We start from the raw sequence: 72,089 nt of genomic DNA on the forward strand, positions 1-72,089 counted from the left end.
AGGTATGGATAGAGAGATGTGATTGGAGATTTATTGTACATAGAAAATTAAACATTATTTAGTGTTTACTTAGAATAAAAAGTGTTTGGATATAAGTATGAGAATTTTGAAAAGTTTTTTAAACAAGAAACTTAAAAAATTAAATTAAATAAATTTAAATATCAACATCATTTATCTAATATACTTGTCAAAATCCTTTGTATGGGTCATTAGCATATTTGACAATTCGTTTATCAAATATTAATGGTTGAGGTCATTAACTACGTGAAAATGTTAGTGGTTATCAAATATATTTGTCATTTATTTATCAAAAATATTAGTGGTTGAGGTCATTAACTACATAAAAATTTTCGACCATTGATGTGTATATGTTGCAATTTGTATGGTATGGCATGTATGAGGTCTTTAAGCACATAAATGTTGATATAGACACATATATATACTTTCACATATAATTCAAGTCTCAAAATATCAAGATCAATATTAGAATTTTATTTTTTTTAGTTTTTGAATCTCATGAAGGTTTAATATTTAAAATTATATTTATTAATTTTCAGATCTAACAAAATTTATTTTTTCTAAATAGAAAATTCAAATTGCTCAAAGGTTAAGGAGGGAGATAGGTGTTTAAAATTTGAAAAGTGCTTTGTTTATGGACAAATAAATAAATAAAGATAAAGTTATGTGATTGGAGATTCATTGTACATCTAAAATTAAATGTGATTTAGTTTTTGCTTAGAATTAAAACTGTTAAGATATAAGTATGGGAACTAGAAAAAGCTTTAAAAGAATAAATATACACCATAAAATTAAATAAATTCAAAGATCAAAATTTTTTTTAAAATATATTTGCCAAAATCTTTGTATGGGTGATTAATATATTTGACAAATGTATCAAATGTTAGTGGCTTAGGTTTTTAACTAAGTGAAATTGTCAGTGGTTGTTAAATATATTTGCCATTTATTATTATTATTATTTGCTAAAAATTACGGTCCAAACTCATTTTCTAATAACAACAAAGCGACAAAAAATGATATTTGTGGCCAAGAAAATGGCAATATATATTTTGAAACCGTACTCTACATGTTTTTGTCCTCTACTGAAAGTAATTGTGGCTGTGTATGGTTCAAGGGAAATGTTAGTTTTGTGGTTATTAACTACGTGAAAATATTCGACAATGAATGTGTATACGATGCAATTTGTATGTTGGCACATATATGAGATCTTCAAGGACATGAATGTTTAGAAACACACAAACACAAACACACACACACACACACATATATATATATATATATAACACAAACATAGACATATATATACATATATATATATACATATATATATATATATATCATGTTTTAATATCATGACCACCGGTTGGATTTTTCCTCTTCGCCTTTCAACGGTATAAATATTTAAGATTTATAATTATATTTATTAATCATTAAATCTCAACAAATTTTACTTTTTCTAAATAAGATTATTTTTCCTAAATAAGATTTCACTAAACACGTATTTAATCATTTTTCAAATTTGAAATTTTAACATTTTATATGAATTAAGACTAATAAAACGTATATGATGTTAAAACTACCAAATCATTTTGATATTGAAATTTAACTAATCAAATTGGGCAAATAGGTTCTTTTTAAAACCTTTTCAATTATTATACTTATATCCAAATACTATTTAATTTTAGAAAAAAAGAAAAGAAAAATAAATAGCTTCTATGTGCAATTTCTAGAAAGCATAAATGGCCTTGTATATATATATATATATATTCATTTGCTTGCAACATTTGAACCTTTATCACTTGATTTTAGAAAATTAAAATTGTACAAAAGTTAAGGTGAGAGAAAGGTGTTCAAAATTTAAAGATTCTTCTGTTTATGGAAAAATAAATAAATATGGATAGAGAGATGTGATTGGAGATTTATTGTATACAGAAAATTAAACATTATTTAGTTTTTACTTAGAATAAAGGGTGTTTGGATATAAACATGGCAATTTTGAAAAATTTTTAAAACAACAAATTTACAAAACTAAATTAAATAAATTGAAATGTCAACATCATTTATTTAAAATATTTGTCAAAATTCTTTGTATGGGTCATTAGCATATTTGACAATTTATTTACCGAATGTTAGTGGTTCAGGTCAATAACTACGTGAAAATGTTCGACCATTGATGTGTATATGTTGCAATTTGTATGGTGTCGCATGTATGAGGTCCTTAAGCACATGAACGTTTACATAGAACATATATACATACTTTCACATACAATTCAGGTCTCAAATATCAAGATCAATATTAGGATTTTATTTTTTTAGTTTTTAAATCCCATGAAGGTTTAATATTTAAAATTATATTTATTAATTTTCGGACCAAACAAAATTTATTTTTTCTAAATAGAAAATTCAAAGTGCTCAAAGATTAAGGAGCGAGATAGATGTTTAAACTTTGAAAAGTGTTTTGTTTATGGACAAATAAATAAACAAGATTAAAGTTATGTGACTGGAGATTTATTGCATATTAAAAATTAAATGTGATTTAGTTTTTGCTTAGAATTAACACTGTTTTGATATAAGAATGAGAGTTAGAAAATCCTTTAAAAGAATAAATTTACACCATAAAATTAAATAAATTTAAAAGATCAAAATCATTTGTCAAATATATTTGCCAAAATCTTTATATGGGTGATTAATATATTTGACAAATCATGTATCAAATGTTAGTGAGTTAGGTTTTTAACTTAGGGAAATTGTCATCGGTTGCCAAATATATTTGCCATTTATTATTACTACTATTATTTGCTAAAATTACAGCCCAAACTCATTTTCTTATGGCAACAATGAGACAAAAAATGAAATTTGCAGCAAGGAAGTTGGTAATATATATTTTGGAACCATACTCTGCATGTTTTGCCCTCTATCGAAAGTAATTGTGGCTGTGTGTGGTTCAAAAGAAAGGGAGTAAAAATGTTAGCGTTTGTGGTCGTTACCTATGTGAAAATATTCGACAATGAATATGTATACGATACAATTTGTATGATACCACATGTATGACGTCTTCAAGGACATGACTGTTTAGAAACACACACACACACACACACACATATATATAATGCAAACATATACATATATATGTATATCGGGTTTGAATATCATGACCACCGCTGCGATTTTACTTCTTCGCCGTTAAATTGTATAAATGTTTAAGATTTATAATTATATTTATTAATCATTAGATCTCAACAAATTTAGTTTTTCTCAATAAGAATACTTTTTCTAAATAAGATTATTTTTTCTAAATAAGATTTTAGTATATCACTAAATGCGTATTTAATCATTTTTCAAATTTGAAATTTAAACATTTTATATGAATTAAGACTAATATAGCAGATATGATGTTAAAACTATCGACTCATTTTAATATTGAAATTTAACTAATCAAATTATGCAAACAAGTTCTTTTTAAAACCTTTTCAATTATTATACTTATATCCAAATACTATTCAATTTTAGAAAAACAAAAAAGGAAAAATAAATGGCCTCTATGCGCAATGTCTAGAAAATTTAGAGGTCTTATATATATATGTATATATATATATATTCATGTGTTTGTAATATTTGAACACCTTATCCCATAATTTTAGAAAATTGAAATTGCTCAAAGGTTCAGGAGAGAGAAAGGTGTTCAAAATTTGAAAATCATTCTGATTATTGAAAAATAAATAAATAAGGATAGAAAGATGAGATTAGAGATTTATTGTAAACAGAAAATTAAACATCATTTAGTTTTTACCTAAAATAAGGGTGTTTGGATATAAGTATGAGAATTTTGAAAAGTTTTTGAAACAACAAATTTACAAAATTAAATTAAATAAATTTAAATGCCAACATCATTTATTTAATGTATTTGTCAAAATCCATAGTCTGGGCCATTAGCATATTTGACAATTTGTTTATTAAATGCTGGTAGTTGAAGTCATTAACTACGTGAAAATGTTAGCGGTTATCAAATTAATTTGTCATTTTTTTGAAAAAAATATTAGCGGGTGGTTGAGGTCATTAATTACATAAAAATATTAAACCATTGATCTGTATATATTGCAATTTGTATGGTGTCGCATGTTTGAGGTCTTTACAGATATAACTGTTTATATAGACACATATATATGTTCAAAAACAATTCATGCCTCAAAATATCACGATTAATATTAGGCTTTTATTTTTTTAGTCTTTAAATCTCATGAAGGTTTAATATTTAAAATTATATTTATTAATTTTCGGACCAAACAAAATTTATTTTTTCTAAATAGAAAATTCAAAGTCCTCAAAGGTTAAGGAGCGAGATAGATGTTCAAAATTTGAAAAGTGTTTTGTTTGTGGACAAATAAATAAACAAGCATAAAGTTATCTGATTGGAGATTTATTGTATATTAAAAATTAGATGTGATTTAGTTTTTACTTAGAATTAAAACTGTTTTGATATAAGTATGAGAGTTAGGAAATGCTCTAAAAGAATAAATTTACACCATAAAATTAAATAAATTTAAAGATCAAAATCATTTGTCAAATATATTCGCCAAATTCTTTATATGGGTGATTAATATGTTTGACAAATCATGTATCAAATGGTAGTGAGTTAGGTTTTTAACCTAGGGAAATTGTCATTGGTTGCCAAATATATGTGCCATTTATTATTATTATTATTATTTGCTAAGATTACAGCCCAAACTCATTTTCTTATAACAACAATGTGACAAAAATTGATATTTGCAGCAAGGAAGATGGTAATATAAATTTTGAAACCATACTCTGCATGTTTTGCCCTCTCCCGAAAGTAATTGTGGCTGTGTATGATTCAAAAGAAAGGGAGTAAAAATGTTAGTCTTTGTGGTCATTACCTATGTGAAAATATTCGACAATGAATATGTATACGATACAATTTGTATGATACCACATGTATGACGTCGTCAAGGACATGACTGTTTAGAAACACATGCACACACACACACACACACACACACACACATATATATATATAATGCAAACATATGCATATATATGTATATCGGGTTTGAATATCATGACCACCGTTGCGATTTTACTTCTTCGCCGTTAAATTGTATAAATGTTTAAGATTTATAATTATATTTATTAATCATTAGATCTCCACAAATTTAGTTTTTCTCAATAAGAATACTTTTTCTAAATAAGATTATTTTTTCTAAATAAGATTTTAGTATATCACTAAATGCGTATTTAATCATTTTTCAAATTTGAAATTTAAACATTTTATATGAATTAAGACTAATAAAGCAGATATGATGTTAAAACTATCGTGTCATTTTAATATTGAAATTTAACTAATCAAATTGTGCAAACAAGTTCTTTTTAAAACCTTTTCAATTATTATACTTATATCAAATACTATTCAATTTTAGAAAAACAATAAAGGAAAAATAAATGGCCTCTATGCGCAATTTCTAGAAAATATAGAGGCCTTATATATATATATATATATGTATATATGTATATTCATGTGTTTGTAATATTTGAACACTTTATCACATAATTTTAGAAAATTGAAATTGCTCAAAGGTTAAGGAGAGAGAAAGGTGGTCAAATTTTGAAAATCATTCTGATTATGGAAAAATAAATAAATAATGATAGAAAGATGAGATTAGAGATTTAATGTAAACAAAAAATTAAACATCATTTAGTTTTTACCTAAAATAAGGGTGTTTGGATATAAGTATGAGAATTTTGAAAAGTTTTTGAAACAACAAGTATACAAAATTAAATTTAATAAATTTAAATGTCAACATCATTTATTTAATATATTTGTTGAAATCCATAGTATGGGTCATTAGCATATTTGACAATTCGTTTATTAAATGCAGGTAGTTGAAGTCATTAACTACGTGAAAATGTTAGTGGTTATCAAATTAATTTGTCATTTTTTTGAAAAAAATATTAGTGGGTTGTTAAGGTCATTAATTACGTAAAAATGTTCAACCATTGATATGTAGATGTTGCAATTTGTATGGTGTCGCATGTTTGAGGTCTTTATACATAGAAATGTTTATATAGACACATATATCTTTTCAAAAACAATTCAGATCTCAAAATATCACGATTAATATTAGGATTTTATTTTTTTGGTTTTTAAATCTCATGAAGGTTTAATATTTAAAATTATATTTATTAATTTTCGGACCAAACAAAATTTATTTTTTCTAAATAGAAAATTCAAAGTGCTCAAAGGTTAAGGAGAGAGATAGATGTTTAAAATTTGAAAAGTGTTTTGTTTATGGACAAATAAATAAACAAGCATAAAGTTATGTGACATGAGATTTGTTGTATATTAAAAATTAAATCTGATTAAGTTTTTGCTTAGAATTAAAATTGTTTTGATATAAGTATGAGACTTTGAAAATGCTTCAAAAGAACAAATTTACACCATAAAATTAAATAAATTTAAAGATCAAAATCATTTGTCAAATATATTCGCCAAAATCTTTATATGGGTGATTAATATATTTGACAAATCATGTATCAAATGTTAGTGAGTTAGGTTTTTAACTTAGGGAAATTTTCATTGGTTGCCAAATATATTTGCCTATTATTATTATTTGCTAAAATTACAGCCCAAACTCATTTTCTTATAACAACGATGCGACAAAAAATGAAATTTGCAGCAAGGAAGTTGGTAATATATATTTTCAAACCATACTCTGCATGTTTTGCCCTCAATCGAAAGTAATTGTGGCTGTGTGTGGTTCAAAAGAAAGGGAGTAAAAATGTTAGCGTTTGTGGTCGTTACCTATGTGAAAATATTCGACAATGAATATGTATACGATACAATTTGTATGATACCACATGTATGACGTCTTCAAGGACATGACTGTTTAGAAACACACACACACACACACACACATATATATAATGCAAACATATACATATATATGTATATCGGGTTTGAATATCATGACCACCGCTGCGATTTTACTTCTTCGCCGTTAAATTGTATAAATGTTTAAGATTTATAATTATATTTATTAATCATTAGATCTCAACAAATTTAGTTTTTCTCAATAAGAATACTTTTTCTAAATAAGATTATTTTTTCTAAATAAGATTTTAGTATATCACTAAATGCGTATTTAATCATTTTTCAAATTTGAAATTTAAACATTTTATATGAATTAAGACTAATAAAGCAGATATGATGTTAAAACAATCGAGTCATTTTAATATTGAAATTGAACTAATCAAATTGTGCAAACAAGTTCTTTTTAAAACCTTTTCAATTATTATACTTATATCAAATACTATTCAATTTTAGAAAAACAATAAAGGAAAAATAAATGGCCTCTATGCGCAATTTCTAGAAAATATAGAGGCCTTATATATATATATGTATATATGTATATTCATGTGTTTGTAATATTTGAACACTTTATCACATAATTTTAGAAAATTGAAATTGCTCAAAGGTTAAGGAGAGAGAAAGGTGTTCAAAATTTGAAAATCATTCTGATTATGGAAAAAGAAATAAATAAGGATAGAAAGATGAGATTAGAGATTTACTGTAAACGGAAAATTAAACATCATTTAGTTTTTACCTAAAATAAGGGTGTTTGGATATAAGTATGAGAATTTTGAAAAGTTTTTGAAACAACAAATTTACAAAATTAAATAAATAAATTTAAATGTCAACATCATTTATTTAATATATTTGTCAAAATCCATAGAATAAATCTGATTTAGATTTTGCTTAGAATTAAAACTATTTTGATATAAGTATGAGACTTAGAAAATGCTTTAAAAGAATAAATTTACACCATAAAATAAAATAAATTTAAAGATCAAAATCATTTGTCAAATATTTTTGCCAAAATCTTTATATGGGTGATTAATATATTTGACAAATCATGTATCAAATGGTAGTGAGTTAGGTTTTTAACTTAGGGAAATTGTCATTGGTTGCCAAATATATTTGCCATTTACTATTATTATTATTATTTGCTAAAATTACAGTCCAAACTCATTTTCTTATAACAACAATGCGACAAAAAATGATATTTGCAGCAAGGAAGATGGTAATATATATTTTGAAACCATACTCTGCATGTTTTGCCCTCTACCGAAAGTAATTGTGGCTGTGTATGATTCAAAAGAAAGGGAGTAAAAATGTTAGTGTTTGTGGTCATTACCTATGTAAAAATATTCGACAATGAATATGTATACGATACAATTCGTATGATACCACATGTATGACGTCTTCAAGGACATGACTGTTTAGAAACACATACACACACACACACACACACACACATATATATATATATAATGCAAACATATACATATATATGTATATTGGGTTTGAATATCATGACCACCGTTGCGATTTTACTTCTGCGCCGTTAAATTGTATAAATGTTTAAGATTTATAATTATATTTATTAATCATTAGATCTCAACAAAATTTATTTTTTCTCAATAAGATTACTTTTTCTAAATAAGATTATTTTTCGTAAATAAGATTTTAATATATCACTAAATGCGTATTTAATCATTTTTCAAATTTGAAGTTTAAACATTTTATATGAATGAAGACTTATAAAGCAGATATGATGTTAAAACTATCGAGTCATTTTAATCTTGAAATTTAACTAATCAAATTGTGCAAACAAGTCCTTTTTAAAACATTTTCAATTATTATACTTATATCCAAATACTATTCAATTTTGGAAAAACAAAAAATGAAAAATAAATGGCCTCTATGCGCAATTTCTAGAAAATATAGGGGCCTTATATATATATATATATATGTACGGAAATGCTATGGTGAGGACGGTCTGCAGTATTAGTAACGGTTTTTTATAGTATTAACGGCGGTTTTTTAGAAAATCGAAACCAATACTATGAAAAACCTTCACCAATACTGTGGTTCGCATGAGTACCGTCCGTACCATAGATGGATTGTATACATGTATATATATATATTCATGTGTTTGTAATATTTGAACACTTTATCACATAATTTTAGAAAATTGAAATTGCTCAAAGGTTAAGGAGAGAGAAAGGTGTTCAAAATTTGAAAATCATTCTGATTATGGAAAAAGAAATAAATAAGGATAGAAAGATGAGATTAGAGATTTACTGTAAACGGAAAATTAAACATCATTTAGTTTTTACCTAAAATAAGGGTGTTTGGATATAAGTATGAGAATTTTGAAAAGTTTTTGAAACAACAAATTTACAAAATTAAATAAATAAATTTAAATGTCAACATCATTTATTTAATATATTTGTCAAAATCCATAGAATAAATCTGATTTAGTTTTTGCTTAGAATTAAAACTATTTTGATATAAGTATGAGACTTAGAAAATGCTTTAAAAGAATAAATTTACACCATAAAATAAAATAAATTTAAAGATCAAAATCATTTGTCAAATATTTTTGCCAAAATCTTTATATGGGTGATTAATATATTTGACAAATCATGTATCAAATGGTAGTGAGTTAGGTTTTTAACTTAGGGAAATTGTCATTGGTTGCCAAATATATTTGCCATTTACTATTATTATTATTATTTGCTAAAATTACAGTCCAAACTCATTTTCTTATAACAACAATGCGACAAAAAATGATATTTGCAGCAAGGAAGATGGTAATATATATTTTGAAACCATACTCTGCATGTTTTTCCCTCTACCGAAAGTAATTGTGGCTGTGTATGATTCAAAAGAAAGGGAGTAAAAATGTTAGTGTTTGTGGTCATTACCTATGTAAAAATATTCGACAATGAATATGTATACGATACAATTCGTATGATACCACATGTATGACGTCTTCAAGGACATGACTGTTTAGAAACACATACACACACACACACACACACACACATATATATATATATATAATGCAAACATATACATATATATGTATATTGGGTTTGAATATCATGACCACCGTTGCGATTTTACTTCTGCGCCGTTAAATTGTATAAATGTTTAAGATTTATAATTATATTTATTAATCATTAGATCTCAACAAAATTTATTTTTTCTCAATAAGATTACTTTTTCTAAATAAGATTATTTTTCGTAAATAAGATTTTAATATATCACTAAATGCGTATTTAATCATTTTTCAAATTTGAAGTTTAAACATTTTATATGAATGAAGACTTATAAAGCAGATATGATGTTAAAACTATCGAGTCATTTTAATCTTGAAATTTAACTAATCAAATTGTGCAAACAAGTCCTTTTTAAAACATTTTCAATTATTATACTTATATCCAAATACTATTCAATTTTGGAAAAACAAAAAATGAAAAATAAATGGCCTCTATGCGCAATTTCTAGAAAATATAGGGGCCTTATATATATATATATATATGTACGGAAATTCTATGGTGAGGACGGTCCGCAGTATTAGTAACGGTTTTTTATAGTATTAACGGCGGTTTTTTAGAAAATCGAAACCAATACTATGAAAAACCTTCACCAATACTGTGGTTCGCATGAGTACCGTCCGTACCATAGATGGACTGTATATATGTATATATATATATATTCATGTGTTTGTAATATTTGAACACTTTAACACATAATTTTAGAAAATTGAAATTGCTCAAAGGTTAAGGAGAGAGAAAGGTGTTCAAAATTTGAAAATCATTCTGATTATGGAAAAATAAATAAATAAGGATAGAAAGATGAGATGAGAGATTTATTGTACACAGAAAATTAAACATCATTTAGTTTTTACCTAAACTAAGGGTGTTTGGATATAAGTATGAGAATTTTGAAAAGTTTTTGAAACAACAAATTTACAAAATTAAATTAAATAAATTTAAATGTCAACATCATTTATTTAATATATTTGTCCAAATCCATAGTATGGGTCATTAGCATATTTGACAATTCGTTTATTAAATGCTGGTAGTTGAAGTCATTAACTACGTGAAATGTTAGTGGTTATCAAATTAATTTGTCATTTTTTTGAAAAAAATATTAGTGGGTGGTTGAGGTCATTAATTACGTAAAAATGTTCAACCATTGATCTGTATATGTTGCAATTTGTATGGTGTCGCATGTTTGAGGTCTTTACACTTAAATGTTTATATAGACACATATATCTTTTCAAAAACAATTCAGGTCTCAAAATATCATGATTAATATTAGGATTTTATTTTTTTTGTTTTTAAATCTCATGAAGGTTTAATATTTAAAATTATATTTATTAATTTTCGGACCAAACAAAATTTATTTTTTCTAAATCGAAAATTCCAAGTGGTCAAAGGTTAAGGAGCGAGATAGATGTTTAAAATTTGAAAAGTGTTTTGTTTATGGGCAAATAAATAAACAAAGATAAAGTTATGTGACTGGAGATTTATTGTATATTAAAAATTAAATGTGATTTAGTTTTTGCTTAGAATTAAAACTGTTTTGATATAAGTATGAGAATTAGAAAATGCTTTAAAAGAATAAATTTACACCATAAAATTAAATAAATTTAAAGATCAAAATCATTTGTCAAATATATTTGCCAAAATCTTTATATGGGTGACTAATATATTTAACAAATCATGTATCAAATGTTAGTGAGTTAGGTTTTTAACTTAAGGAAATTGTCATTGGTTGCCAAATATATTTGCCATTTATTATTATTATTATTATTTGCTAAAATTACAGCCCAAACTCATTTTCTTATACCAACAATGCGACAAAAAATGATATTTGCATCAAGGAAGATGGTAATATATATTTTGAAACCATACTCTCCATGTTTTGTCCTCTACCGAAAGTAACTGTGGCTGTGTATGATTCAAAAGAAAGGGAGTAAAAATGTTAGTGCTTGTGGTCATTACCTATGTGAAAATATTTGACAATGAATATGTATTCGATACAATTTGTATGATACCACATGTATGGCGTCTTCAAGGTCATGACTGTTTAGAAACACATACACACACACACACACACACACACACATATATATAAGTATATAATGCAAATATATACATATATATGTATATCGGGTTTGAATATCATGACCACCGTTGCGATTTTACTTCTTCGCCGTTAAATTGTATAAATGTTTAAGATTTATAATTATATTTATTAATCATTAGATCTCAACAAAATTTATTTTTTCTCAATAAGATTACTTTTTCTAAATAAGATTTTAGTATATCACTAAATGCGTATTTAATCATTTTTCAAATTTGAAATTTAAACATTTTATATGAATTAAGACTAATAAAGCAGATATGATGTTAAAACTATCGAGTCATTTTAATATTGAAATTTAACTAATCAAATTGTGCAAACAAGTTCTTTTTAAAACCTTTTCAATTATTATACTTATATCAAATACTATTCAATTTTAGAAAAACAAAAAAGGAAAAATAAATGGCCTCTATGCAGAATTTTTAGAAAATGTAGAGGCCTTATATATATATATATATGTACAGAAATTCTATGGTGAGGACGGTCCGCATGAGGACCGCAGTATTAGTAACGGTTTTTTATAGTATTAACGATGGTTTCTTAGAAAATTGTCACCAATATTGTGGTCTGCATAAGGACCGTCCGTACCATAGATGGACTGTATATATGTATATATGTATATATATATGTATATATATTCATGTGTTTGTAATATTTGAACACTTTATCACATAATTTTAGAAAATTGAAATTGCTCAAAGGTTAAGGAGAGAGAAAGGTGTTCAAAATTTGAAAATCATTCTGATTATGGAAAAATAATTAAATAAGGATAGAAAGATGAGATTAGAGATTTATTGTAAACGGAAAATTAAACATCATTTAGTTTTTACCTAAACTAAGGGTGTTTGGATATAAGTATGAGAATTTTGAAAAGTTTTTGAAACAACAAATTTACAAAATTAAATTAAATAAATTTAAATGTCAACATCATTTATTTAATATATTTGTCAAAATCCATAGTATGGGTCATTAGCATATTTGACAATTCGTTTATTAAATGCTGGTAGTTGAAGTCATTAACTACTTGAAAAAGTTAGTGGTAATCAAATTAATTTGTCATTTTTTTGAAAAAAATATTGGTGGGTGGTTGAGGTCAATAATTACGTAAAAATGTTCAACCATTGATCTGTATATGTTGCAATTTGTATGGTGTCGCATGTTTGAGGTCTTTACACATATAAATGTTTATATAGACAGATATAAATGTTTATCGGGTTTGAATATCATGACCACTGTTGCGATTTTACTTCTTCACCGTTAAATTTTATAAATGTTTAAGATTTATAATTATATTTATTAATCATTAGATCTCAACAAAATTTATTTTTTCTCAATAAGATTACTTTTTCTATATAAGATTATTTTTCCTAAATAAGATTTTAGTATATCACTAAATGCGTTGATACGAACCTAGGACGACCTGCTCCTAAACCTGTATTATCTTAACCCGGATCTTAATTTAGTTCAAGTTCTAATGGAATTGACCTCAACCCCTAACCAACCTGTTGTTAGAAACCTTGGTATAATGTAGACGCCACAATAGGGGATGGAAAACCTATTGATAAGTCAATCTAAAACAACCAATTCTCCAATGGTGTTTTAGGTGTTCTCAAAGAACAAAGAGATAATTAATCTCACAAGTATTTTCTCAATCAAATCAAAGTTGTATTCTTATTGAAAAATAAGCCTTTAAATAGGCTTTGAAAGAAACAAAATAAACCCTAAAAACCCTAGGAAAAACCGGCCACACACATAAAGAAACCTAGTTGGCCGAAACTATACTTCCTTTCCTAATCTAAGTTTGATTAATTAATTCCTTTATATTAAATTAGGAATTAATTAATTTACAATGGAAAGAATAAAATAAAAACCTTCCTAAAGTTATTTGTCCAGAAAATAAATAAATAAAAGCCAAAAAGTAATGGTAGTTTCCTAAAACAAAAAGTAAAAACAAGTTAGGAAACTAAAAATGCTAGCCTTTTTTATCAAGTTGACTTTGATCAATCTTTGACCTCTTTGAGCTCCAAATCAGCTTCTAGATGCTTTGTAGAATTCCAAATAAGCTGAATATGAAGGCCCACACGTTTCCCTTGCTTGGAAAAATAAGAAAAGGTTAATACAGTAAGATATAGTAAAGCCAGCAAGCAATACAGCAAATTCGGCCAAATTGTTGATGCTGTCCGTACAAGCCCTTTTTGATTGCATTTGAGGCTGCTTTAACTTGATTACATGACCTCTTAGGCATATGTATTGAACCCATAAAGCATTGGAACCATTTCATGCTTCCCGGACTCCAAAAATGTACCAAAACCGTCACCCGGGTCCGTACCAGTCTCCAGCGCTTGTATCAGCACCCCAGCAGGTTATCGGTTGAGCGGGCTCGGGCGGAATCACATCTTTCCCCTCCTCTTGAAAAGGATTTTTTCTCAAATCAAAATCATCACCTGCAGCAAAAGGAGATAAATCAGCAACATTAAAGGTGGCATTAACACTATACTCACCTGGTAAATCAAGTTTGTAGGCATTGTCATTTATCCTCTCCAAAACTTGAAAAGGTCCATCACCCCTCGGCATGAGTTTGGATTTCCTTTGTTCAGGAAACCTTTCTTTCCTTAAATGCAGCCACACCCAATCTCCAGGTTCAAACACCATTGATTTTTGGCCTTGATTAGCCACCTTTGCATATTGCTCGATCCTCCTCTCAATATTTGCTCGTGTCTTCTCATGAATCTGCTTTACAAAATCAGCTTTTTGTTTTCCATCTAAATTAGTACGCTCACTTAAAGGTAAAGGTGTTAAATCTAATGAAGTCAAAGGATTAAAACCATAAACAATTTCAAATGGAGTAAATTTAGTTGTTGAATGTAAAGACCTATTAATGCAAATTCAACATGTGGCAAACATTCTTCCCAAGTTCTTAAATTTCTACTAATTAATGCTCTCAACAATGCAGACAAGGTTCTATTTACTACTTCGGTTTGTCCATCAGTTTGTGGATGACAAGTAGTTGAAAGTAAAAGCTTAGTACCTAATTTAGCCCACAAAGTTTTCAAAAAATAGCTTAAGAACTTAGCATCCCTATCCTAAACAATAGTTCTTGGCATTCCATACAATCTCACAATTTCCTTGAAAAATAAATTAGCAATATTGGATGCATCATCAGTTTTGTTACATGCAATAAAATGTGCCATCTTAGAAAACCTATCTACTACAACAATATTGAATCCTTACCTGTCCTTGACCTAGGCAACCCAAGAATAAAATCCATAGAAAAATCTACCCAAGGATAGGTAGGAATCGGCAAAGGCTTGTACAATTCATGCGGCTTCAATGTTGATTTTGTTTTTCGGCACTTCAAACATCTTTCATAAATTCTCTCAACATCTCTCCTCATGTTAGGCCAATAAAAATGTTCTTGACGCAAGGATAAAGTTTTTAAAACACCAAAATGACCCATTAAACCACCCCCATGTCCTTCCCGAACCAATAATTCCCTAATACTACAATTAGGCACACAAAGTTTGTTTTCCTTAAACAAATATCCCTCAAATATGTAAAATTTATTAAATCCATGTTTCAAACAGGTTCTAAAAATTTCTCCAAAGTCACTATCATGCTCATAAAGTTCTTTCAATTGTTCAAATCCAAGCAATCTAGCATCTAAGCTAGAAAAGAGTACATACCTTCGGGATAATGCATCGGCAACCACATTTTCCTTACCTTTTTTGTAGCGGATCATATATGGAAAGGTTTTAATATATTCAATCCACTTGGCATACCTTTGGTTGAGCTTTACTTGACCCTTGATATGCTTCAAAGACTCATGATCCGTATGAATCACAAACTCCTTTGGCATGAGATAATGCTGCCACGTCTCCAAAGCCCTCACCAAAGCATACATCTCCTTGTCATAAGTCGGGTAGTTTAGGGCAGCTCCATTTAATTTTTCACTAAAGTAGGCTATGGGTCTTCCTTCTTGCATTAAGACAACTCCAATACCTACACCCGAAGCATCACACTCAATTTCAAAAGTCTTAGAAAATTTGGCAAAACTAACAAAGGAGCATTACACAATTTTTCTTTCAACAAATCGAAAGATTTTTCTTGTACTTCCCCCCATTTAAAGTCGACATTCTTCTTGACAACTTCATTCAATGGTGCTGCTATGGTACTAAAGTCCTTGACAAATCTTCTACAAAAGCTTGCCAAGCCATGAAAACTCCTCACTTGGGTGATAGAAGTAGGAACTGGCCACTCTTGAATTGCTTTCACCTTAGCTTGGTCAACTTTGATTCCTGCAGCACTTACTGCAAATCCTAGAAATACAAGCTCATCTTTGCAAAATTCACATTTTTTAATGTTATCAAACAACCTTTCCTTTCTAAGAACTTGCAAAACTTGCCTAAGTTGATCCGCATGGTCATCCAAATTTCGGCTATATATTAGAATGTCATCAAAATAAAAAACCACAAATTTACCAAAAAATGGACTATTACATGATTCATAAGCCTCATAAAAGTACTAGGTGCATTGGATAATCCAAAAGGCATAAATAACCATTCATATAGCCCATATTTAGTTTTGAATGCAGTTTTCCATTCATTACCTTCTTTCATCCTAATTTGGTGATAACCACTCCTAAGACTAATTTTTGTAAACATGCAAGCACCATGCAACTCATCAAGCATATCATCTAATCTAGGAATGGGATGCCTATATTTGATGGTAATGTTATTTATAGCCCTACAATCAACACACATTCTCCAAGAACCATCCTTTTTAGGTACCAACAAAACAGGAATAGCACATGGACTTAAACTCTCACAAATGTATCCTTTATCAAGCAAATCACTTACCTGTTTTTGCAGCTCCTTTGTTTCTTCGGGATTGCTCCTACAAGCTGGTCTATTTGGTATGGTAGCTCCTGGAACAAAGTCAATTTGATGTTCTATCCCTCGAATAGGTGGTAGTCCACTTGGAATTTCATTTGGGAAGACATCTCCAAATTCCTTCAAAAGAGAAATCATTGAACTTGGCAATTCAAGTTCTTCAAAGTTAGTTTGATCATTAAAATAATTTTCTTTATAGATCATGACGAGCAAAGGTTTCTTACACTCAATAACCTTATTAATATCCCCAAAACTCAAATAAAAATTGCTACTTAACCTTTCTTTTCTTTCTTTTTCTTTTTTTCCCTTGGATTGGTGAAAACCTTCAGATTTCTCTTCCTTCTCCAAGCTCTCAGGTTTGCCACTTTCTTTCCCCTTTCTTTCGGTTTTCCCTTGATCTTTCCACGCAATATGAGCCTTAGAAACCTTACCTTGATCAGCAACCTCATTCTTACCTTCTTGAAAGGATGGTAAAGCCGTTGGTGCCATACTTGCTTTTTCCTTGAGCTTTTCGGCTTCTCTCCTTTGTTGCATTTGTAATTGGTTTTTGTAAACCTCTTTAGGAGATAATGGTTCCAGCTTGACCTTCTTCCATTTGAATCTGAAAACAATACTATTTTCTCGACCAAAATGAGTAGCATCTTTATCAAATTGTCATGGCCTACCTAATAGTATATGTCCAACAATCATGGGTACAATATCACATAAGACTACATCCTCATATCTACCTATACTAAATTTTACTTTGGCTTGTTTGTTGACTTTCATCTCACCACTATCATTAAGCCATTGTAATCTATATGGTTCAGGATGTTTTATTGTTTCTAAGCCCAATTTATCAATGACAATGTTACTTATTACATTAGTACAACTCCCATTATCTATAATCATGCTATAAATTTTACCTTGTATTTCACAACGTGTGTGGAAGATGTTCTCTCGTTGAATTTGTTCTTCATCCTTGTAAATAGCAAGTACCCTCCTTGAGACCAAATTTAGTTCAACATTTGATGTGTTTAATGGTTCAGCCTCATCATCAAGTCCTTCATCTTCTTGTTCGATTTCAGCCTCACTAGCCTCACTTTCGGATTCCACCTCTCCATTACCCCTAATTACCATTATCCTTCTATTCGGGCATTGGCTGGCTATATGTCCTCTTCCTTGGCACTTAAAACAAATAATTTCTCTTGACTTTTGAGGTTTAGGTTCAGATTTTACCTCACCTTTAATGGCTTGGGCAGATTCGGCTTTAAGTTCTCTTCTTGGTCGGTTAGTAGCTTCTTCACCAAGCTTCGGCTTCAGCTTGCTTTCATAAGTAGAATTGTTTTTCCAGCCACTTGAACTTGTCCTTCCACTGCTAGAAACTCCTCCAAACCATGTGCTAACACCCCTCCTCTTGAATTGGTTCTCAAGCTTAATTGCTACATGCAACATCTCCTCCAATTCCAAGTATTGTTGTAATTCAAGCTGGTTGGCAATGTCACGGTTCAAACCACCAAGAAATCTCGCCATTGTTGCCTCCCTATCCTCATTCATATTCAGCCTCATCATTAACATCTCCATCTCTTTGTAATAATCCTCCACGGACCTACTTCCTTGAGACAAAGATTGAAGCCGTTGATGCAGCAACCTATGGTAATATGATGGCACAAACCGCTTTCTCATGGCTCCTTTCATTTGTCGCCATGTTGTAATCAAGTCATCACCAACTCTCCTTCGGGTATTTTACTCATTGGTTGACCATTGGAGTGCATAATGTCCAAATTCCATTGCTGCCAACTCCACCTTCTTACCTTCCGAATAGTTGTGGCAGTCAAAAATCATCTCCATTTTTTCTTCCCACTCCAAATAAGCTTCGGGATCACTTTTACCCATAAAAGGTGGGATGTTAACCTTGATATTTCCCAAATCATCATTTGTATCTTCCCTCCTATATCTTCCATGGCCAGCTCTATCTTGAACAGCAAAATTTTCATCCATACCTTCCTCAAAATCTCCAACGAATGGCTCCTCATCAAATTCCTCTCTCGGTCTCTCGTGACCTCCTCGTCCTCGGCCTTGCCCTCCATGGAATTCTTGCCTATTTCTTGTATTCGGCATTCCTTGTGAGGCTTCTAGTCTTCCCACTCTTTGATTCACATGCTCAACTTGAGTACTAACCCACTGTATTGACTCCAAAACAGCTCTCATGTCCACTTGGTCTCCGCTTCCGGTAGCTCGGGCATCGTTATGGAATGCTACGGACTCCTCCTCATTGATCCTCAAGGGTGGCTCTCCTCTCCTCATTCTTGATTCTGTCATGTTAGTATAATAATGCAATAAAAATAAAATAGGACCTTACAATTTTACTCCTTTACGTGTTTCACTCAAATGAGAACTCGACACTAGTGCTTGCACACTTGTTTCGGCTTTTTACCCTCTTTTAAGCTCAACACTCTTGCCTTTTTCCACTCAATGAATTATCTCAAAGTTCTAATTAAAACACCCATAAAACAGCAATTAGATCACTAGTATATTTTAATTAAACTTATCAACAAAACAGTAGCAAAAATTAGGCAACACAGAAAGAATCCAACAAATCCTAATTTTTCGGCTTTCTAGACAAGAAAACACAAAATAATGGGAAAACGTTGGAATTTTTGAAAACTGCACCAGATGGTAGTAGATTATGAGTTCAAGAATAAAATTCCAGAAAAAGAAATTCAAATATGAACAAGAATCAAATTGAACAAAAATATAGAATAGTTGTTGGTTGTTGTTCTTTGTAATTCAAGTTTTGTATCAAATCCTTTAACTGATTTTAATCTAAATAATTTAAGCACCCAAAATTCAAATATCCAGCAACAAAAATAATTTCCCAGCAACTCAAATAAATAATAAAAAAAAACCCAGCAGCTCCAACAAATTTTCAGCAAACAAATCAAACTCCAACAAACCGAAATATATATATATTTTTTTATATTCGGCTTTAACTCTTCTTTTTTTTTTTTTTTCACTCACAGAACATAAACAACTACAGTAGCAAGAATAATTACCAAAATTGCAATTCCAACTCCAAAACAAACACCAAACCTGTGACCTCCAAATAATCACAAATGTGCAGTTTTTTTTTTTTTTTAAATGTTGCCGCAAACTCTTGTTTTTTTTTTTTTTTGAATATATGAATTCAAATATTTAAGACTAAAACAGCAAAGAAAAATCAAAAAAAACCAAAATTAACAAGAACAATGATGAAAAACAACCAACAAACTAAGAAACAAAAATACGATAAAACTAGGAAACCTAATTCAACTAGGAATGAATTTTTTTTTTTTTTAATGCAGAACGTGTATGGGATGGATGCAACCTTAACCTATTGCTAAAATTGCAGAATATCACAAAAACAAATAAAGCAAATAAAGATAGATCAAACCTAAACAAAATTTGGCTCTGATACCAAATGATATGAACCTAGGACGACCTGCTCCTAAACCCGTATTACATTAGCCCAGATCTTAATTAAGTTCAAGTTCTAATGGAATTGACCTCAACCCCTAACCAACCTGTGGTTAGAAACCATGGTATAATGTAGACACCACAATAGGAGATGGAAAACCTATTGATAAGTCAAGCTAAAACAACCAATTCTCCAATGGTGTTTTAGGTGTTCTCAAAGAACAAAGAGATAATTAATCTCACAAGTATTTTCTCAATCAAATCAAAGTTGTATTCTTATTGAAAAATAAGCCTTTAAATAGGCTTTGAAAGAAACAAAATAAACCCTAAAAACCCTAGGAAAAACCAACCACACACATCAAGAAACCTAGATGGCCAAAACTATACTTCCTTTCCTAATCTAAGTTTGATTAATTAATTCTTTTATATTAAATTAGAAATTAATTAATTTACAATGGAAAGAATAAAATAAAAATCTTCCACAAGTTATTTGTCCAGAAAATAAATAAATAAAAGCCAAAAAGTAATGGTAGTTTCCTAAAACAAAAAGTAAAAACAAATTAGGAAACTAAAAATGCTAGCCTTTTTGATCAAGTTGACTTTGATCAATCTTTGACCTCTTTGAGCTCCAAATCAGCTTCTAGATGCTTTTTAGAATGCCAAATAAGCTGAATATGAAGGCCCACACGTTTTCCCATGCTTGGAAAAATAAGAAAAGGTTAATACAGTAAAATACAGTAAAGCCAGCAAGCAATACAGCAAATTCGGCCAAATTGTTGATGCTGTCCGTACAAGCCCTTTTTGATTGCATTTGAGGCTGCTTTAACTTGATTCCATGACCTCTTAGGCATATGTATTGAACCCATAAAGCATTGGAACCATTTCATACTTCCCGGACTCCAAAAATGTACTAAAATCGTCACCCGGATCCGTACCAGTCTCCAGCGCTTGTATCAGCACCCCAGCAGGTTATCGATTGAGCGGGCTCGGGCGGAATCACATCATGCGTATTTAATCATTTTTCAAATTTGAAATTTAAACATTTTATATAAATTAAGACTAATAAAGTAGATATGATGTTAAAACTATCGAGTCATTTTTATATTGAAATTTAACTAATCAAATTATGCAAATAAGTTCTTTTTAAAACCTTTTCAATTATTATACTTATATCCAAATACTATTCAATTTTAGAAAAACAAAAAAGGAAAAATAAATGGCCTCTATGCACAATTTCTAGAAAATATAGAGGCCTTATATATATGTATATATATATTCATGTGTTTGTAATATTTGAACACTTTATCACATAAGTTTAGAAAATTGAAATTGCTCAAAGGTTAAGGAGAGAGAAAGGTGTTCAAAATTTGAAAATCATTCTGATTATGGAAAAATAAATAAATAAGGATAGAAAGATGAGATTAGATATTTATTGTAGACAGAAAATTAAACATTATTTAGTTTTGACTTAAAATAAGGGTGTTTGGACATAAGTATGAGAATTTTGAAAAGTTTTTGAAACAACAACTTTACAAAATTAAATAAAATAAATTTAAATGTCAACATCATTTATTTAATATATTTGTCAAAATCCATAGTATGGGTCATTAGCATATTTGACAATTCGTTTATTAAATGCTGGTAGTTGAAGTCATTAACTATGTGAAAATGTTAGTGGTTATCAAATTAATTTGTCATTTTTTTGAAAAAAATATTAGTGGGTGGTTGAGGTCATTAATTACGTAAAAATGTTCAACCATTGATCTGTATATGTTTCAATTTGTATGGTGTCGCATCTTTGAGGTCTTTACACATATAAATGTTTATATAGACACATATATCTTTTCAAAAACAATTCAGGTCTCAAATATCACGATTAATATTAGGATTTTATTTTTTTAGTTTTAAAATCTCATGAAGGTTTAATATTTGAGATTATATTTATTAATTTTCGGACCAAACAAAATTTATTTTTTCTAAATAGAAAATTCAAAGTGCTCAAAGGTTAAGGAGAGAGATGGATGTTTAAAATTTGAAAAGTGTTTTGTTTATGGACAAATAAATAAACAAGGATAAAGTTATGTGATTGGAGATTTATTGTATATTAAAAATTAAATGTGATTTAGTTTTTGCTTAGAATTAAAACTGTTTTGATATAAGTATGAGAATTAGAAAATGCTTTAAAAGAATAAATTTACACCATAAAATTAAATAAATTTAAAGATCAAAATCATTTGTCAAATATTTTTGCCAAAATCTTTATATGGGTGATTAATATATTTGACAAATCATGTATCAAATGTTAGTGAGTTAGGTTTTTAACTTAGGGAAACTGTCATTGGTTGCCAAATATATTTGCCATTTATTATTATTATTATTATTTGCTAAAATTACAGCCCAAACTCATTTTCTTATAACAACAATGCGACAAAAAATGATATTTGCAGCAAGGAAGATGGTAATATGTATTTTGAAACCATACTCTGCATGTTTTGTCCTCTACCGAAAGTAATTGTGGCTGTGTATGATTCGAAAGAAAGAGAGTAAAAATGTTAGTGTTTGTGGTCATTACCTATGTGAAAATATTCGACAATGAATATGTATACGATACAATTTGTATGATACCACATGTATGACGTCTTCAAGGACATGACTGTTTAGAAACACATACACACACTCACACACATATATATATAAATATAATGCAAACACTTACATATATATGCATATCGAGTTTGAATATCATGACCACAAATAGATCACGAACCATCGACTTTTGCATGGTTGTTAAGTGCTCATCGATACGAGTTCATAGACTAGCGGTACGCTTAAATTGGACATCTGGTTAAGAAGTTATGGACGTGTGAAGTTTTCCGACTATCGTAATATTTTAATGTTTTTGAATCGGTGAATAGTAAAATGCCACATGTCGACATCTGAGAGGTCCACGTGGGTGAAAGGAGAGAGAAGGAGAGAGAAAGCTAGAGAGAGAAACGACCGACCACCACCGGTTGGCCACCATCAGGCCACCAGAGGGCCACACGTGCCGGCCAGGCAGGAGCGCCTCTCCATTTCCGACCGACCACCCAAATCTCACGGCCAACCGACCGGCGACGCGCCCAGATCGGAGCGTTTTCCGACGACGGTGATTTTTCCCCTCCACCACCGGCCACTGTCATTTGACCCATTTCCGCCCATTTTCAGGCCACACGCGCCAGCCACCCTTTACCACCTCCTCAATTCCGGCCTACCCACCAAATTTCACGGCCACCGGACCTCCGACGCGCCAGGATCGGAGTATCCAGGATCGGAGTATCAAATCACTATTCCGGTGAGTACCTAGTTGTACCGTCGGTCCTTCCCCACTAATTCCGACCCCCTGAATCCAAATCCAGTGTCCTTTTCCTCCAATTCGCGACGGTTTGGGAGAATCGAGGCTCTAAATGCCGAAAACTTTCCGGCGAGATTCCGGCCACCTCGGGTCCGATCTCCGGGAAGTAAGACCGGATTCATAATCCTTGTCACTCAAGCTTCGATTCGGTATATAATTTGTCAATTTTGGTTAACGTTTGTGTTAAACCCCCGGGTACCGGGTATTATTTATCTGAATAAAATATTAATTTATTTGAGATGTGTAATGTTGTTGTTCTAGGAGCACGGGTGAGTTGTGGAATTGATCCCATTAAGGATCTTGGATTAATTGCGTGCTGCAGGTGAGTGATCCACCTTTAAACCTATTTTGGGGTAATTAATTATATTTATTTGGTGTTTAATTGATATTTGGAATTATGCTCATATGGTACAATTTAATTATAATTGTGGAAAATTATTATTTTATAAGTACGTATATGTTTGTTGGTGCTAAACAGAATTTTGGGTTATCCAAAAACCCTGATTTTTATTATTGTGATTTAATTTTATTTATTACGCGTGAGCAAGGTATTTTCAGTAATAAATCGTATGTGGTTTTAATATTATTTTTGGGCATAATTGGTTTAAATATTTTAAGGAAATTATTTGTTTAAATTGATGCTTTCAAATTTGATAATTATGCCCGTGGAATATTATTTGTTGAACTTCGCGTTACGAGAAAAATTATTTTTATATTGTTATCAATGGTTTCGTACCGGGTATGTTAAAGGAAAATATGTGGGATGGTAAACTTGAAAACTGGTATATTTCCCACGGTGATTTTGAAAAATCGGTATGGTTATAATTAATTTAGTAATTATTTTAGACGCACTCATACAGTATTGGTGTTCCGGTGTATATGTGGTTAGCGCGCAAGTTATTATGTCTCCCGTGAGTTGCCATTGGACCGAGGGCAGGCAAGTTTTATAGTGCACATAGCCGCCCCCCTCCTTGGCCGGGATGACGGTTTCAGTAGCGGTACTGTCGGGACACCGAAGTGCCTTATGCAAGTTTCTCTCTTTAACCTCCCCGCCAGTCGGTGCTCGGGACGCTGGATATCGGAGGGCATCACTGGTATATGATGTGGTGTGTCAAGTATAAATTTTTCGGATAGAAATTTCAAACCCCAAAGTGTTCAAAAATTATTTATTATATTTTATTACATTTTATTTATATTTGGAGTATTTATCTATTGTTTATTAAATTAATTGATCCCTTGGTTTTCGAGAAATACGAATATCAGGTTTTGTGAAAATGTTTTAAAAGGGGAACATTTCCAACGGAGTGAATAGTGAGGATTTTGAGAGAAAATATTACTTCAATTGTTTATTATTTATTTATCTATTTAATTGTCGGTATTAAATTAAATTCCCTTATTTGTTATATTATTAATATTCAAAGTGTTCAGTAGATAGGGTCACTCACTGAGATGATTAGCATCTCACATTTTTAAATTCCATTCCCCTAGGTCCAGGTTGGGAGACGTTGATCGTCCGGGGCGAGCCCGACGTCTCAGTTCATTGCCGAAAGTCCAAGAAGTATTTCTTCCCTTTTTCCTCTCCATCTTATATTACTTCTTTATCTGTCATCGATTAAATTTCACATTTATTTGTATAATGCTCTGTATACTGTATTGGACATGTAGTTGTTTTTATGCACTGATTTGCTGTTATTTATTTTGAAGTGTTGCAATTTGTGGAATTATATTGTAGTAACGTGGGAGGAATAAGGGGATGTTTATAGAAGTGTGTTTTCAGTGCAAGAAATTTGTGGTAAGTCCAACCCTTAGGGGAGGTTCTGCCGGATTTTCCATTGGAGGGCCCGGTAGGATTTCCCTGGGATCAGGGCTTGTCTAGGGTTCCGGTGAGGAATTTTGGATGGGTCGTGACAGGACTCCTAGATTCGTACCCCTATTTGAAATCTCTACTCGAGTCCAAGCAACATAGGTTGCAAGTAAATTGAGGGTTTTCATTGTACTTGAAGCTGTTATTGGTGCTGTATCCATATCTATGATTGGAGGAGGACGAGAAGAGAGAGAAATAGGAACAGAAAGTTATCGTTAGCGGGAGGGAAGAGTTTATTTATTTATTATTATTATTTGTTTTTTTTTCCCTTTCTTTGTTTATTTTTTATATGAAAATAGTGCATTTTGAATAATCATTACTATCCTTGTATATGTTATGATCACAATACCACAATAGGATTTCAAATGGACAGAAACAGTCATCAGGTTGACGTAGTCAAGTTGATCCGAGATGAATTGAAGGAAGTGCCTCAGATTCCCGAGTGTTGTATCTATAGAGTTCCTTTTCGACTTAAGAGTGGCCCATTTAGGGAGGGGAAAGAGGAAGTTTACATTCCCAAGGTAGTTTCTATTGGTCCACTTCACCATGGCAATAAAGGCTTAGAAAAAATGGAAGAAAAGAAAATGATTTATATAAAAGATTTTCTTGAACGGAACGATGTAAGTTTGGAGCACTGTGTTGATACTGTAGAGGAAAGCCTGGGAAAGATACGTAAATGTTACGAAGAAAGTCTTGGGTACAACGAAAATGAACATGAACTTGTGAAGATCATTCTAGTGGATGCTGTTTTTGTTATCGAGACTTTAGTGAAATGTCGGTACGAAAATTTTCGAGATGATAACAACAGAATGTTTAGACCATTTGTTTTACCGGATGTCAGGACTGAATTTCTGCTGCTTGAAAATCAGTTGCCCTTCTTCATCCTTAAGGAGCTCTTTAAATTCACGAAGGACATTAATATTTCGCTGATTGATTTTTGCTTCTCTTTCTTATCAAATTGTTATATTTTTTACCCATGGCCAGAAGAAGAATATATGGAACAAATAAAAGATACGTATGAACCAAAGCATTTAGTTGATCTCCTCTGGAAAATTTCTGCACCATTGGTTCCACATGAAGGAGAATCTTGTGAATCTGTACTCATTCCTAGTGCAACTCGACTACATCAGGCAGGAGCTAAGCTTAAAAAAGGATCAGCTAAAAACTTATTGGACATACACTTCGAGAATGGGACTTTAACAATCCCAAAATTGTTAATTGATGACGGTACAGAAATAATATTAAGAAATCTAATTGGCTTTGAGCAATGCCATAATAGCAAGATCAATTACGTAACTGTTTACATAACATTCATGGATTCCATCATTGACACTCCAAAGGATGTGGATTTGCTTGTTCAGGAAGGAATTATTGAAAATTGGCTAGGTGACAGCAGCGAAGTGTCTAGCTTAATCAACAGATTAGGAGAAGGGATCCATGTCTCCATCGATTTATATCATGCTCAACTTGCCAAAAATATCAACTCGTACTGCAAAAACCCATGGCATAGTTGGAAAGCAAACTTAAAACAAAATTATTTCAACACGCCATGGGTAATCATTTCTTTCTTGGCTGCTCTTGTTCTAATCGTGCTCACCATTATACAGACAGTATGTTCTATCATCTCTACTTAAATGGACTGTCTTCTACTTATTGTGAGAATGGATGTTATATGGTGATCGATGAAGCAAAAAAGCTTTGATGTGGCTTAAACTTTGCGTGTGTATTTTTGCGTGGGAGAATTGGGATCATATGGTAATTTACGGTGATGCGTTATTGCTGGTGGCTGAAAAAATTTATCGTCCATTAAAAAAAATATTTGTACTTCTTTGTTTATTAAATGTTTTGTTCTTAAGATTTACAATGTCCTGTACTTGTTTTGTTCTATAGCTATAGTAGTTTTTTTATTGTACGTTTGTGAGGATCCACAACATGCAGATCATGTACTTGACTTCTATGCTGGTCCTCTTGAATTAATGCTTCTTCTTATGGGCTTTCATATTTTTGGCAATCCATTCACCTACATTGAATGTGTACATTTTTATTTATTCAGTGAATGAATACCAGGTAATATGTCCTGATCAAAGAACGGAAAAAAAAAAAAAGGAGATTAATTAACGTTTTCCTAGCTTTAATGTGTATATATATATATATATATCTTTTAAACAACAATGTATTTTCTTTGTCAAGGTCTATTTATTCAAAGAGAGTCAGTCATCATATGTATATATTATTTGCTTTTGCTTGTTCCTGTCAATTTGTCCAAAAAAATTATAATTTAAAATACTTCATATCAGTTGGTAATATAATTGGATTTTTGTTTTTGTTTTTTATTTTTCTCTATCTAACTGTGTATGATTTGCTTATGTAAAATGACAATTAGAGTTTGTTAGTGACCTAAGTTGGCTACAACTTTAAAGTAGGAAAAAAATAAAAATAAAATTGAATATAACTTTACATTGTGTTGTTATTATTTTTTATCATGTCTTTAGTTGTTTAAAATGTTTAACAAATTATAACTGTTGTTAACTAACACTTATATAAGAATATTACACACAATTAGATGAAAAAAAATTTTAAAAATAACCATTTTATCAATCAACACCATCAATTTATCAATGAAGTTTTTATTGAGGACACTCAATAAACATTAAAGAGTCCACTATCATCCTAATATCATAGGTTTCCCACAGTAGGTTGATTAGGTATTCTGAATAATGGATTTTGAATAAGAAATAACAAGTTGCTACATAATGATAGATGTTGTGATTTTTCACATATTCTTTTGAATGATCTGAACTAGGGGTAGGCACAAATCAATCCTCGACCAAATCAACCTAATCGAACTAGTTCAATTTAGTACGATTATTGGCCTATAATCAATTTGGTTCGGTTTGAACAATCTTTAGTCCAAACCAAGATGAACCATAAATATATTAAATATTATTTTAAAGGCAAAATGTATTTTAGTATCTTCTATTTTTAGTCTTTTTTAGTTAGGAGTGTAAAAAAAATTTTTTTACAAATAATACCCTCTACTACCCAAACCTTTAAAACAAAACGGTTTTTGTTAAAAATTGATCACGTGATAATCACATGACAAATAAAATAATTATATTTTTATAATTTTGTGTTTTTTTAAGAAAAAAATGGCCTAGTGAAGCAGGATTAAACAGGAAAAATTTTCTAGTACTCTTAGAATACTTTACATCTGGATACTCCTTCAAATCATTAGTTGCCATGTGGATTATTTTTCCATGTTAGATAATTGGCCATCTTCTTCAATATCAGCATCTCTCTTTCCCAAACACTGCTCAATCACAGTCCTCGCTATCTCTCTTCTGCACCAAAAATCAGAATCCTCACAGAAATCCTTTTTCTTCTACACCGAAAAACCATAAAAAGTGTGCCCAAAACTAGATCTGAAACCACCATCTCTCATAGTTTGCAAACGGGGCTAAGACTTGCTCTCTCTCTCTCTCTCTCCCAAAATTAGATCACGAACCATCGACTTTTATACTTTACAAAAAGGGCTACTGATTCATTCATCAACACCTATTCGCCATATGTATCCTCTAAGGAAGTTTACTGTATTTTCTTAAAAGGAAATTCAATTTTGAATTATTTAAACAAAAGATTTAATACTAATTAGTTTTTGAGATTTTTTCACTTCCATTATTTTTACATTTTGGGTTGACATTCAATGAAAAACAAAAAAGAAACAAAAAATATTTGTTTGATCTATGAGACTTCTATCTTACTATTATTAAAGGAGATTGGGTATCTTATACACTTTTTTTTTTTTTTTTTTTTTGGTTTAAGGAAAAGAGAAAATAGCACATTGAGATCATCCTAGTTGTGCATTTTTTATTTTGGGCATAAAAGAAATAGGCAAGATAGAGAAATAGGTTGTAATTAAAGAAAATGGCATGCTATGTGATGTGGAAAAATAATCCACATGGCTTCAAATCATTGGTTATAGGCTAATCTTATTGAACATGAAATTATAAAAAAAAATAATTATTTTATTTGTCACTTGAATATCACATGATCAATTTTTAATAGACACCATTTTGTTTTAACTGTTTGGATAGTTTTTTACATATTTCTAATTAAAAAAGGCTAAAAATTGAAGATACTAAAATATATTTTGTCTTTATTTTTATTATGAATGAAAAATGAAAAACCGGTCAAATTGAACCAACACCCACCTTAATTTGCTCATTATCAATAAGAGAAAAGAATTTGCTCCACTAAAATTAGGCAAAAATAGAACAATAAGAAAATGAATCATAAAGTACTCCTTTTGAACCATTATAAGATTTTTTAAATAAATATACTTCTTTTGAACCATTATAAAGATTTTTTTTTTAATAAATATCTGTCCTAAACAATATATAATGAAGTTTCTTCTCCAAAATCTAATAGAACATGATAAACACGAAGAAAACAACGGAAAGTAACTATAATAATTTTTATCAAATGGAGAAAAAGTTGTAGTCTTACATAGGATTGGTGCAGTTAGTCGCTAAATTAAATATATAGTTGCACTTTGACCTTTGAATTATTATTTTTTTTTTTTTTGGGACTTTAGTCTTTAAACTCTAATTTTTTATGCACTATGATCCTTAAACTATTTTTTCGCAGTTCTGAGATGTCCAGTATACTTGATGCAAGATGTAAAAATTTTATGGGGGTTGTTTGCTTTTCTAATTTTGTTGTTTTCTATTACAGTAAATGTACTGCATGTCTCGAACCTACTAAAAGTTAGATTAAAAATAATTTAAGAATCAAAATTGTTACTGTATAGGTACTGCTTGTTTCAAAACTGATAAAAATTAGTTTAAGAACCGTAGTGCACGAGAATATAAAGTTAGGGGACTAAAGAGCCAAGAAAAAATTTAAAGACTAAACTGTATATACATATATAATTCAGAAATTAATAGTGCCAATTATCCAGAAAACCAAAAAAAAAAAGAAAAAAAGAAAAAAAAAAAGCAACACTCAATGAAAATTTGTCACAGTATACGCCCGCTTTCCACAATATATGGCTATTTTATTTATATGGTCTTTCTCTGGTTAGGCATTCTTATAAAATATGTACATCCAGTATTAACATATCAAAACTACATAAAGATCATTCATCAAAATACATAAATAAATAAATAATAAAAACATACATAAAAAATCACACATCATACCATAATAAGAATTCTTTACATAAAAAATCACACATCATAAGAATTATTTACTTAATACGTGCCAATGGAAATAGTAAAACATCTTTTGCACGTATACCGAAAAGATCACAAAATTCAATGGCTATAAAAAAGAGCCTCAAAGTCCAAAACCCCATCAAATATGTTCGAAAAAGTCCAGTCCAAATTCAATTCAAATCCGATATGAACCAAGTCTCGGCAAATTTCTATTTAGGTTGGGTTTGAATTAGATTTTTAATATAGATTTGGCTTGAATTCCGGCCTATCACATTACCTGTTCGGCGCGTTCGAAACCAAGCTTGAAACCCAGCTTGATTAGTTAGCCCGTTATAATTTTGTAATTCTTTTTATATTTTTATAATTGTATTCAATACATTATAAATATATATTATATGTTAAATTGTATTTATTTGTTGTTTGTTAGAAAATAAGATAATTTATTACAATTAGTTTTAGATTCAATAAATTTATTAGCCAAATATTTGATATCCAATGATGATAATATATATATATATATATTTAATATCTAATGATTTTGCATTATTTATTAAATTTATATTTTCTGATTTTAAAATATTTATTAATATATCAATTATTAATAAAATAGCTATATCATTTGATATAAAAAAATAATTAATATATTTTATACCTATATCATTATCCATTTATTAAACTAATTTTTATTTTATCATTATAATAATAGCTTAAGCAAAACAAAAACCTAGGCCCCTTCAAAATTCGCATCAGCCCATCACATCCTTAATACATTTATAGAAGCGGGGTGGTCTTTTCTCTGTTTCTTTTTGGGGGAATTTGGTCCAATATCCTCATAAGGACGAGGTTAACGATTTTTGCCCCCTCATTTGATATCTTTTTGTTCTATCCCTTCAATTTTTGATAATCCCAAAATACCCTTATATCCAAATTAAATATTTTTAATCCATTTTTTTTTCTATGTTTTTTTCTTTCTTTTCTTCATCCGACTTTTCTCTTCTCTTTATAATCAATATCCAGCCCATTAGGAGCCCTCTGTTTCCTTTCGCATTGGCCGGATTGTAAGCTTGGAGACTGTGCGTTTTGAAGGAAATGGTGAAGAGGCGACTCAGAGAGAAAAGCATGAGGCTCATTCAATCAATCACTGGTAATCTTCCCCTTTCCATTTTCAAATTCTTAAGCTTTTCCCCAAACATTTTCTTATTCGTTTCGCTAATAATAAAATAGTTTTTTTTAAATAAATAATATATTTTAGATTGTTATAATTCAGAGCAGCGTATTTCACTGCTGCGAGAGGTGGGACGGCGATACTTCAGTGCGGTTTCAACAGAGGAATACGCAAGGAGGAACTATGCAAGCAATGTCTCTGAGTATAACACTGTTATCGGTTCTCTCACCGTGCAGAGAAGGTGGATTCTAATTTTGATTTTGTTTTTGTGGTTTTGGGATTTTTTTTTTTTTTTGGGAGAAATTGTGAAAGTTGTGTTCTTTTTTTTTTAATAACGGTGGTGGTAGGCATTTCTTGCTGAGAGATGTGTATGATGATATGATGCTGGATGGAGTACAACCAACTAGGGATACATTCCATTCTTTCATCGTTGGAACCATGACAAGCTCTTGCTTGCAGGACGCTTTCTACTTTTCTGACCAAATGAAATCCATGGGTTTGGTCCCTGATGTATGTATTTTTATATATATGCTTCTTCTTCTTTTTTTGTTTTTGTTTTTTTTCACATGGATCTGCATTAATTCTTATCTGCAGACTATTAGATTCTTTCAAGATTGGAAATTTTGTATAAAGTTACTTTGTGTGTTTTTTTCTTCTTTTTTTTCCCTAGCTATTACAATGTATTGCTTTGTGTTATAGGTTACTTTATACAACATTTTAGTTTCTTGACGTAGTGCAGATGAACTCTATCACTGTTGACTCGAGGCCAAAGTGCTTGGTTGGTATTATTTTTTATGGTTACCCTTCTTATTCTAGAATGTATGCAAAAGAAACAAGTTACTACTTTTTCTCTAGGTGATTGATGAAATAGATGGAGCTCTTGGTGATGGCAAAGGTGCTGTGGAGGTTATTCTAAAGATGGTAATTGTGTGTTTTATATTATTATTATTTTTTTGGGTCTTGTGTGTTTTCCATTATTGAATGCTGCTTATTTATTAAATTTAATTGTCTGCACGCTTATTTGTATTTTAATATAATCGTAGTTATAGTTATTTTATTACTATAATTGCTGTTGGTGATTAAATATAACTGCTTTCGTTGTTATCAGTTATTGTTGTCATGTATAATTTTTGTTTTCCTTAATGTTTAATGCAAACTGTCAGTTATTGCATTTACTTCATTATCAACATGAGAATCATAAGGGAAATTTACTGTTTCAACTCCATGGTTGCACATTCTATACGTTAACAGAAACCTCCATTTCTACCGAGGGTAATATATTCGGCTATGGTGGTTTTTATTTTCCAGTGCTCATTATATTTTTCACTTTTATTTTATGTTGTTCACATAGGTTTCTGCAGATAAGAAGTTTGATACAGGGAAGGAGAATTTTCCAAATGAAGAAAATCATGGAAGTACATAGAAAGTTTATCATTCATATGGAGTTTCCTTTTCATGATTCCCTGGAAAATGGTACTTAGAAAGTTTATCATTCATATGGAATTTCCTTTTCATGATTCTTTTCATGTAAACCAGATAGTATTTTTTGCTTATTGACAAGTACTTGCTTTCTGCAGGGTTCATATATTTGTTCAACCAACAGTTAATCGTGTTGTCAGTAGGTGATCCTTGACTACCATGGCTGATGTTTAATTGCTGTGACAATTTCAAGCCTTTCCATTTTTGATTTCATCTGTTTTATAGACATTTTAGATACTTTGTTACTTTCATGATTTCTGAAATTTTCTTAGAATTTATGATATGAATTCAGTGAATGGAAATAGGATTTTTAGATAAAAGACTTAATTATTTTGATTATCCAATTCAATCTTCGGGACAACATATCCACTTGCATACTTACTACTGACAAGACAGTTTGATAATGACTCACTTTGTGATATTTTTCTTCCTTTGTTGATGTCTAGACCAATAATTCTACTCTTCACGGTTTGCATATAGCATTTATCGCATATGAGGACAGCTAAGGTCTTCAGTTCTCATTATATTTATTTAAAATTTTTTTGAGGGAATCCCTTATTTTATTAAATCAAAGATGCTTTTTTGTCAAGTATTAAAAAAAGTTAGTCATTTTTTTAGGTTGAGACTTAAAACAAAATGCTTTTGTAATTTTCCTTAATTATTTACAATAATTATTTTCTTTGAAACTTGTATGCTAAATATTGTAACTAACTGCAGATATTTCGTTTGATTTCATCCAGGTATCAAATCTGTCTCCATTTTAGTGGAGGTGCCCCGTATGCTTTTAATGCTGTCACTAAAGTTTGGCATTATACCAATTGTGGTGCCAGTTGGTGTTCGAGATTTTGACATTGATGGGGAACATTGGGTCAATTCGGGATTGATACCAACAGAGGCTTTTGTAGGAGCTGTAATATTCTCTGGGAGGTGTAATATTCTCTAGTTTTTATTCATAAAACACTTGTACAATTTCCACTTGCTAATTCAGATTTTGTTTTAAGTTTTTGTACATGATTCTCGTGTCAATATGATGTGTAAGGATCCAATTTCATTATTAAATTCTCCATATTATTTGATATGTGGAAAAGCAATAAATAAGAAGGATGAAAATTTAAATGGATGGTAATTGAGTTCTCAAATATTGGCTCTCTAGTTTCTGACCATTAGAGCTTGTTTGAATGGTATGCATTGAAATGTAGTTAGTTTTAGATTGTAAAATGTGATTCCCAGCTTGCAAGCTTCTTCCAATCACTTTTACAAGAACGGCTCCATGGTAGTGTGTCCAAATGAGAGTTGTTAGGAGGGAATTAATTGTGCACTTGTGGAAACTATTTAAATAAATGGATATGAAAGTGTAAAATAAATATAACAGTTTCCCATTTCTCATCTACCCTCATTTCTCATTGACTGTCGAATAAAGTGGAAAATATTAAAACAATTTTTTTGACCATCTCTCATTTCTCATCTACTCTCATTAACTTCTATCCCTCTCTCTTACTCTCCCTGCTACCACATTAAATGAATACTGTGTGTCTTCCTCTCTCTTTCTCTTTTGTTGGTTACGTACCTTTCAGCATTTCTTTGCATTGACGAATATTGCAGAAAATCCCAAAATCTCTTCAGTTCAGTTCACTCTCCTTGCATACCCTCAACCTTTTGTGATAACAACAAGACTGAAAATCTTCATTGTGGAGCCCATACACTTCAAAAGGATGTAATTAAATTGTACGTTTCTGCAGATCAGAGTTAAAGATTACCTGGTATGTGGATATATATACATATATATACATAATTTGGCTTTATGATACTTCTTTACATAATTTTTTTATCATTTATAATAATTTTTTTCCATCTTAATGTTTTGAAATCATCAACTCCCAATAGTAAACATAAATGGCTTAATAACTAAGCCAAAAAATAAATACAATATACTTCATATTAATTTTGTTAATTGATTTTACGAAAAAAATTTCCTAAAATATACTTTATGTATAGCTGATAGATAAAGTCAAAATCAAATAATGACTTAGCCTTAGCACAATACTAGCAGTGAGGAAAAAGTATGAATTGATAAGAACAAAGGACGCGTTATAAACTATAAACAAAAAATTAAATATAATATTATAAAAATGAATCAAAAATGTTTTGTTTGAATTCACAGAAAGATGATATCGAGGTCAAATTTAGAGCATTAGACCTTTCAATGGATCGATTTAATTAATAAATATATATATTAGCCTAAGAATAAGAATTTAATTAGTCAATATTGTATTAAAACAATAACCTTTACATGGTCAGAAAGAGAAAACATTGACGAAATATGAAAACTCGTTTGTCTTCTCTATCCAGCAGCTAGTACCTTCTATCAGCTTTCACAGGGTGTGTTATAAATATAAATATGTGTACAGATATGTATACATTTTTCCCTTATATTGGATTCATTGTTTGTCACGTTTTGACATGATATATAAGTGCAAGTTCTATATTGGTGCTATTTTATGTAAAACAATCCATAAATGGTTCGGAAATTTTCATTTGAAAATTACAACCTTTGTTTGTTACATACAGTCCATCAGTAATTATGAAACACATGCTTGTTGGAAAATTTAACGGCGGTTCCATCGGAATAGTTAATTTTTCGATTTTCTAAAAGCAAACCGATTAGATAATCGAATTGTCCACTTCTCTAATGTTATTGAAAATGAACAACATGCTAAATGTAACTATATTTATGATGTTTAACAAAATAATCCACAGAACACCACATTGTCAACATTGCATCCATTCAAGCTAACGTTATGTTATGATTTAGCACATGTGCCATAGATTTGACATCTTAATCCACTTGATTCACTATGTCTGTCAAAAGTAGCTATTCTACTAGGTGTTAATATGCAACATTTAAACAGCATTTGTACTCATTTACATAAAATGCATTGGTATTTTATCTTTACTCATTTACTGAAAATGCATTTGTATTTGTATTTAAAATGCTATTCTACTCATTTGCATTTAAAATGCTATTCCACTAGGCGTTAATAACATAATTGTTTGGCTTATTTTCTGTACTTATTTACTGAAAATGCATTTGTATTTTTTCATTACTTTTGCTTTAGGATTATAGTTAAACCTTCCAGCAAAGATTCTACGATTGCAGAAGTAGATACTTAGTATGTTTTGAATTGGTAATCCCTTTGTGCTCAATGTCACAAATTTCAGTTTTACTATTCTACGATGGAACATGGAGTGTATGTTCTGAAGGTACCTAGAGATACCAACGTCAAAGAACAAAGATTATACATATCAAAAGGAATTGTACGTTGGCCGAACTTGAAGATGTTGTCTACAATGCTCTCAACTTAGATTCTACACAACATCAATTAATCTTCAAGTTTATATACCATGTGTATTTGTCATGTGAGCCGTACGTTCTGGAAAATGATGAAGACCTACAAAGTTTTATAGAAGAGTATAGTTCACACAGACCTCAAGACAGATCTCCACTTATTGTTGATGTGTTATCCAGGGTTCCAAAGATTTGTAAATTGTTTTTTGGGACAGCTTATGTTGCATTCCATATGGCCATGGCACTATAAGAACTAATAATAAAATCTGTTTTGAATGATTTATGTGGTTGTAATCGTATCAGCATATTATAAAATGAGGATATAATGCAACTGTAAGTGACCAATTTATCTGGACTAAGTTCAATGTATTCTAATTTTATAAAGTCAGAATATGTTGATGTAATCACGATTGATGTTTTATATTATATGTCTATATATATATATATATATTAGACATAAGTGAAGAGTGTACCTGTAGGAGAAAAGATGCAGAATTGAGAGTGAGATCATTGCATCTATCATTATTTACACCAGAGAGATTATCAGCTTTGCAAATAGTTCCTGATACCGATACCACTGCAATGTTGATCAACAATGCTACAAATAATGCAAATCCGCTCTCCATCAAGAAAAATCGGCATGCGTCCTGTATGTGCAATGACATCTCAGTTTCATTATTCTATTAACTAACTAATCCACCTTGCTTCCATTTTTTTATTCTATTATTTAAAATCCTGTTCATCAACATGGTTTGTAATTTTTTTTTTCCCAAAAAAAAAAAAAAAGATTTTAGTCAACGTTAAAAAAAAAGATTTTAATCAACGTTGAAAGGCCTTAGGATATTATCTTACATAATTTTATTATCATATACGTGATGATGTGTTAGCTGCATCAACTTGAAATATTTTAGATTTTAAGCTTTTTAAAAATTATATGTCTTCCTTCTTAATTTCTTGCTTACCTAATCAATTTGTTTCTTATATATACGAATCCGAGTCATAGTATTTATTAATGGTCCTAATTAGAGCTGTCCTTTTTTTTTTTCTCTCTCTCTCTCTCTCTCTCTCTATTACAACATGACGGAGGGGTATTTTTCATTCAGATCAAGAATTCAACCTTAAATGTATACTCTCAGTAATACAATTACTAGTTCAAATTACTTACATTGATTCCACGGACGGAGTGGGGTACTTTTCTAGACAGCACAAGAGCCGAATGGAGAAAAAGATTATGCCTGTTTGCAAATTAATTAAAGACATCAAGTTAGTTTAATTATAAATAGTAACATTCAAAATTAAACTTTGTTTCTATAGAAAAAACTTTATAAACGAATATTATGGGACTATCAAAAATTATTCATCTAAAAGAGTTATTTATTTATTGTTAAATGAATAATTTAGTGATTTATCAATAAATAAATATTTACTAATTTAAAAAGAATATATTTTATACTATTTTTGAGAAATAATTTTATTAACTATATAATATATATTAATAATAGAAAAGATCAATCAGATCAAATCTACAATCACAAAATTAATCACCACTCAATCAACAAAGAAAGGAAAATGAATCAATAGAGAATTTTTTTTATACCGAGAAATTTTCTTCCTCTTCCAATCACTAAAAATTAAAACAACACCTAATATTTCATATGGTACTAGAATACATACAACATAACAAGGGCACCCAAAAGGGCTATGGCATCGCCGGTGGCTCCTTTGCCACCGAGCTTCAGTACAAACATCCCTTTCAACAACTTCGACGCCGGCGGCTTCACATAACTCATCTCTCCAAAGAAAAACGCTGCCATTATGAACACTAGAACTGCTATTAGCATTTCCAGCTTCCTTATCTACAACATATGTATAAAGATCATCACCACACATTTAATTAGGGAAAAAAAAAAAAAACCATTAGTCATGCAATTTTTAGCCGTGGTGACTTGTTGTGGCTAAATTCATTTTTTGTCCCAACAATTTACGTTAGCTATAAAGTTGTAGTTAAAAATTTTATTGGTGACAACATATAGTAAGGACAGTTATTATAGCTAAAAATATTTAGCTGCAAATAGAAACTTTTAGCCACTACATTATTGTGCCTAATGCCCTGTTTTTTTCCTAATTTCATTACATATATATATATATATATATATAAACGATTTAATGTGTCGAAATTAAGCTTAGATGAATGTATAAAATTATTACCCCATATCTTTGAAGGCCCAAAAGGAGAAGAGTGCTACCACCAGTTAACAGAACTCGAACCCAAACGGGGATGTTGAACAGTATTTTCAGTGCAAAAGCTGTTCCGATCACTGCTTATTTAATTATATGACCACCACAAATTAACGATATAAATATTAATTAGTTTGCTAACGCAAAACCCATTTAATAATACATATGATTAAGTAAATTGATAAATTAAGTAGAAATCATACTATATGCCTTCGGGTATGTCGGCAGCTATGACCGCAAGCTCTGCTAATAACCATAAACAGTACTTGACTAATAGTGGATACTCAGCCTTGCATAACTCTGCAAGATGTTTCCCTGCGAATTCATCATCACAAAATAAAGTAAATAATTAAATGATTATCATTTTAAGTGATAAAGATTACTATGGTTTATAAATACGTCAAATAGTAAGTTGATTTTTTTTTTTTTGTCTTTTTTTAGAGATGCTCAATTGGACATCTAAAATACATAAAATAAAATAAAAAAGAAATTTTTTTTATCAGTAAAGCCAAAATTAATCACATTTTGAAAAGCCCATTTTTTATTTTTTTTATTTTTTTATTTTTTTGTTTTGTGGGGCCTTCAGTTGAGAGAAAAGGCCAAATTAAAGGCAGGCCATAATTCGTTGTTTTACCCGTAGTCACACCGAGGTTTGCCGCAAGTGATTGGATAATGAGAGCAAAAACCAATCCGATAAGGATCACCCACAGTAGCTGAAATATACACATAAATAGCAAAAAACATAAACCATATCAATTTTCTGAGAAGCATATTTTTATTTATAGAAGTACTATTTGGGAAAGTGATTTCTTACTAAGTTAAGCTATAAAATGAGAATCCAAATATATTATTTTATTTTGGAAGAGTTATTTATGTTTCAGAATAAATAAGTCCACTCAATAAAGTATAGAGTATTTATATTGAAATAAAATTGATCCTACCAAAATGATATTTATCAGTTCATTCTATAACAAAATCATATATATATATATATATAGAGTTCTTGTAACACAAAATCTTTTGAAAAAAAAAAAAAAAAAGAACTAAAATGAGTCATTCAAGTTTCATTAGCATTTATTTACTAATTTTACCTCATATCCATGGTTAGCTCCAGCTTGCAGATCAGTTTCCACTGTGATAACATAGAGAAGAAATTAAGCATTGAAACACATGTTAATGCACCAAAATAATAATAATGATAATAAAGAAAAAAAAAAATACAGTGATTGTGAAACTCACAGTTTCCGGGGTCGAGATATGCCAGAGAGACAAGAAATCCTGGGCCTACATAAGACAGAAACTTTCTCCATCCACGTTTCTATGTCATCACAAATAATCATAAAACCAAAAATTCCATCAGTCAAACTCATAAAAAAATAAAATAAAATTTACAGTTTTGTTTGACAATTATTTTGAATTGAAATTCTCTTATCTCCAACATGAAAAAAAATAAAAAATAAAAAATAAAAATAAAAACTCATATGCATAATCATATTTCTGTTTTTCTCTCGATTCTGTTGGAAATTCGCCAATAAATTTTTTTTCCGCATGTATCCTTGCAGTGAACAAATTGTCATGGATGAGAGAGAATTGTTTATATCCTCAACAGCATGATATATAACTCATAAGATTTTAAAAACAAAATTTTTAAAAGAAAGAAAGACCTGGACATCGTCGGGATGGTGGTCGGTAGTGTTTTTGTCGGAGTTGTCATTAGAGACGGAAGTAGGCGGTGGGGGGGACTGCAAGGAGGCTATTCGGTTGCTTCCACTTCCCCATGTTGATGGAATTGCAACATTCATATTGCTATCGTGTTGATGTTGTTGGCTTTCCATGAATTTTTTTTTTCTTTCTTTTTTTTCTTTTCAGTGTGTTTCTTTGTCTACCACACTGTGTTTTTAGCTGATGACAGTGATGAGAAAGACACAAAACTGGAATATGACGTGCATGAATTTATAGAGAAATGGTTCATGTTGTCCTAGGAGCAGTGTCTCCCTTTCTTTTCTTTTTTTTAATTTTTCACTTCCCCAAATACCTTCTACATACTCGTGCCAAAAACGAGGGGTTACTATATTTTCTTTTCCTTTCCTTAATTAATTAAAAGTAATCTTTTGTTTAATTTAATTTGTTCCAAATTAAGAATCAAGTTGACCCTTCTTCTTGGTTCATTATCTAAATTTTTATATTGGGTTTAACTAATATAATATATCCCACTCGTTTCAACAATTGGAGATTTTAGTTTTTAACTACTTTGTTTTTCCAAAGATTTTGAGATGCAAAATTAGTTTAGATGTTACACTTGTAAAGCATACTCCTAAACCCATATATCATTCATAAAAGTGTGCTTTTTTGTGCCTATGAAAGTGAGGCACATGTAGCTTTATTTATTTTTAAAAATAATAACTTATCCTCATTTAGATTTTCGGATTATTTGTTTGTAAACTACAAATATAGAACATAAATTTATTTAATAATTTTATATTTATTTTTAATAATCTTAACCATATTTTATTTTTTTAAATATTCAATGTTAAAGGTTTAAAAGGGCATACACTTGTATTTGAAAGCTTGATCCAATGGTAAAACCATTGAGAATGGTTCAAATCTTGATTTTGATAAAAAAATTCCCTTTCCCTAAATTGTAATTTAAAAAAAAAAAAAAAAAAAGGAAGCTTACACCTTAGACCTCTAATACTTACTTCGGCTTTTAAAACATTGATTTTAACCTTCTTTAACATTGGTATCAAAAAAAGAAAAAAAGAAAAATTATAATACATTATATTGTTTGCAAAATATTAATTTGTATTTATTTACCTGTATATTTTTTTTAAAAGGAACAATAGAATCTTCAAACTGAACCTTCTTTTCACACCTTTATTTTTCTATAATTATTCTTTTCACACGCTTTGAACTAGCAATATATTTAACTTGAAGCCCTTTATTTTGAACTTAGTAGTGGTATTATATTTATATATAGAGAGAGAGTACTAAACAATATATGTAAATAAATTGGTCATAGTTCATATTGTCCAAAGAAATATAAGGGTATCAATCAATCTAAACTAGAAAAATAGATTCTACATAAAGTTTTAATTAACAATGTTCGTAAGCATGTGACGGATATTCTACTTTATACACACCTTGAATTTTAATTTATACTGTAACACCCCATCCCAAAGTACAACAGAAGTTTTCCAACTTTGACCGAGGGTAACCGTTGACCGTTGACTTTGACTGTTGACCGAAGGAGGTCAAAAGTTGACTTTTTGACTCGGATGAATTCTAGGTTGATTGAGGTACCATTACGAAGTACACATTGGCACGAGTTCGTAGACTAGTAGCACGTCGAAAACGGAGCTACGGTTTGAAAGTTATGAGCAAAACAAATTGAGGTCCAAACTGTCCAAGGGATGCCGGAGTTGACTTTTTATTCATGCAAAGATGAGCTTTGACTTATGCATGGTTGTGAAGTACTCGTCGATATGAGTCCGTAGATTAGCAGCACGTCCAATTTGGACATGTGGTTTGAAAGTTATGGACCTGTAGAGTTTTTCAAATACTGTATTATTTTAATATTATTTTTAAACGTGTAACAATGTGCCATGTGTGACTTAATAAATGTGACCATGTGTCACCATGTTAAGATGCCACATGTAACACCCCGTCCCAAATCGCACCGGAATCCGTGCACGTTGACCGAGGTTGACCGTTGACCGTTGACCGAAGGGGGTCAAAAGTTGACTTTTTGACTCGGTGAGAATTTTGAGTTGACTAGGGTACCGTGGCGAAGTGCATGACGCCCTGAGTTCGTAGACTAGTAGCACGTCGAAAACGGAGCTACGGTTTGAAAGTTATGGGCAAAACAAGTTGAAGTGTAAACTGTCTAAAAGGTGCCGGGAGTTGACTTTTTCTTGTGATGTAATTGTGAGTTGACTCTTGTATGGTTGTAAAGTACTCGTCGATACGAGTTCATAGACTAGCGGCACGCTTAAATCGGACATGTGGTTAAAAAGTTATGGACGTTTGAAGTTTACCGGATACCGTATTATTTTAATGTTTTTGGGTCGTGAACAGTGAAATGCCACGTGTCAGCTTCTGAGTGGTCCACGTGGCATGAACAGTGTCATGCAGGGTTTTAATTTTGAAAAACTCTCGGGGAAGAGAGAGAAAGAGAGAGAAGAGAGAGAAAGAGAGAGAGGAGAGAGAAAGAGAGAGAGAGGACCCGCCGGCCGCCGGCCATTTTCACGTTTTTCCGGCCGAGTTACTGTACACGCGCCGGACAGAAAGCTTGCCCACCTCCTTTCCGGCAAAACCTCCAAATTTCACGGCGAACGGCCGCCGGACGCGCCCGGATCGGACGTCCGAAGTTTGGCGGCGATTTTTCCCCTCCACCGCCGGCCACCGCGAATCGGCACTATTCCGGCCGATAAACAGTACACGCGCCATACACCCAGCATCCTCTCCTCAAGTCCGGCCTACCCACCAAAAATCACGGCCATCGGACCACCGACGCGCCGGGATCGGAGCGTTTTCCGGCGAGGGGTCGAAAATCTTCAAACGGTGATTTCTCCGCCGTCCGACCTCCGTTTTGCTCACCGTCGGTCCCGTTGGATTGCTCTCCTCACGATCTACAAATCTGCAAAATTTCACAGCAAACGGCCACCGTCGGAAATTACTGTTCCGGCGACGGTTGCCGGTGACGTGGCGGCCCGCCGGAAATTACTGTTCCGGCGAGTACCCGAAAATTCCGGCCAGCTCCAGTCCGCAGTGTTCGACCTCCTGAACCCAAATCCGACTTCCGTTTCCACCAATTCGCGACGGTTTGGGAGAATTGCAGAGCCAAAACCCGAAAAGCTTCCCGATAAAATTCAAACCCCGTCGGGTACGATCATCGAAAATTAAGACCGGATCTGTGATTAGCATCACTCGAGCTTCGATTCGGTATATGATTCGTAAATTCTAGATATCGTTTGTGTTTTGACCCCCCGGGTACCGGGTATTATTTACCCGAATAAAATATTAATTTATTTGACTGTCTGTGAATTTTGTTCTAGGAGCACCGGTGAGTCGTAGAATTGATCCCGTAGTGGATCATGGGTTAATTGCGTGCTCCAGGTGAGTGACCCACCTTCAAATTAATTTTGGGAATTTAATTGGTGAATATATAATGTGTGATTTAAATATTTGGAATTTAATTTCTATGTGCCAAATATTTATTTGAATTATTGTGGAATTATTTGTGAATTTATCGGATTTAAGAAAATGTGTATTTCACCAATTTATGCCATGTGGAATTATTTTATGGTTTTGAGGATTTTGAAATTGGTGTGGTTTTAATGGTAAATTGGGCACGATTCGATTTTCATATATTTCAAGGAAAATATTTGGTTATGTTGGTGATTTCAATTTTTATGAAATATGCCCATAAAATATTATGGGATTTGATTATGATATTTCGAGAAATTATTTATGCTTGGAAAAAATGTGGATATTTGAATTGATGGATTTGGAAGTTGGTGGATTTGAAAATCATGGAATTTATGGTATGGATTATAAGGAAATTGTGGAGAATTTCCCGGTTCAAGCGGATGGATTATGCCCGCTATGCTTATGAAAAATGTGAAATTTGTTTTATGATTTAAATTTATGGATTTTATAATTTTTAGATGCACCGTGCACGTACTGGTGTTCTGATTATGTGATATGGTATATGTGATATGGTTAGTGTGCACACGGTTGTGATTAGCGCGCAGGTGGGTGTGATTAGCGCGCAGGTGATGTGATTAGCGCGCAGGTGGGTGTGAGTAGCGCGCGGTTGATATTATGAGGGTGTCCTGTGGATGCCATCGGAGAGGGCGGCCACCCCCCTTTGGCCGGGACACCAGGTTAGCAGCGGCGCAGTGGGACGCCACGCGACCGTATGCCGGTTTCTTTCTATAACCTCCTGTCTGGCGGTACCTTGGGACGCTGGGTACTGTTGGCGCCACTGGTATATAGTGGGTGCATCAAATGATTTTCAGAACTGTGTTTTAAAAATAAAATGTTTGGAAACGGAATTGGAATTAAAAATATAATTGTTACCGCTTCTGGTATTTAATTGATGTCTTGGTTTTCGGGGAATATGGATAAAGGGTTTTGTGAAATTGTTTTAAAAGGGGAACCTTTCCAACTGAGAGAATTGTAAGGGTTTTGAGAGAAAATATTATTTCCAAATAATTATTATTTATACTTATTACTGTGATATTATATGGTATAGTAGTAGGGTCGCTCACTGAGATGATTAGCATCTCACACTCTTAAATTCCGTTCCTCTAGGTACCAGGTTGTCGGCGTTCACTCGGAGCGGACTTGATCTTCCTCGCTGTTTTAGTTCGTACTGTACCCTGTTCTTCTTTATTGCAGTTGTACTATTTCTTTCACTCTTGTTGTATTTATCTTGCACTGGATTACTGTATTTTTGTTTTGAAGTGCTGAAATTTGTGGAACCAGTTTGTAGTTTGTGGGAGGAATAAGGGGATATTTTTGAAGTGTGTTTTCAGTGCAGGTAAATTTGTGGTAAGTAAATCCCTTAGGGGAGGTGCTGCCGGATTTTCCGTTGGAAGGTTCGGTGGTATTTCCCTGGGATCAGGGCTGTCTAGGGTTCCGGAGGAGGAATTCTGGACGGGTCCTGACAGTTGGTATCAGAGCTCTAGGTTCTAGTATTCCTAAGGGACTGTGCATTGTTGTGCATCCTATCCGTGTTTAATCTCTCGTTTTACCCGTGTGAAAGCGTTCTTTCTGTTTGTCTCGAAGTAAATTCGTTGCCCGAGTTTGAATAACTCTAATCTTCGAGGGTGTCAATTAGGATCATCTAGCCTAACGGGAAATTCCTATGGCCTAGTCGATGGTCGAGGATGCCTTTTCTTTTTGAAGGTCAAGCTTATCATCGTGAATGGTATCCGTTTCGTTCATGGAGAAGAAGGATGATTGCCTAAGGATGTGTGTCGATCGATTTCAAGGCGTCAAAATATTTTCCCGATCGATTATCAAAATTTAAATGCTTTTCAAAGTGGTATTTGAAATTAAAGGTGTTTTATTCAAGTATTTTTGGTTTGTGCTCGTACATGTATCTGTATGTTATATTGTTGATATTATACTGCACCATATGGAGGCGGCGAACCAATGTAGTCCATGTAGAGCTAGCCCCATGATCATGTTGCCTACGAGCCCGGGGAATTGGACGGCCAATATAGGCAACCACCCTGGTTTGTATTGGTAGCAGAGTGTCGGCGACAGTTGGAATCATGGATTACGTAGCATGTAGAAGGTGTCGTACGTACCTCCATTACAAGCGTGCATATTTTATTTTATGCTATGGATTTTAAGATATGATTTTCAATGTGGAGTTTTAACAATTGCCTATGCAAGTTAGGTATATTTGAAAAATATATTTTATTATTTGTTTTATGTTATGGTTTTTCCAAGAGCGACTTAAGGGTTAAGTATCGCCAATTAAGAATCCAAAGCAGGGTATCGTTGAGTTCAAAAAGGAGATCTTAAAGGAAGCACGTGATTCAAAGTATGCGATACACCCCAAGGGTACCAAGACGTATGGAATGCTCACTGGATGACATGGTGGTTTGGCATGATAAAGGAAGTTGCAAGATCCGAATAAAGGTACTTAAGTCACCGACAAGTAAAGTAGGGAGATGTAAATATGGATTTCGTGCTTAAACTATCATTCACAAAGAGAAGGTACGACAGCGTTTAGAGAATCAAGCAAGATCCGGATAGCGACTAAAGTTCTACTTGGTGGTTGATGAGGTTAATGAGATGAGGATGATTCCTTAGGCATGGTTGGATGTTTAAGCATGGTTATTTTTCATTCTAGAAGCTAAGATCTTGATATCTTATTTCCTTGGAGATTTAAGGTTCGTATTGATGGTGCTTCATCGATTCAAGGTGGTTGATATTGTTGGTGATAATTTACAATGATAAGGAGTATGATTTTTGGGACGGAGTTAGAATTTAAGAAGTGTGGAATACTTTGTTGGGTTAAGGATCTAGTGATTTGTTCATAGTATTGGTGGTGATGCTAGAATTAAGATTTAAATTCCTTATTGCTTGAGGTGTGGATTCATGGAATTTATTTGAAATGAGGGAAACTTAGGGTTTTCAAGAATGGTATTTGGATGTTGAGAATTTTATTCATGACCTTGATGAATTTAGTTAAAAGAAAGATTGATGTTTGTCGAGGTTAAGACTATTGGTTAATCAATGAGGAGCAAGGGTTTTATAATTGTAAGTACTAGGAGGGTAATCGAAGACAAGTGAATTAATCTCAACCTTAACTTGGTGATACCAGTATTTGAGGAAATTAGACTTAAGTTCTAATCTAACCTTTTAAAGTGCTGATCGAGTCACGAGAGTTGGTTGTTGGTTTAAGGATGCATGCTTTAGAAGCACCTTATGGTTAGCGTTCGACTATGACCAAGACTTGTAGATCGTGTTCTCGTGGACCAATTTGACTATCCTTAATTAGTGGGCATGAGAAGGAAAGTTGCACAAAAGGGAAGTTAGAGTCACTATTAGGCGAATGTAGTGGCAGATGCTTTGAGTAGGAAGGCTACGGGATCCCTTGCTCACATCCAAGTCATCCAACTACCTCTCATGGTGGAGTTGAAGAAAATGGGGGTGTTAATGCATATGCACCCTTCAGGAGTTCTCATGGCTAGCTTCCAGGTACGACCGGTGTTGGTGGATCGTATAGTAGAGACCCAGATGGAAGATCCTAAGTTGAGGACAATTAAGGGCAAGGTACAAGAAGGTCTTGATCCGGAATTTTCCATAAGGAGGGATGGAGCCCTCGTGTATAAAGGACGACTTTGCGTTCCGGATATCCCAGGACTCAAGAAGGAGATTTTGGAGGAGGCGCACAGCTCGATGTATGCGATGCATCCGGGAAGTACCAAGATGTACCGGACGCTTGTTAAGTATTATTGGTGGATTGGTATGAAGAGAGAAGTGGCAGACTTCGTATCAAAGTGTTTGATTTGTCAACAAGTGAAAGCAGAAAGACAGAAGCCTTTGGGACTACTCCAATCTTTACCGATTCCTGTGTGGAAGTGGGAAGAACTCAACATGGACTTCGTACTCAAGCTTCCTTCCACACCTAGAAGGTACGACGGCATTTGGGTAATCATTGATCGTCTCACCAAGTCGGCACACTTCCTACCGGTGCGAGAACGTTTTTCACCCGAGAAGTTAGCCCAGTTGTTCGTGCAAGGCATACGTGGGATCAGTTCAAGATGGCCTTCTCTACTGAGTTTTGTCCTCCTACCTACCGTGAAGCAAGAAGGAGAGAGGTCGAAGAACTACGACAGGGGAACATGACAGTGACAGAGTACGAGAGGAGATTCCGAGAACTATCAGAATTCTACATGCACCTAATTCCCGACGATCACACGAAGAAGGTGAGGTTCATAGACGGATTGAAAGAGAGCATCAGCTACACCCTTTCTGGATCAGTACATCCCACCTATCAGTCCGCCAGGGATGCAGCGCTCGAGCTAGAGAGACAGGAGGAGATACACAGACCCGCGAGGCGCAGATCATTCGAAGGTTCGTATAGTGGAGTACCTCGACAGGGGGCAGCTAAGAAGAGCCATAGCTCAGGCTCAGACAGTGATGGGTTAAGCCCACGAGGCAGATTCCAGAGGAGAGATAGTTATCGCATGCCCCAGCCAGCTCGCCATTCGATCATTGTGGATGCAAGCTCGTATCAGCAGTCACGCATTGGTTCTCCGCGGATTTGTCCACTTTGTAGGGGGAATCATTCTGGGCAGTGTCAGATGGATGGTTTATGCTTTCGGTGTGGGCAGCCAGGTCACATAAGGAGGGATTGCCCTTATGGTAGTGGCAGTGTGCTAGAAGCAGGTCGACGGACACAGCATACAAGGGTATTTCCAGGATAGAGTTCCCAGGGGAGTCAGCCAGTAGGAGTTTCTTCGGGATCAGTACAGCCGTCTGCAGGATCGAGTCGAGGTAGAGGAAGGAGAACCCAGCAGACAAGTCAAGGCTGGGTGTTTGCTATGACGCAGCAGGGAGCCAGGACTACGCCCGACGATTTCACAGATCAAGGGATGGAAACAGACCTGATCCTGTTGGATCTATCCGGACTTGAAGTAGTGTTGGGCATGGATTGGTTGGCAAGGAACTACTTAGTCGAGGAAGCAACGTGGGAACCCGAAACACAGATGCGTGAGCAGTACCCGTATCTGTTCCAGTGACGTGCGGAAATTTCGAGGACGAAATTTTTGTAAGGGGGGAAGGCTGTAACACCCCGTCCCAAATCGCACCGGAATCCGTGCACGTTGACCGAGGTTGACCGTTGACCGTTGACCGAAGGGGGTCAAAAGTTGACTTTTTGACTCGGTGAGAATTTTGAGTTGACTAGGGTACCGTGGCGAAGTGCATGACGCCCTGAGTTCGTAGACTAGTAGCACGTCGAAAACGGAGCTACGGTTTGAAAGTTATGGGCAAAACAAGTTGAAGTGTAAACTGTCTAAAAGGTGCCGGGAGTTGACTTTTTCTTGTGATGTAATTGTGAGTTGACTCTTGTATGGTTGTAAAGTACTCGTCGATACGAGTTCATAGACTAGCGGCACGCTTAAATCGGACATGTGGTTAAAAAGTTATGGACGTTTGAAGTTTACCGGATACCGTATTATTTTAATGTTTTTGGGTCGTGAACAGTGAAATGCCACGTGTCAGCTTCTGAGTGGTCCACGTGGCATGAACAGTGTCATGCAGGGTTTTAATTTTGAAAAACTCTCGGGGAAGAGAGAGAAAGAGAGAGAAGAGAGAGAAAGAGAGAGAGGAGAGAGAAAGAGAGAGAGAGGACCCGCCGGCCGCCGGCCATTTTCACGTTTTTCCGGCCGAGTTACTGTACACGCGCCGGACAGAAAGCTTGCCCACCTCCTTTCCGGCAAAACCTCCAAATTTCACGGCGAACGGCCGCCGGACGCGCCCGGATCGGACGTCCGAAGTTTGGCGGCGATTTTTCCCCTCCACCGCCGGCCACCGCGAATCGGCACTATTCCGGCCGATAAACAGTACACGCGCCATACACCCAGCATCCTCTCCTCAAGTCCGGCCTACCCACCAAAAATCACGGCCATCGGACCACCGACGCGCCGGGATCGGAGCGTTTTCCGGCGAGGGGTCGAAAATCTTCAAACGGTGATTTCTCCGCCGTCCGACCTCCGTTTTGCTCACCGTCGGTCCCGTTGGATTGCTCTCCTCACGATCTACAAATCTGCAAAATTTCACAGCAAACGGCCACCGTCGGAAATTACTGTTCCGGCGACGGTTGCCGGTGACGTGGCGGCCCGCCGGAAATTACTGTTCCGGCGAGTACCCGAAAATTCCGGCCAGCTCCAGTCCGCAGTGTTCGACCTCCTGAACCCAAATCCGACTTCCGTTTCCACCAATTCGCGACGGTTTGGGAGAATTGCAGAGCCAAAACCCGAAAAGCTTCCCGATAAAATTCAAACCCCGTCGGGTACGATCATCGAAAATTAAGACCGGATCTGTGATTAGCATCACTCGAGCTTCGATTCGGTATATGATTCGTAAATTCTAGATATCGTTTGTGTTTTGACCCCCCGGGTACCGGGTATTATTTACCCGAATAAAATATTAATTTATTTGACTGTCTGTGAATTTTGTTCTAGGAGCACCGGTGAGTCGTAGAATTGATCCCGTAGTGGATCATGGGTTAATTGCGTGCTCCAGGTGAGTGACCCACCTTCAAATTAATTTTGGGAATTTAATTGGTGAATATATAATGTGTGATTTAAATATTTGGAATTTAATTTCTATGTGCCAAATATTTATTTGAATTATTGTGGAATTATTTGTGAATTTATCGGATTTAAGAAAATGTGTATTTCACCAATTTATGCCATGTGGAATTATTTTATGGTTTTGAGGATTTTGAAATTGGTGTGGTTTTAATGGTAAATTGGGCACGATTCGATTTTCATATATTTCAAGGAAAATATTTGGTTATGTTGGTGATTTCAATTTTTATGAAATATGCCCATAAAATATTATGGGATTTGATTATGATATTTTGAGAAATTATTTATGCTTGGAAAAAATGTGGATATTTGAATTGATGGATTTGGAAGTTGGTGGATTTGAAAATCATGGAATTTATGGTATGGATTATAAGGAAATTGTGGAGAATTTCCCGGTTCAAGCGGATGGATTATGCCCGCTATGCTTATGAAAAATGTGAAATTTGTTTTATGATTTAAATTTATGGATTTTATAATTTTTAGATGCACCGTGCACGTACTGGTGTTCTGATTATGTGATATGGTATATGTGATATGGTTAGTGTGCACACGGTTGTGATTAGCGCGCAGGTGGGTGTGATTAGCGCGCAGGTGATGTGATTAGCGCGCAGGTGGGTGTGAGTAGCGCGCGGTTGATATTATGAGGGTGTCCTGTGGATGCCATCGGAGAGGGCGGCCACCCCCCTTTGGCCGGGACACCAGGTTAGCAGCGGCGCAGTGGGACGCCACGCGACCGTATGCCGGTTTCTTTCTATAACCTCCTGTCTGGCGGTACCTTGGGACGCTGGGTACTGTTGGCGCCACTGGTATATAGTGGGTGCATCAAATGATTTTCAGAACTGTGTTTTAAAAATAAAATGTTTGGAAACGGAATTGGAATTAAAAATATAATTGTTACCGCTTCTGGTATTTAATTGATGTCTTGGTTTTCGGGGAATATGGATAAAGGGTTTTGTGAAATTGTTTTAAAAGGGGAACCTTTCCAACTGAGAGAATTGTAAGGGTTTTGAGAGAAAATATTATTTCCAAATAATTATTATTTATACTTATTACTGTGATATTATATGGTATAGTAGTAGGGTCGCTCACTGAGATGATTAGCATCTCACACTCTTAAATTCCGTTCCTCTAGGTACCAGGTTGTCGGCGTTCACTCGGAGCGGACTTGATCTTCCTCGCTGTTTTAGTTCGTACTGTACCCTGTTCTTCTTTATTGCAGTTGTACTATTTCTTTCACTCTTGTTGTATTTATCTTGCACTGGATTACTGTATTTTTGTTTTGAAGTGCTGAAATTTGTGGAACCAGTTTGTAGTTTGTGGGAGGAATAAGGGGATATTTTTGAAGTGTGTTTTCAGTGCAGGTAAATTTGTGGTAAGTAAATCCCTTAGGGGAGGTGCTGCCGGATTTTCCGTTGGAAGGTTCGGTGGTATTTCCCTGGGATCAGGGCTGTCTAGGGTTCCGGAGGAGGAATTCTGGACGGGTCCTGACACCACATGTCAACCATGCTTAATATCATATTATTTTATTATTATTTTATATAATAATATTATTCTTAATATTATTTAATTATTTTTAATTTATTTTCTTTTTCTTTTCTTTCTTTTCCCCCACGTGGAAAAACACCAACCCCCCCCCCCCCCCGCGCCGCGGAGCCTTCTTCTTCCTTTCCTTTCCTTCTTCCTATCGGGCTGTTACCGTTTCTTCGTTTCCAGCCACCACCTTGCTACACGCGCCGGCCAGAGAGGAGCGGGGGACGGAGGCGAGCTCGGCTGCAAAATTTCATGGCCACCAGTCGCCGGATGCGCCCAGATCGGGCCGAAGAAGCTGCCGGCCAGAAATTTTCTCTCTCCTCTTTTCTTGTGTTTTCCGGCCAACCCAGCTCGATCCATACCTCTATCCCACCATTTTCGACCCCTCTGAGTCCATTTCCGGGGTTAGATTGCCCAAAATCCCACCGTTTGAGAGATACCTCAAGTTTAAACTCGGCCATAGCTTTCCGGCCAAATTCCGGCCACCGCCGGTTAAATTGAACTCTATGGAGGTCGGTAATGTGATCCTCATCTCACAAGCTTTCCATAGACATATAATTTGTCAATTTTGGTTAACATTTGCGTTAGACCCCCGGGTACCGGGTATTATTTATCCGAATAAAATATTAATTTATTTGACTGTGTGTGAATTATTGTTCTAAGAGCACGTGTGCGTTGTAGAATTGATCCCATGGAAGATCTTAGGTTAATTGTGTGCTCCAGGTGAGTAACCCACCTTTAAAAATATTTTGGGGTAATTAATTATATTTATTGGTGTTAAATTGATATCTGGAATTATGCTCATGTGGTGGAAAATTAATTATAATTGTGCAAAAATATTATTTTATAGGTACGTATATGTTTATTGGTGCTAAAACGGAATTTTTGGGTTATTAAGAAATCCTCGATTTTTATTATTATGATTTAATTGTATTTATTACACATGAGTAAGGTATTTTCGTAAATTAATTGTGTTTGGATTTTTATATTATTTTTTGGGCATAATTGGTTTAAATATTTTAAGAAAAATATTTGTTTAAATTGGTGACTTCAAATTTGATAATTATGCCCGTGGAATATTATTTGTGGAACCTCGTGTTACGAGAAAAATTATTTTTATATTGTTATCGATGGTTTCATATCGGAATTGTTAAAGGAAAATGTGGGATGGTGAATTTGAAAACTGGTATATTTCCCACGGTGATTTTTGGAAAAATCGATACCGTAATAATTAATTTAATAATTATTTTAGACGCACTCATACAGTATTGATGTTCTGGTGTATATGTGGATTAGCGCGCAAGTATTATGTCTCCCGTGAGTTGCCATTAGACCGAGGGCAGGAAAATCTTATATATTGCACATCAGCCGTCCTCCTTCCGTGGCCGGGATGACGGTTTCAGCAGCGGTACTGTCGGGACGCCGAAGTGCCATATCCAAGTTTCTCTCATCGGAGGGCATCACTGGTATATGGTGTGGTGCGTCAAATATAAATTTTCGGATAGAAATTTCAAACCCCAAAGTGTTCAAAAATTATTTATTATATTTTATTACATTTTATTTATATTTGGGGTATTTATTTATTATTTATTAAATTAATTGATCCCTTGGTTTTCGGAAAATACGAATATCGGATTTTGTGAAAATGTTTTAAAAAGGGGAACATTTCCAACGGAGTGAATAGTGAGGGTTTTGAGAGAAAGTATTACTTTCAAATTTTTATTATTTATTATTTATCTAATTGTTGGTATTAATTAAATTCCTTTATTTGTTATATTATTAATATTAAAAGTGTTAAGTAGTTAGGGTCATTCACTGAGATGATTAGCATCTCATGTTTTTAAATTCCGTTCCCCTAGGTCCAGGTTGGGAGACGTTGATCGTCCGTGGCGAGCCCAACGTCTCAGTTCATTGCCAAAAGTCCAAGAACTATTTCTTCCCTTTTTCCTCTTCATCTTGTATTGCTTCCTTATCTGTCATTTTATTAGTTACACATTTGTTTGTATAATGCTCTGTATACTGTATTGGATGCATTTTATTAAATACTGCATTGATTCCCTGTTATTCTTTTGGAGTGTTGTAAATTTGTGGAATCAACTTGTAGTATTGTGGAAAAAATAAAAGGATGAGTATAGAAGTGTGTTTTCAGTGCAGAAAATTTGTGGTAAGTCCAACCCTTAGGGAAGGTTCTGTCGGATTTTACATTGGAGGGTCCGGTAGGGTTTCTCTGGGATCAGGACTTGTCTAGGGCTCCGGTGAGAAATTTTGAACGGATCCTGACATATATCATAGAGTTTAAGCATGTTCCATGCATGCCTTTATCCCTTGAGAGTTTCAAGTCCTCCAAGAGAGTCATGCACGATCACAATTCACATACCTAACTTATGGGTTTATTTATATATGTATACATATAATATATATATATATATATATATATGCATATTCTCAAATCGTATACTATATATATATTTACTATAATCGGTAGTTAATTTAAACTCTCACCTCACCTTGATCCCCCTGATAATTGACACAGTAGGCCCATTAGTTAACTGTCAAGAACACAAAATAACAAACAAAATAAGCAGAATTTTTAAAAATTGGTCTGGCTGGTTATTAAAATTAAAAATATGTTAAAGCCCTTGTCTATCTTCAGGTCACTGATTTGTATCGTTTTGATCGGCCGAGTTATTGGTCTCTGTTTCGTTTTTCTTGTCGTTTTATCGAAGAGATTATTAGAGAGAGAGGATGAGAATTATATATAATTCCAACTTTATTGTCTAGCTAATCTTATTAAGAAACAACAAAAAAATATATATTTAAAAGTTGAAACAATAATTGCATGTTAGGATATTATTAGAACAAGATATTATCATTTTTTTCGAAAAGCAACATAAAAACTAAGATTTTATTTTTATTTTTATTTTTATTGTTTGGTCCCACCAAAACTCAAATCGCCAATAACCACAAACTAATACAAATAAATAAGTATATTCTGTGTTTGTAATCTGCAAGTAAAAAATATATTATATGGTTCTTTAAAAACAGGATTTTTCACTCATCCATTTATCTATTTATATTTAAATATTTATGTTTTTCATTAAAAGAAAAAAACAGTTATATATTTATATGATATCGTTGTTACATAGACATTCACATGCATGGTCCCGCCGGCTGCTAATTATACCAGAACTTCATGGCCAGTTTTGACGAACCACTTCTTTGTTTTGGCTATTTCACATATAATCCAAATCTAGCTTAGGTAGCTATATATATATATATATATATTCACAAAAGGACAATGCATTCTATGTTTCCTATTTTCCCAGATGCATTCTTTTTTTATTTGTTTATTTGTTTATTTGTTTTTTATAAGTGTCCATATGATATAACTTATGAAAATAGAATTTTAGCAGTTTTGTATTATAAATTTTTTTAAAAATAATTTTTATTAAAAATTAATAAATATTTGATTGTAAATAAAAATATATATTAAATGCTTATTGGATTTTCCATATAAGTTAAAAAAATATTTTTTTTAAAAAAAAAATCTCAAAATTCAGGCTTTTCTAAAATAGTTTTAAAAAAAAAAAAAATTTCTTGTCAACAAGTGCTTCTAACTCTTGCCTAACATTTTTATTTTTCCAACAAATAGCTTTTTATCTTCAAATAGAACTTTTAATCTAAAAAAAAAAAAAAAATCTATTCCAATTAAACACTTAAAGAAGTTGGCACACTAAAAAAAAAATATATTACTATTTTCTTAAACCTAAACTGGTAGGGTCCTATAAGTATTATAAGTATAATATATATATATATATATGACAATTCTACGATACGGATCACATCCAAAATCGAAGTTTTTGGATGAAAGCGTCGGTTTTGTTGTACACTGTACACATCAAAGTTGATGTTTTTATTCAAAAAGCATCGGATTTGGATGCGTTCGTATCGTAGAAGCCCTATATATATAAAGTTTTTCTACGGTGCGAACGGTCTACATACGAACGCATCCAAAATCGACGCTTTTAGAATAAAAGCTTTGACTTTATTGTAAAAGGATCGATTTTAAATGCAATTTGTATACGGATTGTCCGTACAATAGAATTACCATATATATATATATATATATATATATTTATATGTATATATAAATATATGTGCTACTATAGGATAAACGACCCATTTTTTTGTTTTTTTTTTTTCAGGGAAAAGCAGTTTATTATTAACACTAGTTAAGTTAATATATAAAACTATGACGATGGAATGGTTATAATTGGTCATCGCCCATTCCTTGATGGGACATTTCGCCCATATTGATACTCCTCTATATATATATATATATATATTTATGTATTTATATGTTTTTACAGAACAACAAATATATATTATTATTTGGATGCTCTATCCTCTTGAAATATTACTCATTTACGCTTTATTTTCAAACTACATAAATCACTCATATTACTTTCTTTTAAACTATTGTTTATTTGTCTATTGTACAAAATGAAAAAGAAAAAGTTTCATGAAGTTTGTATTCTTAAATTTTATCAAATTTCTATGTCAAAATGTGTTTAAGCTGAAGTGACAGAGAACTAATAATTTAGGGGGCAAATGCATGTCAAAGGTTTTGTAAAATTTGGGACAAAGTGAAAGGCATATATAGTTTGAAGAGATAGTGCTGTTAGCTTAATTATTAACTATAAGAATTTTATTGCTAAACAATAATAATAATAATACTAATAATAATAAACATATGCATTTGAACTCTTTTGGCACCTAAGAAAAATATGAAAGAAACTCAAACATATGCATTTGAACTCATTTGGCACCTAAGAAAAATATGAAAGAAACTCTTTTTGGTACATTATTTTTTTATTTGATCTCTTGTGTATTTTTTTCTTCCTCACATACCTTTCTTTATTATTAAATTTGTGCCTTTTGGCTACTTGGCATAAAAAATAAAAAGAAATATTTTATTTACACAACCTGAAATTTGGAATAAACATAAAAATATTCCACACCCCTATAAGAGTTTAAATTACCTTTGTACCTTTATTTAAATCAAATTACCATACATACTTTTTTTTTTCAATAAGTAATTTGAAAACTTCAAAAATTTGTTAATATGTATTTTAATTAATTTTATTTAGCTAAATGATCATTTTTCAATTTTGAAAAAAAACTACTCATGATTTTAATAAAATAATTTTTTTTTTAACAAAGGAATAATTTGCCAAATATATTTTACTGAATGTATTAAAATGAATTATAATTTATCAAATATATAAAAATAATTTAAATTTTTTGAAAAAGTGTGAATGGAATTATAAGAAATTTGAAAAATATTTTTATATTTTCCTCAAAATTTAGCCGGTGTAAATGAAATATTCTAAAAAAAATTGTTGTCAAGTTTATTAAATTTCACCCGTTTATGATTTCTTCTTTTTCTCCTTTTTTTTTTTTTTTTTCTCTTTATTTGGGATGAGGTAAATTAGACTACTACTTTACTGATTTCTAGTTTAATTCCTTAAATCCCATGTTTAGCCCAACACTTGACAGAATTAAAACTTAAGCCCACCAATAATCCCTGAATAATTTTTATCCAATTTTCTTTTTAGTGATTTTTTATTTTTTTATTTATTTTTATTTTTTAAAGATTTTTTTTTCTTTTTTTTTTCATTAAAAAATATGTTTTTTTTTTATCAGCAATATCAAATTTCTTTTCTTCCCTTTTTTTTTCCCCTTTTTTCTTCTGTTTTTTTTTTTTTTTTGTTTTTTTGTCTTCTGTTTTCTTGTCTTATTTTTTTATTCTTGTTTTTTTTCTTCCTTTGTTTTGATATTATTGTCCCTTTTTTTTTTTTATATTATCGTCCTTTTTTGTGTCTTTGTTTATCGATCTTTCTTCTTTTTTGCTTTTCTAATTTCTGTTCATTATTTTTTTATTGCATCAGTTTTAAATTTCATTTTTTTTTTCTTCTTCATATCTTTTGATTTCTTTCTTGTCTTATTTTTTAATTTGCTTTTCTTTTCTTTTTTTTCTCCTGTTTCTTTTTTATATTTTTGTAAATGTCTACATTAGTACATGCAAGTTTTCCAATTGTTATTAATGATTTTATAAATTAGATAAAATTTTCTGAAATATAATTAAATAAAGGACATATTTATTTTTTAATATTGAACTAATCTGATTTAACACACATGTATATAATGAATAGACATCTCTAATTAACACCAAATGCAATACTAGATTAATTATTTTATTATCCAACTCTATAAGTAAAAAACATCTAGTTAGTTAATTATAAGCTACATGTGAGAAGCAATTGAATCATAGGTAAGATAAAAGAGGTGAAATTTTTTTCCCCACTTTTCTCTTTTTTTCCGCCAGAATGTTATTAATATCAAGGTTTAAAATTTCGGTATCGATGGAAACATCGAATATTCAAAATATGAAAATTTCTATAAAATATCGAAAATTATCAAATATCGATAAAAATTCATAAAACAATATGGAAATCTATTTTAAAAAATGGAAAATTTTGTTGAAATTTTAGCATTAGCTTATTTAAACAATCAATTATCAAACTGATTATAAAAATTGCAAAAATATTGGATAGATATTATATTTCTCTTAATCAATTTAAATTATACTAAATGATAACGATCATAAATAAACTATTATTGATAAAAATATACAAAATACATATATACATATATATTTATATATATATATATATATATAAATATATATATTTGATAAATTGTTTATTTTACAATTACATTATAATTCATAAATATCATATCAATATTCATAGAAGTCTTAGATAATTAAAAATTATTAATATATTTTTCATTTTCATTTTGACATGTGAAATATGAAAAATAATTATTAAAAGATGTATCTGTTTAATAATTTTTTATGTAATTATTAATATGTCAATTATAAGGATATTGTGTTAAATATATTTATCTTTGATGTTTGGTATAATATATTTTTATTGTTTTTTTATTTTTATTTGTTTAATGTTATTAGTTTAAATGCTATCAATATCAATTCTATATAATGTTATATTTTCATGTTATTATTTTTCATTCTTATATAATCAATTATTAACTTGTAATTATAGGATTCTAATGAATTCATCTCATACAAAATGTATAGCAAGTATATATATATAGTTCCATATATTTAATCAATGAATAAAACTTATCAAAGGTATTGAATTCAATTCGTTTTGTTTTATTTATATCATTAAATACTTAAAAACAATTATAATATTAAAAAATTATCACTAAATTTAATTTGGTAAAATAATTTACTAAACAGCAATAATATTTTTAAATTTTTTATATAAAAAAATTTCATAGATATTTTCAAAATTTCCATGGAAATTTTCAAAAATTTACATAGACATTTCTAAAATTTTGATGGATACTGTGGATTTTTTAATCAAATTATTAAGGATTTGATGTAGATATTTTGACGAAAATTTCCATGGAAATTATGACAAAATTTCAAAAATTTCAATGGATATTATGGAAATTCTATCCATTTCCATTTGGAATTTAAATTTTATTTCGACCTTTTAAAAAATTAAAAATTTAGAAAAAATTTCAAAAAAATATCAGATATTTTAAACCTTGATTAGTAGTATTATATATCATCATTAATTGTTCGAAAAGCTATTCTCTTTTTGTTGCAAAAAACTTAACAGCAAGAATTTTAATATATATGTTAAAAATCTAGTTGGTCCATTAATCTAATATCCAAACACTTATTTATATTTTAAGTAAATAATTTAATGCTATCAAAATAATATATGTTCTTTTATAATTAAAGTCCAACCATCTGTCTCTTTAGAAGCACAAAATTTGGTTGAGGAATAATTTTTTTAAGAAAAAAAATAATTTTGTGAGAGAAGTCAAGAGGTTCCATTATCTGGTGAGCTGGATTAATATTAATCAATAATAAATAAAGGACGTAGCTGCCAATAGGTGACTGTAGAAAATAGGTCAGCAAAACATATTTAATATGATTGCATGAAAATGGCAACGATATATGGTGGCATCAAATTAATCCACATCATAACAAATCCACATGAGCCAACGGCAGCAGAATGGTCTGATCCACGCACCTCTAAAACTTTTCAATAAAATTATACAATCATTTTCATCCATAAAAAAAGTTATAAAAAAAAAACTAAATAAAACAAAAAATAAAAAATCCTCTGTATTGTTAATGCACTACTTATATATTCTTATGTGCCTTTCATATTACGAGATTATCCCATAAAATATAATAAAATTCCCATTTCTTTGGGACCGGCCTGCATCAATAATGAGTCATTTGTTGAGTCGAGAACTTTGCTTATGATGATGAAAACAAAGGCCTGCGGAGGAGATGAACTTACATACAACAAAGATTTTATCACGCCACCATATAATAACCAATAATCAATAATGTAAAAACATGAACAATCTATAATCATGTGTGATGTCAAAATAAAATATGTAAGCATACTACAACGAAATTGTTGAATATCCGAGTATGAATAATTGTAATTTGCACCATAGGTAAACCTGAAGTTTGAATTAAATACTTCTTTGATTTTTTAATCATATTATTCACGTCGTTTTAAAAAATTTAAATTACTCTTGTATCTTTATTAAAGTTAAATTATTACCAAAAATATTCCTTTCTCTCTTTTTTTTTTTCGCAATAATTAAATTAAAGACTATAAAGTCGTGTCAACCTATATTTTAATTAAATTTATTTAAATTAAGTGATAATTTTTCAATTTGAATAAAAAAAAAAAGACAAACAAACCAATGTGATGTTTTAATAATTCTTTTTTTGAATCAGATGAAAATTTGTTAAATATATTTTACTAAATGTATTATTATTTATCAAATATATTCAGTTAAATATATTATATTTTTTCGACTATATTTAACAAAATATATTTATCAAATATATAACTTACTTAAAATAAAGTAATGCAATTAAAATTATCATATAGTTTTTTATAAAAATAAAAAAAAGTAGAAAAAAATTATCATATAGTTTATATAAAAATTAATTAAAAATATAAAAAAAAATGAAATCTTCAAATTAATTAATGCAAAAAAATAATAATAAAAGGGATTTTAAAAGTAATTTAACTTTTTTATTAGTATAAAGGTAACTTTCAGGAAGTGTAAATAATAAGATTAAAAATTTTAGGGATGTTTTCTACATTTACTCCAACTCTCAGAAGTATAAATAAAATATTTCCATCACCCATAAAACAGTTGGTATTCAAGTCTTTGCCCTGTAGAAGGGCTTTGGCCGAACCTACCTACCTCTTTCTAAGCTGATTTTTTTCAAGAGAAATTACCCACCTGCAGTCAATTTTTAACCCAAAATGGATCAAGGATTTCACCACAGTTTAAAATACAGAGATAACTAAAAGTGCTAATTTTCAACCAAGACAGAGAGTTTGGCATTTAGTAGTAAAGGTCTTTTAGTAAACAACGCGACAGTAGTTAAAGAGAGTGTCAAACAAAGTTTTCGCTCATCAAATTTGAACAATTAATTTGGTTATATATCTCTTTCACAGTGTATTTTTATATCATTTCAATAATCTTGCAGGTTTGAATTATTGAGATTATATTTTCTGTCAATGATTTCACTGGTTTTAAGTGGCATAATCAAACTATATTAAACAAGTTCTTTAATTTTCTTTGTTCTGTTTCATTAAAGCATATCCTTTAAGCTGAAGCAACTAATTTTGACTTGGCGGTGTGTATGTCATGACAGATGGAGATATCTAAGTATATTAACAATGACCGCCTGATCAATTCCATAAAAATGGGAATAAACCAGCCAGCAGTGCACACACTTTGGTCTTAGCTAAGAATGGCAAAGGCATAATCTTCATATTATTGTTTCTGTGGTAAGCATGCTAAATTAAAAGCATGATAAGATGCTCTTATTAAATAAATAACTCATGCCTCTTTTCAACATCTTTAACAACTTCTTTACATTTTTTATTTGGCATGAAATTGACAATTTAGGGTCATATATATGAAATTTTAAGACTTCAATGGCTAAACAACTAGCACCTTGTGCGTATTTAAAGCTTCTATAGAGAGCTGAAGGATTCCATTGTTTGTTAGGTGTAAAGGCTTAAGATTTTTCAGTTATTTTTAAAGTTGACTAAAGTATATAGGGTACTTTCAGTTTTTCTACAAAGTTTCTGTGAATGTTACCTGGCTAGTGCTGAAAAACACATTACTGAAACAGAGATAGTGCATAAGGAATTCGAAACCACGTAAGCATAAGGATATCAAATAAGTTGAGGTAAGTCAATTACCACCATAATCAGAGGTTGAAAGAGCTTTTGACAAGCAGGCACGCGGACAGGCTTGGATTGGCTACACTTGGTGCATCGTAAGAACAAGCTTATTAGCTTGAGCAAATGTTTGTCCTTGACTTATTTAGTATTAGTATATTATGTTGTCTGAGCAACTGTGAAGATGCACCTGTAGCTTTAGTAGAAGAAGTCCACATATTAAAAGAAAATACTGAAGCAGCTACTTTGGAGAAACCTGTCAAATGCAAGAATACAATATAAATTTGGTTGACATGATAAGCAATTCAAAAGAAAAGAGGAAATAGTTTTTTTAAACCACTGGATAACTTTTGAAGTTGTTGACATATGTCACAAGACTTCTTATATATCAACATCAAATAATTTAAATTATCATCTAAGGCACCTCCAAATCTTAGTTAAAATACCAGCTTTAAAAAATTCAGAGTTGGTGTAAAGAGCACTCAATCTAATTTCACGAGTGGATACTACCATCATATCTGCCAAGGGTGAAATATTTCTTTAAACTTAAATTTTTTGATTTAGGGAGTAATTTATAGTTTCAAAATTCAAAATCGCAGCAGCTACATCCTCTTCCTAAATCATAAAAGAACAAGTCCCTTCTTTAACTCTTTTGTTTTATTACGAACACAGGCCTCAAATTTGCGCTCAGAATTAAGAAATTACTTTATTATATATTTGAACACTTTATCACTTAATTTTAGAAAATTGACATTGCTCAAAGGTTAAGGGGAGAGAAAGGTGTTCAAAATTTGAAGATCATTCTTATTTTGGAAAAATAAATAAATAAGGAGATATGTGATTGGAGATTTATTGTACATAGAAAATTAAACAACATTTAGTTTTTACTTAGAATAAAGGGTGTCTCCATATAAGAATGACAATTTTGAAAAGTTTTTAAAACAACAAATTTACAAAATTAAGTTAAATAAATTTAAATGCCAACATCATTTATTTAATATGTTTGGCAAAATCCTTTGTATGGGTCATTAGCATATTTGACAATTGATTGATCAAATTTTAGTGGTTGAGGTCATTAATTATGTGAAAATATTAGTGGTTATCAAATATATTTATCGTTTATTTGTCAAAAATATTAGTAGTTGAGGTCATTAACTACGTAAAAATGTTCAGCAATTAATGTGCATATGAATCAATTTCTATGGTGTCGCATGTATGAGGTCCTTAAGCACATGAAAGTTTCTATAGGCATATATATATACTTTCACATACAATTTAGGTCTTAAATATCAAGATCAACATTAGGATTTTATATTTTGTTAGTTTGTAAATCCCATAAAGGTTTAATATTTAAAATTATATTTATCAAATGTTGGACCCTAACAAAATTTATTTTTTCTAAATAGAAAATTAAAATTGCTGAAAGGTTAAGGGGCAAGATTGGTGTTTAAAATTTGAAGAGTGTTTTGTTTATGGACAAATAAATAAATAAGGATAAAGATATGTGAATGGAGATTTATTGAACATCAAAAGTTAAATGTGATTTTTATTGAACATCAAAAGTTAAATGTGATTTTACATTTGCTTAGAATTAAAGGTGTTTAGATATAAGTATGAGAATTAGAAAAAGTTTTGAAAGTACAAATTTGCACCATAAAATTATACAGATTTAAAGGTCAAAATAATTTGTCAAATATATTTGCCAAAATCTTTGTATGGATCATTAATGTATTTGACAAATCATTTATTAAATACTAGTGGCTTAGGGTATTAACTACTTGAAATTGTTAATGATTGTCAAATATATTTATCATTTATTATTATTATTATTTTTTCCTAAAATTACCGTTCAAACTCATTTTTTTATAACAACAACGCGACCGAAAATGATACTTGTGGCCAGGAAGAAGGTAATACATATTTTGAAACCGTACTCTGTATGTTTTTGTCCTCTACCGAAAGTAATTGTGACTGTGTATGATTCAAGAGAAAGGAAGCAAAAATGTTTGTGTTTGTGGTCGTTAACTACGTGAAAATGTTCGACAATGAATGTATATACGATGCAATTTGTATGATGCCACATGTATGAGGACTTCAAGAACATGAATATTTAGAAACACACTCATACATATATATTTATAGAATGCACACATACACCTATATATACATATATATATATATACACATATATGACAATTTGGATTTTACCTTTTCACATTTAAATTGTATAAATGTTTAAGATTTCTAATTATATTTATTAATCATTAGATCTCAACAAATTTTATTTTTTCTAAATAGGATTATTTTTCCTAAATAAGATTTTAGTATATCACTAAATACATATTTAATCATTTTTCAAATTTGAAATCTAAACATTTCATATGAATTAAGACTAATAAAACAGATATGACGTTAAAACTATCAAGTCATTTTGATATTGAAATTTAACTAATCAAATTGTGCAAACAAGTTCTTTTTAAAACCTTTTTAATTATTATACTTATATTCAGATACTATTCAATTTTAGGTTAAAAAAAAAAGAAAACAATAAATGGCTTCGTTGAGCAATTTCTAGAAATTATAAAGGCATTATATATATATATATAATCATGTGTTTGTAATATTTAAACACTTTATCACTTAATTTTAGAAATTTGAAATTGCTCAAAGGTTAAAGGGAGAGAAGCGTGCTCAAAATTTGAAGATCATTCTGATTATGGAAAAATAAATAAATAAGGATAGAGAGATGATATTAGAGATTTATTGTAAACAGAAAATTAAACATCATTTAGTTTTTACTTAAAATAAGGGAGTTTGGATATAAGTATGAGAATTTTGAAAAGTTTTTAAAACAACAAATTTATAAAATTAGATTAAATAAATTTAAACGTCAACATCATTTATTTAATATATTTGGCAAAATCCTCTGTATGGGTCATTACCATATTTGACAATTCGTTTATTAAATGTTAGTAGTTGAAGTCATTAACTACGTGAAAATGTTTGTGGTTATCAAATATATGTTTCGGTTTTTTGTCAAAAATATTAGTGGTTGAGGTCATTAAGTACGTAAAAATATTCGACCATTGATTTGTATATGTTGCAATTTGTATGATGTCGCATGGATGAGGTCCTCAAGCACATGAACATATATATACTTTCACATACAATTCTGGTCTCAAAATATCAAGATCAATATTTGGATTTTAGTTTTTTATTTTTTAAATCTCATGAAGGTTTAGTATTTAAAATTATATTTATTAATGTTCGGATGTAACAAAATTTATTTTTTCTAAAGAGAAAATTCAAATTGCTCAAAGGTTAAGGAGTGAGATAGGTATTTAAAATTTGAAAAGTGTTTCGTTTATGGACAAATAAATGGATAAGGATAAAGTTATGTGATTGGAGATTTATTGTTCATCAAAAATTAAATGTGATTTAGTTTTTGCTTAGAATTAAAACTATTTAGATATAAGTATGAGAATTAGAAACAACTTTAAAAGAATAAATTTACACCATAGAATTAAATAAATTTAATGATCAAAATCATCTGTCAAATAAACTTGCCAAAATCTTTGGATGAGTATTAATATATTTGACAAATCATTTATCAAATGTTAGTGCCTTAGGTTATTAACTACGTGAAATTGTTAATGGTTGGAAAATTTATTTGTCATTTATTATTATTATTATTTCTTGCTAAAATTACCGCCCAAACTCATTTTCTTATGACAACAATGCGACCAAAATGATAATTGTGGCCAGAAAGATAGTAATATATATTTTGAAACCGTATTTTGCATGTTTTTTTTTCCTCTACCGAAAGTAATTGCGGCTGTATATGATTCAAGAGAAAGGGAGTAAAAATGTTAGTAGCTCTGGTCATTAACTACATGAAAATATTTGACAACGAATGTGTATACAATGCAATTTATATGATGCCACATGTATGAGGTCTTCAAGGACATGAATATTTAGACGACAAACACACACACACACACACACACACACACACACACACACACACATATATATATAACACACACATGTACGTATATATATATATATCATTACCAATATTAGGATTTTATTGTTTTTAGTTTTTAACTCTCAAGAAGGTTTAATATTTAAAATTATATTTACTAATTATCGGATCCGGACAAAATTCATTTTTTCAAAATAGAAAGTTGAAATCACTCAAAGGTTAAGGAGCGAGATAGGTGTTAAAAATTTGAAGACTGTTTTGCTTACGGATAAATAAATAAATAAGGATAAAGTTAAGTGATTGGAGATTTTTTGTACATCAAAAATTAAATGTGATTTAGTTGTTGCTTAGAATTAAAATTGTTTAGATATAAGTATGAGAATTAGAAAAAGCTTTAAAAGAATAAATTTACACCATAAAATTAAATAAATTTAAAGATCAAAATCATTTGTCAAATATATTTGCCAAAATGTTTGTATGGGTCATTAATATATTTGACAAGTCATTTACCAAATGTTAGTGGCTTAGGTTATTAACCAAGTGAAATTCTCAGTGGTTGTCAAATATATTTGCCATTTATTATTATTATTATTATTTGCTAAAATTACTGCCCAAACTCATTTTCTTATAACAACAATGGAACCAAAAATGATATTTGTCGCCAGTAAGATGGCCAGGAAGATGGTAATATATAATTTGAAACCATTCTTTGCATGAATGTTTAGAAATATACACATACATACATATATATATATATATGTATATATACATGAATGTTTAGAAGCACACACACACACACACATATATATATATATCCATGAATGTTTCAAAACACACACACATATATATATATATATACATGGATGTTTAGAAGCACACACATATATATACATGAATATATATATATATATATATATATACATGACCACCGTTTGGATTTAACCTCTTTGCCTTTAAATCATATAAATGTTTAAGATTTATAATTATATTTATTAATTATTAGATCTAAACAAAATTTATTTTTTCTAAATAAGATTATTTTTTTTAAATAAGATTTTAGTATATCACTAAAAACGTATTTAATCAGTTTTCAAATTTGAAATTTTAACATTTTATATGAATTAAAACTAATAAAATAGATACGGCATTAAAACTATCAAGTCATTTTGATATTGAAATTTAACTAATCAAATTGTGCAAATAGGTTCTTTTTAATCAATTATTATACTACATCCAAATACTATTCAATTTTAGGGGAAAACAAAAGAAAAAATAAATGGCTTCCATATGCAATTTCTAGAAAATATAGAAGCCTTATATATATATATATATGTGTGTGTGTGTGTGTGTGTGTGTGTGTTTATAATATTTGAACACTTTATCACATAATTTTAGAAAATTGAAATTGCTCAAAGGTTAAAGGGAGAGAAAGGTGCTCAAAATTTGAAAATCATTCTGATTATGGAAAAATAAATAAATAAGGATAGAAAGATGAGATTAGAGATTTTTTGTAAACAGAAAATTAAACATTATTTAGTTTTGACTTAAAATAAGGGTGTTTGGATATAAGTATGAGAATTTTGAAAAGTTTTTTAAACAACAAATTTACAAAATTAAATTAAATAAATTTAAATGTCTACATCATTTATTTAATATATTTGTCAAATTCCATAGTATGGGTCATTAGCATATTTGACAATTCGTTTATGAAATATTAGTGATTGAGGTCATTAACTACGTGCAAATATTAGTGGTTATAAAATATATTTATCATTTTTTTGTCAAAAATATTAGTGGTTAAGGCCATTAATTACGTACAAATATTTGACCATTGATTTGTATATGTTGCAATTTGTATGGTGTCGCATGTATAAGGTCCTTACACACATGAATATTTATATAGACACATATATCTTTTAAAAAACAATTCAGGTCTCAAAATATCAAGATTAGTATTAGGATTTTATTTTTTTAGTTTTCAAATCTCATGAATGTTTAATATTTAAAATTATAATTATTAATTTTCGGAGTTAACAAAATTTATTTTTTCTAAATTGAAAATTGAAATTGCCAAAAGGTTAAGGAGCGAGATAAGTGTTTAAAATTTAAAGAGTGTTTTGTTTACGGACAAATAAATAAATAAGGAGAAAGTTATGTGATCGGAGATTTATTGTACATCAAAAATTAGATGTGATTTAGTTTTTGCTTAAAATTAAAACTATTTAAATATAAGTATGAGAATTAGAAAAAGCTTTAAAAGAATAAATTTACACCATAAAATTAAATAAATTTAAAGATCAAAATTATTTGTCAAATATATTTGCCAAATTTTTTTGTCAAATATATTTGCCAAAATTTTTGTATGGGTCATTCATATATTTGACAAATCATTTATCAAATGTTAGTGGCTGAGGTAATTAAGTACATGAAATTGTTAGTGGTTGTAAAATATATTTGTCATTTATTATTATTATTATTTTTGGCTTAAATTACGGTCCAAACTCATTTTTTTACAACAACAATGCCATCAAAAATAATATTTGTGGCCAGGAAGATGGTTATATGTATTTTCAAACTGGACTTTACCTGTTTTTGTCCTCTACAGAAAGTAATTGTGGCTGTGTATGGCTCAAGAGAAAGGGAGTAAAATTTTAAGTGGCTTGGGTAATTAAATATGCGAAAATATTTGACCACAAATGTGTATATGATGTAATTTGTATGATGCCACATGTATGAGATCTTCAAGAACATGAATGTTTATGTGCACACACATAGACACATGCACATATATATAAATATAAATACATATATATATATATACCACCGTTTGGATTTTACCTTTTCGTCTTTGAATTGTTTAAATGTTCGAGATTTTAATTATATTTATTAGTCATTGGATCTCAACAAAATTTACTTTTTCTAAATAAGATTATTTTTCCAAAATAAGATCTTAGTATATCAAAAAATACGTATTTAATCATTTTTTAAATTTAAAATTTTAACCTTTTATATGATTTAATACTAATAAAAGAGATATGACGTTAAAGCCACCAATTCATTTTGATATTGAAATTTATCTAATCCAAATGTACAAACTTGTTCTCTTTAAAAACTTGCCAATTATTATACTTATATCCAAACAAAATTCTCTTTTAGGTATTATAAAAATAAAAAAAATAAAAAAAAGAGGAAAAATAAATGGTTTCTATGTGCAATTTCCATAAAGTATAAATGGCCTTGTATATATATATATATATTCATGTGTTTGCAACATTTGAACCTCTATCACTTGATTTTAGAAAATTAAAATTGCACAAAGGTTAAGGTGAGAGAAATGTGTTTAAAATTTGAAGATTATTCTGTTTATGGAATAATAATTAAATATGGATAGAGAGATGTGATTGGAGATTTATTGTACATAGAAAATTAAACATTATTTAGTGTTTACTTAGAATAAAGGGTGTTTGGATATAAGTATGAGAATTTTGAAAAGTTTTTTAAACAAGAAACTTAAAAAATTAAATTAAATAAATTTAAATATCAACATCATTTATTTAATATACTTGTCAAAATACTTTGTATGGGTCATTAGCATATTTGACAATTTGCTTATCAAATATTAATGGTTTAGGTCATTAACTACATGAAAATGTTAGTGGTTATCAAATATATTTGTCATTTATTTGTCAAAAATATTAGTGGTTGAGGTCGTTAGCTACATAAAAATGTTCGACCATTGATTTGTATATGTTGCAATTTGTATGGTGTCGCATGTATGAGGTCTTTAAGCACATATATATACTTTCACATACAATTCAAGTCTCAAAATATCAAGATCAATATTAGAATTTTATGTTTTTTTAGTTTTTGAATCTCATGAAGGTTTAATATTTAAAATTATATTTATTAATTTTCAGACCTAACAAAATTTATTTTTTCTAAATAGAAAATTCAAATTGCTCAAAGGTTAAGGAGGGAGATAGGTGTTTAAAATTTGAAAAGTGCTTTGTTTATGGACAAATAAATAAATAAGGACAAAGTTATGTGATTGGAGATTCATTGTACATCAAAAATTAAATGTGATTTAGTTTTTGCTTAGAATTAAAACTGTTAAGATATAAGTATGGGAACTAGAAAAAGCTTTAAAAGAATAAATATACACCATAAAATTAAATAAATTCAAAGATCAAAATCGTTTTTAAAATATATTTGCCAAAATCTTTGTATGGGTGATTAATATATTTGACAAATGTATCAAATGTTAGTGGCTTACGTTTTTAACTAAGTGAAATTGTCAGTGGTTGTTAAATATATTTGCCATTTATTATTATTATTATTTGCTAAAAATTACGGCCCAAACGCATTTTCTAATAACAAAAAAGTGACAAAAAATGATATTTGTGGCCAGGAAAATGGCAATATATATTTTGAAATCGTACTCTACATGTTTTTGTCCTCTACCGAAAGTAATTGTGGTTGTGTATGATTCAAGGGAAATGTTAGTGTTTGTGGTTATTAACTACGTGAAAATATTCGACAATGAATGTGTATACGATGCAATTTGTATGTTGGCACATATATGAGATCTTCAAGGACATGAATGTTTAGAAACACACAAACACACACACACACACACACACATATATATATATATAACACAAACATATACATATATATACATATATATATATATATTAGGTTTTAATATCATGACCACTGGTTGGATTTTACCTCTTCGCCTTTAAATGGTATAAATATTTAAGATTTATAATTATATTTATTAATCATTAGATCTCAACAAATTTTACTTTTTCTAAATAAGATTATTTTTCCTAAATAAGATTTCACTAAATTCGTATTTAATCATTTTCAAATTTGAAATTTTAACATTTTATATGAATTAAGACTAATAAAACGTATATGATGTTAAAACTATCAAATCATTTTGATATTGAAATTTAACTAATCAAATTGGGCAAATAGGTTCTTTTTAAAACCATTTCAATTGTTATACTTATATCCAAATACTATTTAATTTTAGAAAAAAAAAAGAAAAATAAATAGCTTCTATGTGCAATTTCTAGAAAGCATAAATGGCCTTGTATATATACATATATATATATATATATATATATATTCATGTGTTTGCAACATTTGAACCTTTATCACTTGATTTTAGAAAATTAAAATTGTACAAAGGCTAAGGTGAGAGAAAGGTGTTCAAAATTTAAAGATTCTTCTGTTTATGGAAAAATAAATAAATATGGATAGAGAGATGTGATTGGAGATTTATTGTACACAGAAAATTAAATATTATTTAGTTTTTACTTAGAATAA

At 30.9% G+C, this 72,089-nt stretch overlaps 2 protein-coding genes across 2 annotated transcripts; one reads left to right on the top strand and one right to left on the bottom strand.

The window, feature by feature from the left end:
- The first annotated feature begins 25,981 nt into the window (after positions 1-25,981).
- Positions 25,982-27,250, top strand: LOC132803761 (UPF0481 protein At3g47200-like). The gene has a single exon (XM_060817275.1). The coding sequence runs from the start codon at positions 25,982-25,984 to the stop codon at positions 27,248-27,250; it is 1,269 nt and encodes a 422-aa protein (XP_060673258.1).
- A 7,583-nt stretch (positions 27,251-34,833) lies between these two features.
- On the bottom strand, positions 34,834-40,987 carry LOC132803870 (metal transporter Nramp7.2-like). The gene is made up of 10 exons (XM_060817654.1): positions 40,725-40,987; positions 40,300-40,378; positions 40,152-40,192; positions 39,695-39,773; positions 39,271-39,375; positions 39,031-39,140; positions 38,497-38,678; positions 37,988-38,057; positions 37,296-37,469; positions 34,834-35,209 (listed from the first exon to the last, which is right to left on the bottom strand). The coding sequence occupies exons 1-10, from the start codon at positions 40,893-40,895 to the stop codon at positions 35,195-35,197; spliced, it is 1,026 nt and encodes a 341-aa protein (XP_060673637.1). The 5' UTR covers positions 40,896-40,987; the 3' UTR covers positions 34,834-35,194.
- Between the last annotated feature and the right edge of the window lie 31,102 nt (positions 40,988-72,089).

Source organism: Ziziphus jujuba, chromosome 5, assembly GCF_031755915.1.
Source record: "Ziziphus jujuba cultivar Dongzao chromosome 5, ASM3175591v1".
NCBI lineage: Eukaryota > Viridiplantae > Streptophyta > Magnoliopsida > Rosales > Rhamnaceae > Ziziphus > Ziziphus jujuba.

Excerpts from the sequence above, each read along its gene's own strand:
- LOC132803761 (XM_060817275.1), top strand. The coding sequence starts at position 25,982 with ATGGACAGAAACAGTCATCAGGTTGACGTAGTCAAGTTGATCCGAGAT.
- LOC132803870 (XM_060817654.1), bottom strand. The coding sequence starts at position 40,895 with ATGGAAAGCCAACAACATCAACACGATAGCAATATGAATGTTGCAATT. Across the intron at positions 39,376-39,694 it reads AAACCTCGGTGTGACTACGG|GGAAACATCTTGCAGAGTTA; the intron begins GTAAAACAACGA and ends ATGAATTCGCAG. Across the intron at positions 38,058-38,496 it reads TTGGGTGCCCTTGTTATGTT|GCATAATCTTTTTCTCCATT; the intron begins GTATGTATTCTA and ends ATTTGCAAACAG.